Below are 72,089 nucleotides of genomic sequence, written 5' to 3'. Positions count from 1 at the left end.
GTGGCCTTTCCAGTAGGCAGGTGAAAAGTGTGCGTCTCCGGTCGCCACCGCTCTATCAACGTTGTGATGAGAGGCCAGTCGATCTGCATCCGCCCAATCTCAAAAATCCTAAGGAAGTCCGTAGCACGCAGGCAATGGACTACGCGGGCATGGAAATCTCTTTCCCTCAAAAAGTCCCACAAGTCGTCCGGTATCCTGACGCGGAGAGTCTGATCCAATAGATGTCCCACCTATACATAGGCAGACCTATGGTCACCCTGTAACACTAATATCTGATCCGCGGTTGGTCCAGGATGCACATGCGGGAAGTCCATGTCGTCTACTGTAATTTAAATAATATTAATTGTGTGTTTGTGTTATAATAAATTAAATAATTAATTATTAATTGGACTGAGTAATTATCTATGTGTTCTAGGCTCGATATTTGAGGTCCAGTAGCACCAAGCTATTCTTAATTATTATGTGTGTCAATTTCAATAAGTTTAAAATTTTGTTAGTTTAATAAATTAAATAATTAATTTTATAATTGGACAAAGTAATTATCTATGGGTTCCAGGCTCGATATTTGAGGCCCAGTAGCACCAAGCTATCCTTAATTATTATGTGTGTCAATTTCAATAAGTTTAAAATTTTGTTAGTTTAATAAATTAAATAATTAATTATTTAATTGGACAGAGTAATTATCTATGGGTTCCAGGTTCGATATTTGAGGCCCAGTAGCACCAAACTATATTTAATTATTATGTGTGTCAATTTAAATATTTTTAAAATTTTGTTAGTTTAATAAATTAAATAATTATTTTTTTAATTGGACAGAGTAATTATCTATGAGTTCCAGACTCGATATTTGAGGTCTAGTAGCACGAAGCTATCCTTAATTATTATGTTTGTCAATTTCAATATTTTTAAAATTTTGTTAGTTTAATAAATTAAATAATTAATTATTTAATTGAATAGAGTAATTATTTATGGGTTCTAGGCTCTATATTCGAGGCCCAGTAGCACCAAGCTATCCTTTATTTTTGTGTGTGTCAATTTCAATATTTTTAGAATTTTGTTAGTTTTAAAAATTAAATAATTAATTTTTAATTGGACAAGGTATACAACTATGAGTTCCACGCTCGATACTTAATTTGACAACATATATTAATTTGTTAGTTTTGTAAGTTTATTTTATAAATTAAATAATTAATTTTGTAAAGTGTAATTGGATAGAGTATGTAGTTAGTACATACTTAAACTACAGAGACTCTACGCTAAACGGCTCTATCTTTTACTACGCTAAAAGGCTCTATATTTTACTACGCTATAAGGCTCTATATTTTATTACGCTAAAAGGCTCTATATTTTACTACGCTATAAGGAACTATATTTTACTACACTAAAAAACTCTATATTTTACTACGCTAAAATGCCACTATTCTTTAAGCAAATAAATAATCTAAACTAAATAAAAACAACAAATATATGAACACAACATTCACGAAATTACATATAAAACAGTAAAAGATATTTGTGAACAATTTCATTAACAATAAAAATAATTTCTCAAGTTTTAACTATTTTCTTAAAACACTAACTAATAATTTAATCTGGGTAAAAATAACACACAAATTTAATCGCAAACATAAGACAAATCAACGTGGAAACATATTCAAGAAAACAAATATGCATATGTTCTACGAGTTTCGACATAAACTAAATCGGAATACCTCGATTTATGTTTTTTGAAATATCGAAAATTTGAAATTTTGACCCCGAAAGAAGGAATCCAAGGCTTGGGTTGTATGCAGGACCTACGCTCTTCATTTTTTGTGTGACGGGTGGGACCCAACATTTTTTTTAAAAATCGATGGGAGGACCAACAGAAATGGTGGGTTTTTTTTTTTTGAAAGTTGTTGACTGGTTCTGTCGTGGGGAAAAAGGAGGGTTATATTTTTTTTATAGGAAAACGCAGTATAATACTACATTTTCCTTAAACGTAGTACTATACTGCGTTTTCCTATAAAAAAATAATTTTTTAGTAAAACGTAATATGATACTGAATTTTACTTTAACGGCTAACTTTCTGTTAAAGTAAAACACAGTTTTATGTAGAAATATAACTTTTTTTAATTATATAAACATATTTTTTATCCAAAAAGTCCATCATTTTAGTTTCAGACTCTTACTTTAAGAAGTACTCTATCATTATTGTTAATGTAACCATGACATTTTTCATCTGAAGGGTAACCTTCTGCAAACTCCTCAGATACTGGAATCCTGTAACAGGAATGATGCGTCAAAGTTAGTAAAATTACTCCTTAAGCAAATTTTCTGTCAGAAATCTTCATTATTTTTAAGAAAAAATGTATCTCTTTCCATTTAATTACCAGACCACCTGGCCAAGTGCATTACAACAAATTATGCAAGAAAACTTGCAATACCAAAATTTGGATAAGTGATAAAGCCAGATATAACCAACTGAATGTTGCAATACTATTGGTACATAGAGAAAGGTAACTAATAAGTCTACAACACAGCAGAATAATCAAATTTAAATGGGATACTCCTCTACGCCAATTACTCCTAAAAATAGACAAAAAATAATTTTAATGGATTTTAAAAGTTTTTCTTTATTTAATTGCATTTTATGTATTTTTAAATCTTAAAATCATAGAAAAATCATAAAAATTGTCACATTTTAATTTCATGTCATCTTAGATTTAATTTGCACTTTAGGAATTAATTACTCTTTAATTGTTAGAATTAATACATAAAAATCAAATAAAATATTTTTTAAATTTTACATGCATTTTTTAATATATAAATAGATTTATTTTTTCTAATTAGATTTAAGTTAGGTTTTAATTTGTTAGAATTTAAAATCAAAAGAAAAAAAAACAAAGAAGTAGATTTGGTCTTCTAATTTTGTTTGGGCCAGCTTAATTTGAAGCCTAAAATGTAATTTGCCTTAAACATCCGCCCCAACCCAATACCATGCCCGACCCGCCGGCACAGTACTCCCCGCCTCTCATTAAAACGCAGCTCCACCTTCGTTCACTGCCTAGTTGAGTTCAGTCCGTCAAGGTGTTTCCAAAATCGATTGAACCCTACCCCCCCAAAATTTCGATCGCTATTCTCTTCGAATTTGGGGATAATTGTTCAGGATTGGAGTTGAAGTTTCATAGACTTAGAAAGGGATCTGATTCTGTGAATACAACTCTGACCTTCTGCGGAGTTATTTTTCTAGTTGATTTCTGGGATCCAAGGCAGTTTAGAACTCGAAACTGAAGCTGCTCTGTTTAATTTCTGCTGTTGAAACTGGTGTTTATCTAGTTGAACCTCATCTCATAGCTTCTTCAGACCTTTGTAGTTGTTTTTCCTGTTAACAGGTACTAGTATTAATACTCGCGCGATGCGCGGATAATTAAAAAGAACGATGTACACCGTAAAATTTAACATGTTAGTGTTAATACCATCTTTTACAACCATACATTAAAAATATTTTAGGACTTCCGTAAAACTTTCATTCCATCTCCTAATAAATGTTCAATAAAAAATAATGACACTATACAATTTGCTTGATATGAAGGTTCCATGAAAAATAATTATGCTATACAATTACTTGATATGAAGCATGTGCCTAAGGGAACATTATTGTAGCAAATGCTCATGGACATATTGCAGTGCATTTTTCAGAAGTTGTCCTCTGTATTGATGTTTATCACTACAAAAAGGCATGGGTAAAAATTCAAGAATTTCTTGTCCTTGGACGACAATTTTTGACGGAAATGAGAGACAACATATATTGTATTACTGATGAGATAATGAAGAAGACATGCTAGAATGATCCTTTAGAAGGAAACTTAGTTGACATCTAAAATTGTTGTACACTTTCAGATTTTGAATAAGTGTAGAATAAAATATATTCAAATACATCAATAGCTTGGATTCTAGGAAGCCGATAGATCTCATCACACCAACATCAGAATCTAGATGAGCTTCATATGCATGCACTTGGACTACAGATAACATAGTCATAGGTCACTGTTCTATGTCAGTACAGGTGACATCCTTTTAGACTTTCTCAATGCATCTAGCTTATATTATGCTCTCTGCAATAAGTTATCCAACTTTGCATTAAAGTAAAAAGTTGCATACTACCTCAATATAGAATTCTCCAGTTTCTGGTTCTTTGGCCACTGTTACTGTCCACCCAGCAGCAGATGAGGATTGCTAGTATAATCCATTAGTATTCTCCATTTCTCACTAATCTGCAAGCTCTAACACGATACGACAATAAAATACACAAATGCAGTAACCAATAATGATAGAGAGTAAATCATATATATAAAAAAAGAGAAATACTTAATTGACTTCAAGATTCTAGGAGTGAGGTGCTGGAAAAAAGCTAAAATGTCACCTCTGACGAACTGCCACATAACATAGTTATACCAAATTAAAAATATTAATTAAAGAAAATGATACATAAGACCAAAGGATCATAAGACAATAACAATACTCAATAATTAAATGATAAATCATTTAATAACAGCTCTTCCAATAGTTGCATGAATTCGATCTCCCCAAAACAAAAAATTTGAAAAGAAAGTTAAGTTAGTAAGGCGCATAACTTGAATAAAATACATCACAACTCGAAAAAATAACAACAGCTAAAAAAGTATGCACCTTTCATCTTGAATAATTAATTCAATTTAATTAGGATTTTCTGGTTTCTCGCGGTCTGGAACGTGCCATAATCTAACAACACGAACCTTCAAATTCCAACTCATTTTGGGCATTGATATTTCGCTGATATAGTTATAGTTTGGAGCCATACTTTGCAGTAGTTTGTGCGCGTAAGCTAAACCCTAAGCAATGTAGAGAAGCCTAACCTAAATAAAAGTTGCTTAAATAAAGATTTTTAAGGAAAGACTATCGTAGTAAATCAATTTTAAGGCATCTGAAATCTTAATTTTTAAAAAAGGTATGTGTAAATCAATGTGTAAGAGTGAGTGCGCTCAAGAAATGATACAGATCTTTATTTTTTTAGCTTTAGGCTTTTTGAATTTTTAGCCTTCGTTTATTTTTTTGTTAACCACGAAGCTTTAATTTTTCTTGTCTTTTTCCTTTGCCCTCTTGTTAATAATATTACTTCCTTTAATATAATATAGATGTAAGGTACAAAATATTTATTTAATTAATTCTTTCTTAAAAAAGAATACCTACCATAATTGAATTATACACAAAATTTAATTAAAGATATCTATAATAATGTATATTGTTCACAAATAAGGTCAAATACAAAGCTTGTACTAAATAAAAATTATTATTTCAACTTAAAATTAATGTGTAAGATACAAAACGAAATTAAGAAAATTTAATTAATTCTTTCTTAAAAAAGAATACCTACCATAACTGAATTATACACAAAATTTAATTAAAGATACCTATAGTAATGTATATTGTTCACAAATAAGGTCAGATACAAAGCTTGTACTAAATAAAAATTATTATTTTAACTTAAAATTAATGTGTAAGATACAAAACAAAATTAACTAAATTTAATTAATTCTTTCTTAAAAAAGGATACCTACCATAACTGAATTATATACAAAATTTAATTAAAGATAATTGGCTTTGATTAATTAAAGAATGAAATTCAACTTACAAAAAATCTTGGACTACTATTTCCATTAAATATGTTTCCATTTATAATTCAAATTGTTAATGTTGTCTTAAAATTGCCAAATGACTTCATTTTAGCTTGCCACTTGGCTTAACCACATGCTTCACTACTCTCCTTTTAATATAATATAGATATAGATGTTCCACATGACTGTAGTCCGCATTTAAGTTTATGAGTAAAGTTTGAGTCGCTCAAGTGCTTGTTCCTGATTAATTTCATAGAAACATCAATGATTTTTCTTAAAGCTCTCTATATGTTAGTTTTTTTGTGGTGATTGTTTGCTTAGAACTGCATGTTTTGCACTAAATTCTTTTCTCTGATTTGGTTTAACGATTGTTCAATGCTAAATATGTAGTTTAAATAGAAATCAGTCCTCTAAATTTCACACTCGGTGGTGTTTTCAACTGGAAGTGACTCCCTACTGTAATATATGTCAAAGTTGCTTAAATGTGTGTCATCTTTTGTTGTTATACTAAATGCTTGACCAAATAGGTATTAATCTGAGATTGTTAGCGGGAGTGAGCAGTTGTAAGTGAATACAATGGCTGAGATTACAAAGGTGATATACATTGCGTGAAGAAAAGAATGTGATGGTTTATTAGTATGAAGGAAGAAAATAAGCAATACTCCCTCCGTTCCAATTTATGTCAACTTGTTTGACTGAGCACAGAGTTTAAGAAAAAAATGAAGACTTTTAGAATTTGCGGTCCTAAACAAGTTAAAAAGGGGCCCAGAGTATTTGTGTGGTTATAAAAACTTCTATTTGTGTGGTTATAAAAGCTTCTCATTGAGGGTAGAATTGTAAGTTTAAGCTAAATTGTTTCCAAATTTAGAAAGGGGTCATTCTTTTTGGAACGGATCAAAAAGGAAATAGGTTCACATAAACTGAAACGGAGGGAGTATAAGATAGGATGAACCAGAAAGAGGCGTAAAAATCTTTTGGTTGAATCTAACCGGTTATGGGTTGTATACTCAATAATTGAGCGAAGTGAGAGTAGGGGATAGGGGGTGGGATGACTAAAGAAGAAGATGGCATAGGGAATATTGATGGACAAGAATTTCTTTTTTATATATATTTTTACGTGAAACCTGACTTGGACCGCATGTACTATACCCCTCAATTTATGATATGGTTTTGAGTGTGACAATGAGGCAATAGTTTCATTATGAACAAGAATAGGGTGGTTATAGGACGCATGCAATGCTGAAGTGTGCAACTGATTTTTTGAGAGACATTACAAATTTACTGATCCATAAAAGCTCCCCAAACAAGAAAACATATTAAAAGGAAACGTTTACTTTGACAAACTTTAGGGGGTGACATACCATTTCTCCTAAACTTGTGGGCATCCAAGTGATAAATAGAAGTACCACTCTCTCGAGTAGGGGTATAAAAATCCGAAAAATCGAACCAAACCGAAAACCGAACCAAACCGATAAAAAACCGATACTTTTTAGGTTTGGTTTTGATTTTGAATTTTAAAACCCGATCAAATTTGGTTTGGTTGTGGTTTTAATAAAAAAATAACCGAAAAAATCAAACCAAACCGACTATAAAAGTAGCTATTTAAATTTATTATGACACCTGTATATATGTATATTTTTATATAAAATTTCTAAAATTTTATGGTACATATTAGTCGTTTGTATTTTTAGTATAGTTTTTTGCTATTATAATAATCTAATTATTTGCATTTACATTCTAGTTTGATTGGTAGTTTTCTTTTGCTAAATACAAGAATTTATTTCATATTAAAAATAATCAATTTTTAATTGAGTACTTAAATTATTCATCACTATTTGATTCAATTATCATTAATATATTTTGGTAAATGATAGATTTCTCAAAGAGCAATTGGTTTGATAGTGTTACGTTGAAAATGTAACCGTCGTAATATGCGTTTGGTAGAGTATGTCTCATATTTAAGAAAAAACCGATAAACAACCGAAAAATCGAAAATCGAATCGATAAAAAACTGACTTAATTGGATTGTTTTGGTTTCAATTTTTGAAAAACCGACTTACTTGGTTTGGTTTTTATTTTAGAAAAAAACCGACCCTAGACCGAACCGAACACACCTTAATAAATAGTCTCGACTTGTTTCAGTTCAGTGAGGCGGGAAGCGCTAATTTAGCAGAATTTTCACAGGACCGAGAGAGAGAGAAAATCAAATGCAATCGAAAATTAGCAGCTTCTTCAAGCCCTCTTCTTCTACTGCAGACCCATCCCAATGTTGCAGTGATATGTTTGATTATGGGAGGTTACAGCCAGAAATTGTTGTTACTTACCAGCGCAGACCTCAAAATTCATTTGGGTACATTCTCTATTACTTCTTTTATCTTTACTTAATTCCTTTTTCTCTACTATTGAATCTTGAAATTTCTGTCCTCAAGATCTTTGATTGGAACTTTTCTTAATCCAATTTTTTATTTCCTTCTATATTTTATAGTTTTGCTTTTTGGACATTTTTTACATACATATTACCCAATTCTTTTCTGCTGTAGTTTTCCCCCCTTTCATATTTACCTAATTACTAGCTGTATAACCTAGCTTTGTTTTCTGCCTCTATGAGAGGTTGATTGGATATTACCTCAGTCGAATTACCAGTAAAACTAGAATCTTTGACTCTCAACATATGAAACTGATGTATTATATGGCTTTCGTTCAGCTTTTCGAGTTGGATTCTTAGCAGCCTACACTTCAGCACCCTGTTTATTTTTCTTATTTGAGGTAGTAATCAATTTTTGTGCTAAAAGGAAAAATAAAAGAATGAAAGCAAATTGTAGTAAAGGAAAGAAATTTTGAAAAAGTCAAACAGGAAAGGGAAGTCTATGTTAATGAGCAAGCACACTAAATCAAAATGTCGTGGTTGGATTTTATCCAAAATGGAAGGAACTAAAGAGAGGTAAAAGGAAAATGGAGATGATCAATTGCTAAGTAAGTGAGAAAACGCATATATTTGTTCATCATCTCTGTCGTCTACTTACAATTACCTTGTTTGTTGATTGAAACTAGCCTTCTCTCTCTTCTATAAGACGCAGATAAGGAGAACCAATTTAAGGACAGTTTCTTATCATCACACCATTAAACTATTCATTATGATTTTAAGTACAAAAGTATGATCATTACAATCTTTCCTAAAACATTTTCTTAATTTTTTTAAACAAGTAGGTTTTCTGCCAAAATTATGTGTTTGGAAAAAAATTACATCTCCGTGTTGTTACTACCATTGATGATCATTTTTATTTCCCCTTCAAGTTCTTTGCTAATGCTAAGCTGATTTTGCAGTGAAATCGATGGTGCATCAACTGATGAAGCATCCAAGGAAATAGACTTGGAGAAATTTGTGCCAGACCTGGGGGTGGCAAAGTCTGGGAAAGTTTTGAATAAGAAGAGAAAGTACGCCCAATTTTATTTGGAACTGGGCCAGTCTGATTTTTTATTGCATACTTGTACCGTCTGTGGCTTCAAGTATGCCAGAGGAGATGAAGGGGATGAAAAGTTTCATAAGACATTTCACAAGAATTATACGCATGGTATTCCATTTAAGGTAATTCAGCAACAGGGTATGTTATTTCAAATTTGCATAAAATTATTAAAAGATTAAGTTCTATCCTGCTGGGATTTGATAAAATGTCCAGGGTTGGCGGAATGAAAGAGTTCTTCAAATTCCTCCACTTGAAATTGGCCGAATTATTTTGGTGCTGGACGATGACCCTCCTCTTCAGAGAAACAAGGTTTTCAGATACTATTTGGTTATACATGAAACACTGTATTTTGACGTTCACGATTGATATTCTCTAGTTAATCATGTTAAACATAGTGTTCATAGACTTAAAGAGAGTGTGTTGTTGGCAGGTACAGGAAGTTGTGAAGATGATGGAGATGGAACTTGGAGATGGGTGGATATATCATCAGCTATGCAAGGTTCCGTTCTCTTGCAATTATAAGAAACTTACTGTCATAGAAAGTAAACTTCATTGTTCAAAGCTATTCACTAATCAATATCAAATTTCAACTGTCCAGCTTTCTACTTATATTTTTTATAATTTGAGTTGTAAGTTACTTGAGCTCAATGAAGCTTCTTAATCGTGCTATGACGTTGAATGGTTGTCCTCATTTTGCTGACTAATTTTTATGAAGAATTCTCCCTTCATGTGGCGGTTATGTGAGAGGCTGAGTTTGTCTAGCTATGTGGATGAAACTCTGAAACATTTCTCCTGCTAACAGGTTTATCTGTTTATATCTTCTCAAAGAATATCTGGATGTCTGGTAACAGAGCCCATAAAGAAGGCGTATAAGATTCTCTCAAAATCAGAAAGCAGCAGGTGTAAGGTTTCACCTGAGAAGGAAGTAAGACGGACTTCAACCACACTCCAATTTGGGGGAGTGAGTTTCCAAAGGGAAATTGTAAGAATAAATCAATCAACCAAAAGCCATGAAGAGTCTGATAGTGGAGTAATCTTGTGTGAGAAGGAAGCTGTATCTGCTTTATGTGGCATTAGAGCCATTTGGGTCAGTCCCTCCAACAGAAGAAAACATATTGCCAGCTATTTGCTGGATGCTGCTAGGTAATGCGATTCACTTTCTCAGAGTTGTTATGGTTCCTTGAAGTTTTTTTATTGTAAATATATTGCATGCTTAATGAACTGACAAAAGTTAAATATACGGGGTTCAAACTAGTAATTGCTCCTTTTGAATTGGAAACAAAAGAATTCATGTCTGAGAAACGAGACCACTGGAAAAAGGAAGAAAGGCGACAGTGACTGATAGAACAAAACTAAATTCCATAAGTGAGGGTCTGATGCTCTCACTTGACAAGTGTCTTTGTAAACTTGAAGCTGAGTTTTTCTTCGCTTGCACTTGATAATTTATGAAAGGGGTCCTGGTATGCAAGTATTCACAGAATCAGAGTGGTGTACGCCATCAATGTAGTATGAGAAGATCCTACCACAGTGTACTCTATCTATATTGCAGAAACAGAATGGTGTAGTACTTTCTTCTGCTCAAGTACATGATCGAGTCGCTTGATTGGTGCTTCTCAAGATGAAGAGCTGTCCTCCAGCTTCGTAAAGTTTACCAGAGACTTCTACTCTCCCGGTACAATTGCAGTTTCAGACATAATGCCTCTAGTTTTTCCATGCAATAATTATCTTGATAAGGAAATTGTTCTGAGGAATATAGCTGAGTGCTATCAAGGAGGTTTAGAGATGATTAAGAAGGTTTTGCCCACTGCTTCCTTTATTCAACGTGCAACATTTTCAAATTCATGCTATTACAAAGGTGTTCATGGTGATCAAGTGGCTGTTACGGGCAAGGATTATGCTTTACTCAAGCCTACTGAAGAACAGTGGATACAAATGCAAACGTCCTTAGATATCAGTTTCAAAGGAGTTCTGGGATTCTTGGTGCGGTATTTACTTGCATAACGCGAATTGGTTCTTGAATTCAATTGCCAAATGATAATGTCTTTAATATCTACAGTCATACGGAAGAAACTGAAAACTTTGTTGTTGAGCATCACTGGTCTCTACTCTCATTGTCTTTTAAGAGTTTGGCTAAGGTGCATTCCACAGGTGATAGGAAAATGAATGTGATAAGACAACAAATTATTCGAACTCCATGGCCTGGTCTGGTCAGTACCCAGCTGGGCCTCTTTTGTTCCATTAAATTTAGGATACGACACTATGTAAAATACTACTCTCAATATTGCCCCTCAGGATTTTGGTCTAGGGGTAAGAGTGTAGCATGTGATTTGAGGATTAGGCGCATGTCACGGGTTTGAACCCTGCCGCACTCAAGAGCCTGGTTTTTGAGTAGAGAAGAGTTAATGGCGGTCCCATTATTCACAGAGTTTCGGACCGTGCACTATTGCCCCTCTGAGATTTCTCCGTCATAAAAAAAAAAAAAAAATAGAAACATATTACCCTTATATTAGACTGCCCCTGAGATTTGATAAAAGAAAGGTGCATTAGCAGTTAATACATTGTAATTGGATAAGTTATAATGAATATGTCAAAACGAAATGACCAAGGAAAGAAAGAAAAGCACACCAAAATGAAAGATTGGATGTTGCTTCGTAGATGCTCACACGCAGAGTTCGTCGTTGAAGCATTGGATGTGCTTCTATTTCGCAAATAGAGTTTGTCTGACCGTGCTCTCTGCAAAATAACTGTTGCATTATAAATTTGGTCAAATAAGTTACTTGAAGTTGGTAAAATGGGTAATAACTATTTTCTTTAAATTAAACTCATTGTTTGCCATTTGCCGTCTGGAATGCCAAAGTTCCGCATAGATTTGGATTGCTTATGATTTACATTTAGTCTGAACTTGCTTCTCATTCTTCAATGCAGGGGAACCTTTTGCAAGAATTTAGTTCTTAAACGCTCAGAGTTGGCCTATTCTCAGCCAACCTCAGTTGGAAGGGCCTTCATATCCAGTTATACAAGCAGTGACTCTTTCTTTGTTTATACAACTTCTGATCTGTAGTAAGGGTTTAAGAAAATAGCATGTTGATTTTTTTATGCCAAGTATATTTCAGTTAGCCTAGTAATTTACTGGATAATCCATCTATGTTCATGTGTGGAAACTTATTGATATTTCTTTGTTTTGACTGGAGCAGACAAAGCTATTCTTTCCCAATATATTACATGGTTAAGGTAAGAGTCTGGCCAAGCTCTGTTACAGGTGTAGACTGAGTCTAGTCTGTAATAATTTTCTTGCTCTCAGCAGGTGGTTATATATCTTTAACTGGAGGTCAATTATTTGGCTCCACGCGAGAATAAGTTTTCTCTACGTTAAATGCTTCTTTGAATTTCACTGGTTCATTCATTTCTCTATTCAGTTTACTTTCAACTGTGTTGCACGTCAAATGACTCATCTAGTCTAATGCATTAATGTAAAAGAGGGGTTGAACTAATATAGATGACCATTGCAAGCTAAACTGGGAGAGCATAGTGGACTTTGACAGTCAATGTTTGTGGTTTGATGTGCCATCTGTAGTATGCCTCTGATTTTGAAGAGATACGGGGAATGAATCTCTGAGGAGATGATTGCGACATTGATAACGGGAGGACAACGAAAAAACACACTGCTGTAGCCCATAAGACATCTGCTTGGGGAAGCCAAGTCTCTAAGCACAAAACAAATGCCTTGAGTGAATGGAGAAACCAATTTCTGGTCCTTCTTCCTTTCATTTCCTTCTCATTTCCTGTTTTCTTTTCCATCTATTTCCCTTCTTTTTGACCTTTCATTTTCTTTTGTTGTTCTTTTTCTATTTCCTTCCTCTTTGTGATCCCCTTGTAGTCCATCCACTACAACTCAGTCATTACCTGTGTTTGCTCCTCTATGGACATTGGACACCTACAGAAGCCAACACAAACCTCTTTGAATGATCTTTCTATTTGAAGAAGGATTTACTAGGAATGATTCAGAATACTCAACTCTATCTCTCTAGGTAGGGGTAAGGTCTGCGTACACATTGTTACGCAACGCCTTCCTGATGTTCCTTGGAAGGGCAACGTAAGGCTAAGCAACCGATGTCAATGCGGTTGTTGTCCACCAATGAGGTCCCCTCCGCACGCTAGACTAGATTGTCAGTGTCGTGCGGGAAAACCAATGTCACGAGCAATTTCGGAAGCTGAGAGTGAATTGAGTTTTGAATGATGATGATGATTTTATTGATGAATGAAAGCTGATTACAAAAGATGCGGTGTCGAGGGGGAGAGACACCAGTACAGAAAATTGATTGCTTGAAAATGTTTGATTGCTTGATCCCCCTAATAATGCTTAAAAAAAAAAACCAAAGTTACATGACTTGTCCTAATAAAGCTATAGAAGCACACTGAATGAAAATGATGTAAACTAGCCTATAATTACAATGAAAAGGACTTAGTTTATTACAATGTAGAAACAAGTCTGATGGCAGCAACTTTGTCTTAGGGGTCAGGGTCTGCGCGCGCTGGGCTGTTGGCGCGCGCGACACTTGTTGTGTTTGCCTGAGGCTGGGCGCTGGTGCTTGGCATCAGGGTCTGTGCGCGAGGCGCTGCTGGAATGGGCCTGCAGCTTGGCGCTGGCGAGGCATCAGGATCTGCGCGCACGACATTGTCAGTGCGCGCGACGCTGTTGCCATTGGCCAGCCGCTGGGCGCTGGCGAGATGCATCGGTGGGGCGACAGAGGCGCATGCGCGCTTGTCACTTGGCGCAGCCAAGACCATGGGGCCGACCATGGCGCTAGGCATTGTGAGGCTTGCTAGGCCGCCATGGGGCGCGACCAAGGGGTCATGGGGCGCGACCATGCTAGAACCACGGAACTCGGAAATGTCTAACACCTTCTCCCGGGTTAACAGAATTCCTTACCCGGATTTCTGTATTCGCGAACTGAATAACAGAGTCAATCTTTTCCTCGACTCGGGATTTGAACCGGTGACTTGGGACACCATAAATTATCCCAAGTGGCGACTCTGAATTTCAAATAAATAATCTTGTTTCGATTGTCACTTAAATTGGAAAAACTCCCTTATACACCCCTCTTCCAAGGGTGTAGTGAAAAAAGAGGTGTAACAACTACTGAGTTTTGTTGTTGTTGTATAATTCTTATAATGAGATCAATATTACTACGTACTATATTTTAGTTGTCCTTCCAAGGGTTAGGGTAAGACTGCGTACATCTTACCCTCCCCAGATCTCACACTACTGAGTTTTGTTGTTGTTGTGCTATATTTTAGCTCCCTAAACAAGCATTAATATTTTATCGGAGGACAACAGTACACGCGGAAATGTGTTAGGCTTTACAGTATTGTTGAGCTGATTAATTATTTATTTGACCATTATTAGGCAAGAAAATATGTCCAAGGTAGTTAGTTGAACAAAATTGAAAGGTTCAATTATCAATTAACTGTCCTATAGGAGAAACTAATTAGGTATGCCCGTGCTAAAGTACGGGCCCAATAACAACTTTGGTTTTTGAATTACATTAGAATGACCAATACTTTCTGCTTCTGTGCTATTGGAAACTTCATTTCTACTGCGTTAGGTAAAGATTAGAACAAAAACAAAAAAAATACTATGATTAATTATTAATAATATACAAACATAACAAAACTGAATACTATAGATTAATATTAATAACATAAAAAGTTCACAAAACATTTAATTCAAGAGTAGGGTTGAGCAGTTCTTGCTAAAAATATTTCTCTTCATATGCAATTTCTCCCATCCATTATCTGCAAGTAATTATATAGTTGAGGATTCATTTTGTATTTCCTTTTCAGGTATTGTTGTCACTTGCTTCAGCTATTTACACCACTGCAACCAAGAGGAAAAAGCAAAGAAATATATCATATTTTTTTGCTTTTGTTCCTAATATAACACTTATTGATTACTGAAGGGTACCCAAGGTTGGTTCAATATGAAAGTTGAAACAGTAAAAACTAAAAGGAGGGAAGAATCCCAATTTTATACAGAATCTTACAGAACATTGTTCATTTAACTTCAAGTAAAAAAAATTAGATGACTGTTGTCTTTAGAGTTTCTGGCAGAGGCGGATTTACAGTATAAAATATGGTTCACGTGAACCCGTGGTCATCGGGTTAAAGTATTGATATGATATACATAATTTGGCAAAAATAAGTATATATATTTGATGGAACTCATGGTCAAAAGAAATGAAGTGGTTCATTGGTTTTGATTTCTTATTTCCTATAGCCTTAAGGGTCAGGGATCAAATCCCCAACCAACTTTTTTGTTTAATTTGTTTTAGGTTTCTGGAGCAAAGGTAACATATGTAACATAAGGTGTAATCTCTTCTTCGCAGGTTCACATGTACCAAACAACCATTGTGCAATGCTCAAAGCTAATGACTTTGGGTGGAGCATTTTCTACTATTCCAACTTATAGATAATTCAGAGTTTAAGAAACAGAAAGTTTATATCATTTTATTACATAAGATAGGTCTTCAACTTCTACTGCAAAATAGATTAGTTGAATTTCCTAGACACTGAAATATCAATAGCATTATGTGTGGCTGCTTCATCAAAATTAAAATTTCTCTAGCTCCTCTGAGCTCATCCAAATTAATGACATGAAGCCCAAACAACCAGCATAAACAGAAAATCGAGATAATTTTGTATGACTAATCAAAGAGTGACACTTGGAATAATTTGTCAAGCAAAGCAGTCTGAAAATGTCAAATGGGTGAAGTTAATTTTTCAAAAAACATTAATACATTATTTCAAAGCGCTAAATCTAAGCAATCTAAGAGCTAGTTTTACCGTATGACACATCATATAACAAGACAAAAAAGATAAGTTCCCAGTCTAGTACCGTCTTGTATAGCTACTTAACTCCCTTCCCTCAATAATCTAGAGTGCAGATATATATATATATATATATATATATATATATATATATATATATATATATCTAACCCAATGAAGTTCAACTTATTATACTTTCAAAAAGAAATCAAGAAGCAAAAAGATTAAAAATACTAAAATATTACTCACATTGACCATAGGCATGCAGAGGGCTGTAATTCTTGCACCGGCCAAGTAATTTGAGCAAATATTCGCCGTCGGTATCAAACAACTGGTCGTCGCCTTGCTGGAGAATAATCCAATCCAATTTTTTATTCAGAAATTTCACTCCAGTTCTTCAAATCCCTTTGAATCATTAAATTTACCTGACGCCATCGAAGATCAGTACTCGCACCTTCTTTTCTCGCAGTTCTTTCCACATCTGAATTGCATTTGGTCGAAAAATAAAGAACCCTCCGTCGGATTATTACGTGAAATAATTGGGACTCTGTTTTGTGTTACCCTTCTTGCCGAGAAAAGGGTTTGGTTGCGCATTCAGCGGATTTGGAAGCGCGTCCGGACATCTGATCCAGGTTCCATCTTTCTTGTGTTGTATTTGCGCACATCTCTGTTGCTTTGCCGGAAATTTTAATTGGATTGATTGCTTTTTTTATCTTTTCTACTAGTGTTTCAAGCTTAAGATTTTATCTATCCATTTTAATTCTGTGTTTGCATAGGGGTAGTTTCTTAGACGTGGTAGATTCATTGTTCTAGTGCCTGCTTGTGTTGTTGTTCTCCTAGTAGCTCCTTTGAGTTGTTTTTAGCTCTCGGGTTCGTAGCTTGTAGTCCTTCATTCTCGTTACTTGCTCTTGGTGATAGTGTTTACCTGATACCTTTTGCTTATAGTGGTGATAGTGAACGATGTGAGAGTAAGGTCATGTTCTCGGGTGGGGTCTAGGGGTGGGAAGGGGGTAAGAAAGCATAGAGTTGGGTCTTGGAACATTGGGACATTGACGGGGAAGTCTATAGAGTTATGTATCATTGAGACATTCAAGAATATTGTCAAACAACCTCAGTGCATCATTATTCAAATTGATACCCCATAAAATTTCATTATTAATAATTTGGTGAACCTAAAAAGGGAAAAATAGGGGGGAAAACTTAGCAGAACTGAAAAAATTAGAGTACGCATAGTATTTTTCGAGAATGACAGCCAATGGAAGCCCTGAAAAGCTTCGAAGAAATGTCTAATTTCAGTACCTTTTGGGGAAATTTACTATCCCTCACACAACGCAAAATCAATAGTAGCTTTACTTTCCAGTTAAAGGAGATAGTAAATAGAGAAATTCATCTGAATCACCAAATTAAGTGTACAATCTATTGCGATCTTCACTAAGGGAAGAAGAATTAATTTTGATTATCCAAAAAATTGAATCGTGCACCTATTTTCAAACCAAACCAATGTACAAATTGATACTATCATCACTATGCATGTAGAGATCCAACAGAAAAGCATTCAAAGGAGCACAAAAATTTACAAATTTCAATTAAAGTGCCATCATTAATAGCCGAGTGCGTTAAACAAAGAAAAAAATGCAGAAAACTCACTAATTGGAAGATAAAGAAATTACAACTAACTTGAAATCAACCGGAGAAATCTGAAAGAAAACGAATTAAATGTCTCTAGAGGAGCAATAGAAAGGAGGATCATAATTAGTTCTAACAGTAGGAGTTTCTAGATTACGTGTTAAAAAGGAAGAGATGAAGGAATAACCATGTATTCATTTAATGATATGGGCCCAACTTACGGTACACTTCACATTGAATTTAGTACAACTCCTCAAAGCTGTGTTCGTATCACCCCACTCCCATTTCTATATAATAGACTAGTTACGATTAGCCCGGGTAGTGCCCGGGCCCACCAACCATAATCAAGTGTAAAATTTTCTTTTTTCCCTCTATGTATATATGATTTATACATATTATATATTTATTCACTAAATATATAATTGGGTGGGTGGTTATATAATTAATTCTTTTTAATGGCTTAAATGTCCGTTACGTTCAAGCAAAATTTAAAAAAATTTGGTTCTTTCTTTTTTTAGACAAAAGCTAAACTTACTTAAAATTTAAATTGACTCAAACTTCAAATAATAATTATTCGTATCTCAAATATTCCCTATATGAAATTCTCATTAATTGATCATTCTCTGTACACAACTTTAGAATGAAAGCTCGCAATAATACAATCAAACATTATCATAAACTCATAAGTGTTGCTAATATTTAGTTTTCTTTTTTTCTTTTCTTATTCAAATACTTTTGTCTTGCTATTTTACTTAAATATAGATTATAGAGTAAAATAATTTTGGCATAATATATACTTTGCCCCTTCAAATTGTATGCAAATTCCTTTGAGACATCGCAGTTTTACATGCAATATTCTCACCAAACGCTTTTGAGTATGTTTGTTCCTTCAATTTATCGTGGCTATTGGCTTTAATAGCTTCTACCAACATTTTGACTTTGGAAGCAACGACTGTTGCAATTTTGTTAGTATTAGTTATTATTTTTTCACTTGATTTTTTATTTATTATTATCCATGAATAACAAATTCACGAGATCCCATTTATATATTCGTCAATAACAAATTCAAGAGACCACAATAATCCGACTATATTAAAACACAATAGCATTGTCTTCTTCTAAACAATTCTCATCTAATACATGAACTGAAATTGGCTTCGTATTTAGCCAACTTAAAACAAAAGGTGTACTCCTTTCATTCCAATTTATGTGAACCTATTTCCTTTTTGGTTTGCTTCAAAAGGATAACTCCTTTCTAACTTTTAAAAACAATTTAGCTTAAACTTACAATTCTACCATTAATGAGAAGCTTTTATAACCACACAAATACTCTGGACCCCTTTTTGACTTGTTTAGGACCACAAATTTCAAAAGTCTTCATTTTTTCTTAAACGATCTTAGTTACAATTGTGAAAGATAAGTTGCTTTAATTGTATTTCGAAGCTTTTAAAAGTTTATAAAACAAAAACTACTCTTTTTTGAATTGCAGTGAAACTACCTCGCCAATTAAATTAATTTGAATTTGAAAAATGACTTTGAGCTAATAAATTTTAAGCATATCACTTAAGATTGAATAATGATTTTTTTATGAAACATTGTATAGCTTATATAGAGATAGCTTATATAAGCCATAAAAAAAAAAAAAAACTTTGAGGGTCTAATTTGTGCAGATATTGGCAGAGAATTTTTGTAGGAATATGCTTCAGTTAATTCCTACATGCCTTAAATGATTTTAAAAAAAACATAATATAGAATCTAACAACTATTAAATCTTAAGTTGATCTTCAAGAAAGTCAAGCTCTACGATTAAATTATAAAATTTCATGTATCAACTCTTTGAGTTAATCAAATGTAACTCTTTTGTCGAGTAAGCTTTCAACTTTTTATCCTTGTGTTTGTTCCCGTTTGACTGTAGATTTTGACTTTATTTTTTCAAAATAAAATTGAAAATATTGTTTGTTTATGAAAAATGATCATGTTATGGGAAAAAAAATTCAAAAAATTTCAAGTTCCCAAAAACTGATTTAGAGTAGTTTTGGATGAAATTTTTTTTCCACTAACAAAACTTCAATTTTTCTTAAAATAAAATGCATGTCCAAACACAACTTCAACTTTCAAAATTATTTTTCAACAAACTTCAAAAAAAAAAAATCGAATTTCAATCAAATCTATGCGTGAATGCTAGCTTTATCCCATCAGATATCCTTACACTGCCTTTTGGTAAATATAGCCAAGGTTGAGGGCTTGTAGATACCCGAAAAACGTGATGATGTCATGTATTACACAGAGCCCACATCACCACAAATTAAACTCTTTTTGAGAAATTATTATTCTTTACAGGACTACGTATTAATTGAACAAGTGGACGCTAAGGGACCCACCATAATTGCAATTTAGCAGGAACATGCAGCGATCTTTGCAGCTATTGATAATGTCCATGTAATAAAGTACCATGTACATCACGCCCAACTATGCCGTATAAAAAGGATAATGCGGACGTTGCAAATATAACCTGAGTATTCTGCCCAGAGTCGAATTCACAGATAATTAACCTATCAATCACTATCTTTAGACCTACTAAACTCTTGAGAACCAATTTCCCCAAACGTTTGAATCACAGTTAATGGTGTCTTCAATGACTAAAATTGCAAGTAAATAAACAGTTGTAAACTAAGGATGCTAAGGTTGTAAACAATAATGAGAAAACGTTAAGGTAATGACTTCCCCTATTGATGGAATCCCTTCTGTTTATGCTTCATACAAATTGACCAACACTTCTCTATCAACCATGAACGCTCATCTTACCGTAAATCTCTCCCGAGTAATCACAGTAATATACTCAATGCACTCTCCCGAGGTACACTAGCTAGCTCTAATTAACACGGTTCACTTTAGATTGCACTCAAGGCTTCGTTATCCCTAATCCCGCCTTTAAACCCGCAGTTATAGATCCCTCTTATACTTTGGGAGTGGTGTTGTTCAACAATAACCTAAATATGCACTCTCTCCCGAGTTATGCACACTAAATAGGCACAGCTAATTGAGGATCCTGTCAATTAACTACAACATACACAAAGTTGAACAAATAAAGATTGAGACTAGCAATTTGTATTCACATAAACAAGAAAGTCATCCCCCAATAGGTTCCATCAAAACCTTAGACAAAGGATTTAGCTACTCATAACTATGTGTAAACAAACTAAAACAATATTCATCATAAAACTTGCAAGAAAAATAAAGAAAAGAAGAAAGATGTTTTGGGTGATCTCTCACAATTGTTCTTCTTGCCAAAATACTCTCTAAAACAATACATGCCTCTCTTGGGCGGAGTCTAGTGTTTAAAATAGGGTTTTGGACCAAAAATCCCGTGTTTTGCACTTTAGTCCCTGAAGTTCTCCGCCTCCGCCGCGGTTCTGCCGCGGTCGCGGCCAAGCTTGCTCTCTGATTCTCACTTTGTCTGCATCCCTCTCTACCGCGGTTCTGCCGCAGTTGCGGTGGAACTGCGGCAGTACTCTTTCAGTTCTGACTGAGCTGTTTCGCGTGGTTTACTTGACGGAATTTTACGATCGGCCTCTTTTTCTCCATATTTGATCCCAAAAGTACTCCATAGCCTTCTCTGGTCGTATATAACCTGCAAAGCATGAAAAACACTAATAAGAGCATTTTGTTATCACTTTTATCATCCAAACTATACAATAAGGTGGTTATTTAGGGCCGGATTATAGTTAAATTCACCTATTATCAACACCCCACACTTAAACCTTTGCTCGTCCTCGAGCAAGTTACACAACACTTCTAGGCCTAATCGTTCGATGCATTACCCAATTTTTATGCCACACCCTCCATTATGAAGGAACAACCTAAGCAGTGCAACAGTCACGCCTCAGATGAAGACTCTAACACCATGACACACTCATGCTCACTCTAGTTACTCTAATAGAGGTGAAAACTCACTTTTTCTTCCTGAGTCACATGCCCTCACATCATAATTCTGAGAGAAGTTCCACACACATAAAATTCAAGCAACAAGGAACCAAAGATAGGAAGAATTCACTCATTCTCAGCAAAGAGCATTCACATGCCACACAGAGACACCATAAGCTTGCCCCTAGTGTAGTACTCTACTAATCGAGCTATTCAGTCAAAGATCAAGAGGTCTTTATTTGGTTGTAATGTAGGCTAAGGGATGGGTAGGATATATTTGAATATAATGACTAACCTCCCTAAGTACTTTTACTACACACTTCCTTTTATTTCAATTTCCATGATCAACCCACTCGTTCTTCCACATTTTAGTTCATAGGGGCCCCCACTTTTCTTTAGGTGCAACTGTTTTTTTTTTAAAAAAAATCCATTGCACCATTCAAGTATTTCTTTCCTGATTCCCCTTTTTTCCTACTTCCTTACCACCCCAGACTTTGACTTTTGTATGTTCTTTAGTAATTCAAGTGCTTCTAGGAGGTACAGGGTCAAACAGTCAAACTATTCAAACACAGGGATATAGGTCATTATAGATTTATCAAAGAACAGACTTCAGGCTCAAAGGGGTTAACTATGACAATATATACAGGTGGATTCACAAATATACAGGCTACACAAAAAAATGCCTTAATCATCTCTAAAACCAAACAACTTCTATTTCGCTTTGCAAACACACAAGGTAAGTTCTAGGTATCATATGCAAGCATAGAATACAAGTAATAGCTCACACACACTTGGCATGTAACTTATTCCGAATCAGTTTATCAACACACTCATACGAGCGTTCAAGCAAGACAGGATGAGCAAAATTAAGGGATAGATTTAAGAGTCTACAAACGAGCCTAGACGTCGCACCCTCATGTTCGTTTTTGTTATTCTCAGGTGTGTACATCAAGGGTCGCATTCTATCCTTCACCCATTTTGGTCCTAAAACTACAAACGAAAAAATTTACCTAACCCGGTTCAAGAAAAGCCCTTGGAAAAGAACCGTGGTCAAAAGAAAAACCAAGGAAAAATTACTACACTACCTAAAAAAGAAAAAAGAAAAGAAAATAAAGAAACTATATGGACTACTTCCCTCAAGAGTACTGTCCAAGTGGTCCGTCCTCAGGAAGAGTCCTCTACATTTTTTTTAATTCTTTTTTTTGTTTTTTTTTGTTTTTTTGAACATCCGACTTTGACCCTCAAAAGACCTGTCGACAAGTTTCCATCGTTGGGCCAAGTCAGTTACTTCTAATTTGAGTACAGTCCATTATACACAACAACACCATGTCATATTTAAAATAATGAGCAGAATGTTAAGAAGACTTCCCTGAGCCTCCATCAGAGTCGGAGACGGTGCTGGGGTCCACATGGCAAGCTCTCCCCAAAGCACGGAACCAGGACATAAACCGGCTCTCAGACCTGGCCTGCCGCTGAGACATGGCATCCATAAGCGTGTGTAGGCCCTCCACTGAGGTGCGAAGATCCGCGACCTCTTCCTCCATAGTACGCAACATAGGCTGGGTGGACTGTGATCTGGATAAGCCTACCCCAGCATGGGGGCGCCGAGAGGGTCCGGCACTGTCATAGGATCTCCTGGATGGTGCCATGGGAACCGGGTCATCATCCTCATCATCGATCTGAATGGTGGTACGTGCACTCCTTCCCACTCTGATGCCCGAAGCTCTGAAATCTGCTTTAGGGGGCAACTCTCCATCAGTAGGATGGGTGGGGACATTCTTCAGCAGGCACAATGTAGTCACCAGGTAGGGGAAATAGAATCCTTTTGACCTCAGCGGGGACCGTATGATCATTTCATCACCAATAAGTCTTGCCGCATCAAAATCTTTCTTTGTGACGAAGCACCACGTCAAGAGGGCTCTTTGGAAGTTCACGTCAGTCGTGTTGCCTGAGGGCAAGAACTGGCTGCAAATGACAGTGAGCCAACACTTAGCCAAATAGGTGAATGAATTGGAGTTCAGGGTGATATGGTCACGAATCCAGATTGGTTGCCCCCCTGTGCAGAGTGCATCAGTCATAATATCCCAAGTGACTCCTGGTGCGTCCTGGTAATAGTCGACGTCACCAGTAAACCGGGGCAGCCGCAACACCTATTGAATAGTATCAACTGAGGCATCTACCTATATGCCCCGCACAGTCACCTCCCACAACGTATGTGATGGGCAGTTCGTGTAGAACTCTCTGACAAGCATCCTGTTCACCGTTACAGGTTCATCAAATAAGAACTCCATTTTCCTCAGAGGTACATCTCCTCCTTTTCTGCACGGAGGGCCGCCCTGTCAATCGGAATCTCAGGGATGAAGCTCTTTGAGGCCTTGGCATGAAAGTCGTCCTCTGCCAATTCTGATTCGAACCTTGAGGCATCATATGTAGGTTGTTGGGACGTGCCTGCCAATCTGTTTTGCTTCTTACGAGCCATATGACCTGCAAAGAATACAAAAGAACCATCAAAGATATCCTACATGGGTCAGCCGGATTGTTACTCAGACTTCACCACCCGATGGCATCAAATAATAACCCACATTTACTCCATTCATACACTATGCCAAACCCCCAACTAATGAGGTGTTCCAGGTTACCACCTCCATAATGGCCCCACAACTTTCTTACAAATCCTGGCATACAATACCCCACACTTACTCCCTCAAGTAATTCACGTTAAATATAACACCACCATTCACCAAATACAATACCACCACAACCTAGGATAGGCACAAAATGCCTCAAAATAGCACCACAAGCCCCAAATTTTCGGCCAAAAAGGGCCCTCCACCAAACTACACTGCAAAAATTATTTCTAGGCCTCCAAATCATCCAAGCAACCCCCACAATCGAAGTATAAGAAAAACCCAACCATTTTAGCACCAAACAAATTCACAAGAAGCAAATACAACAATAAAAACAGAGAAGAAGCAAAAATTGAAAGAAAATCTACACTAGTCCTACCTAGGGTTTAACTAAACTAGTTTAGACTATATTACACTAATTAGAAGAGGAAATATAATAAAAAAGAAGAGAACACTTACTTGATGAAGGTTGGAAGGGGTGGGTGGTGGTGTGGAAAAGATAACAATGGCTGTTTTTGGGGGTGAGGGAGGGGTTTGAGAGAGAAAGAGAAGAGAGGATTTGGGTTTTATTTTTTGGGGGGGGGGTCATTTTTTTCTGAATAGGGAGGGGGAATAATTGTTTTGGGGTGGGTGAAGGATTAGGTGAATTAGAAAAAGGGGGGGGATTAAAAAAAAAATTTGCATACCTGGGCCCGACGGGGTCTGCCGCGGTCGCGGTTGAACCGTGGTAGACGAAGTTCAGAGAGGGGTTCCCACCGCGGTTTGACCGCGGTCGCGGTGAACGAAGGTCAGAGGGGGTCTCTGACCGCGGTCGCGGTGGAACCGCGGTCTGGGCAGTTGTCTAATTTTATTTTATTTTATTTTTTTATTATTTCTTTATTTATATAATGTGTTACACTTACAACAATTTCGTGGGTTGCCTCCCACGCAGCGCCTGATTTAACGTCATGTCACGATGCAGGATGAGCGCATTTAAGGCTCGCTCGACCTCTGTGGGTCAGTCAGGTGCATCTCAGACACTTCCTTTTTCTCGCTCATGCCCACATATTGCTTCAATCTCTGACCATTGACTCTGAATGTACGAGAGTCATTCTCTGTGGCAATCTCAACAGCTCCTGAAGGGAAAACTTCAACTACTCGAAATGGTCCAGACCATTGTGACTTAAGTTTACCTGGGAACAGACGTAGTCTTGAGTTGTATAGCAGTACCATGTCCCCGGGTTTGAAATTTCTCTCAACAATGTTCTGGTCATGCAGCCTCTTCATTCTCTCCTTGTACAATTTTGTGCTCTCAAAAGCAAGATATCTGAACTCCTCAAGCTCATGCAATTCAGTGACTCTTGACGTGCCCGCAGCTTCCATGTCTAAGTTCAGTTGTTTCAATGCCCACCACGCTTTATGTTCAAGTTCCACTGGCAGGTGGCAGGACTTCCCAAACACCAACTTGTATGGTGACATACCAATTGGATTTTTGAAGGCAGTTCTGTAAGCCCAGAGTGCATCATCTAGCTTCCTCGCCCAATCAGTTCTTGTGGCGTTTATAGTTTTGGTTAACACACTCTTGATTTCTCTGTTGGACACTTCAACTTGTCCACTAGTCTGTGGGTGGTAAGGAGTAGCTACCTTGTGGCACACATCGTACTTAGCAAGCAACTTGACAAAGGCCCTGTTGCAGAAATGAGTGCCTCCATCACTGATAATTGCTCGTGGTATCCCAAAACGGGTGAATATGTTCTTCTTTAGAAATCCCACCACCACTTTTGCATCATTGGTGGGTAACGCCGCAGCTTCCACCCATTTGGACACATAGTCTACAGCAACAATAATGTACTTATTGCCATAGGAGCTGACGAAGGGACCCATGAAGTTAATCCCCCAAACGTCAAACACTTCCACCTCTTGAATTGGGTTCATGGGCATCTCGTGGCGTCGAGAGATGTTCTCGGTCCGCTGACATTCATTGTAGCCCTTCACCCATAGGTGAGCATCTTTAAACACTGTCGGCCAGAAGAATCCAAACTCTAGCACCTTTGCTGTTGTCCTAACCCCTCCAAAGTGTCCACCATACGCCGATGCATGACAAGCCTGCAAAACAGAAAATTGCTCTATCTCAGGGACGCATCTCCGAATCATATTATCAAGGCATATTCTAAACAGATAAGGTTCATCCCAGTAATACTGGCGGCTTTCACGAAAAAATCTTTTCCTTTGGACCGATGAAAGGTCGCGAGGAACTATACCACTGGCCAGGTAATTAGCAAAGTCTGCATACCATGGCGCTTCCTGATGAGTGGTGGCGAGCAGCTGCTCGTCTGGAAAAGTTTCCAGTATTTCCTCAACCTCAACTACATTTTTAGCTCCCTCAAGTCGTGATAGATGATCAGCGACTTGATTCTCAGTGCCCTTACGGTCACGAATCTCAAGATCGAACTCTTGCAATAGCAACACCCAACGAATCAGGCGTGGCATAGATTATTTATTTTCTATTAAGTACCTGAGAGCTGCATGGTCAGTATATACAATTACCTTGGACCCTATCAGGTAGGATCGGAACTTGTCAAACGCGAACACTACAGCCAACATCTCCTTTTCAGTCATAGTGTAGTTCAACTGGGCTCCACTCAGCGTTCTACTAGCATAGTAGATTGGGTGCATCAGTTTGTCTTTCTGCTGGCCCAACACTGCTCCCACTGCATAGTCACTGGCATTACACATTAGTTCGAATGGTTGCTCCCAGTTGGGGGCAACAATGATGGGTGTTGTGACCAGTCTCTTTTTCAACTCCTCAAATGCTACCCTGCAATCATCAGAAAACAAAAACGGGTGATCTTTTTCTAACAACTTACAGAGGGGGTTGGCGATTTTGGAGAGGTCTTTTATGAACCTCCGGTAAAAACCGGCATGTCCAAGGAAGCTTCTGATGGTTTTGACTGAAGTTGGTGGAGGCAGCTTTGCTATTACATCAACTTTCGCGCGATCCACCTCTATTCCCTTGTTTGACACCCGGTGCCCCAAGACTATGTCTTCTTGTACCATGAAATGGCACTTCTCCCAGTTCAGAACCAAGTTAGTCTTGATGCACCGTTTCAGCACACGCGTCAGATTTATCAGGCACTCATCAAATGAATTCCCCACCACTGAGAAGTCATCCATGAACACCTCCATTATGTCCTTAACCATGTCAGTGAATATGACCATCATGCACCATTGGAATGTGGCAGGTGTGTTGCATAGGCCAAAGGGCATCCGTCTAAAGGCATAAATGCCATACGGGCATGTGAAAGAGGTCTTCTCTCTTTCCTCCGGTGCAATGGAGATCTGATTGTACCCTGAGTACCCATCCAGAAAACAGAAGTGTGACCTCCCTGCCAATCTGTCCAACATCTGATCAATGAAGGGAAGTGGGAAGTGGTCTTTTCGGGTGGCTAGATTCAACTTTTGATAGTCCATACAAATTCTCCAACCTGTGACGGTTCTTGTTGAGATCAATTCATTGTTTTCATTTGTCACAACTGCCATGCCACCCTTTTTAGGAACACATTGCACTGGGCTCACCCAGCTGCTGTCAGAGATTGGGAAAATAATTCCCGCATCCAACCACTTTATCACCTCCTTCTTCACCATTTCCTTCATGTTGGGGTTCAGCCTCCTCTGATGTTCCCTAGAAGGTTTGTGCCCCTCTTCCAGCAGAATCTTGTGCATGCAGTAGGCAGGACTGATCCCCCTGATGTCTGCCATGGTCCACCCTATGGCAGTTTTGCACTCCTTTAGTACCTATAAAAGTTTTTGAACCTGCACATCTAACAAACTAGATGAGATAATAACAAGTAATGTGGAGTCAGGTCCCAGAAATTCATACCTGAGGTGGGCTGGCAATGGCTTTAACTCCAGCTTTGGAGGTTCTTCAATGGATGGCTTATCTGGAGGAGATTCTCTCTTTTCTAAGTGCAAGGGCTCAAACTCTAGATTTCTCTCCCAGAACCCTCTACCTTCCAATGCCAACACCCATTCCGCCAAATCCTCACCATTCACTTCATCCAAGTTCATCAAACATGCAGCAAGGGGGTCCTAAACTGTCAACACCTCATCATCAGACTCTACAATTACATCCACGGCATCAATAAGAGAGCAATTGGCGAACTCGTTTGGTCGCCTCATAGACTTCTGCACATTGAACGTTATTTCCTCATCATTGAGTCTCATTTTGAGCTCCCCAGTCTCACATTCAATCAGAGCTCTCCCCGTGGCCAAGAATGGTCTTCCTAAGATTATAGGAATCTCTTCATCCACTTTGCAATCCAAGATCACAAAATTTGTAAGGAACACAAATTTCCCCACCTGAATAAGCACATCATCAAGGATACCGAATGGACGCTTCACAGTCCTGTCGGCCAGCTGCAGCAACATGGAGGTGGGTCTAGCTCTCCCAATGCCCAACCTCTTATAGATAGCCAGGGGCATAAGATTAATGTTGGCCCCTAAATCACACAGCGCCTTAGCAAAGGCGAAATTCCTAATAGTGCATGGAATTGTAAAGCTACCTGGATCAAACAGCTTTTCAGCAATAGGTCTTGTCACCACTGCACTACAGGTCTGAGTAAGTGTAACCGTAGCCAAGTCTTGAAAATTAAATTTTCGGGACATCAAGTCCTTCATCATTTTTGTGTACCCAGGCATCTCCTTTAAAGCTTCAATCAGTGGAATATTTACCTGGATTTGTTCGAGCATTTCAAAGAACTTTTTATATTGCTCCTCCTTTTGATGCTTGGCCAGCCTCTGTGGAAAGGGTGCAGGAGGTCTCTTCTTCCCAATCACTTGGGACTTCTCTTTATCAGATTCTATTTCAACTACTGGCTCTTCAACTGGCTCAGCTACTTTCCCGGTCTCCTGCTGAATGTTCTTTTCTTCCTGAGCAGGCTGGACTGTCACTTCTGTCAGTATCGTAGACTCATCCAGCTCAATGGGCACTGGAATTAATGTTTCAACCTGTATAGTTTCTCGACCTCTCTCTTGTTCTACATCTAGATCCTCGCTATTACGGAGATTCACCGCCATCATCTGCTTTGGGCCCTGATCTTTTGGATTAATCTGGGTGTCTGCAGGTAATGTCCCCTAAGGACGATTGTTCAGAGACATTGAAATTTGGCCCAATTGCGCTTCAATATTTTTGATTGCTGCGTCATGTGCATCTACTCTTTCATTTATTTTTGCATTGGACCCAATAACCTGCTGCATCATTGCTTCAAGTCTCGGGAACCCATCTTCTTGCCTTCCACCATGTTGTTGCTGAGGTGGGGGATACCCTTGCTGCTGATTGTTGTACCCCTGTGGCCTTGATAAGGTGCCATATTGTTGGGAGGTCTCATACCTCCCATGTTTCCAGCGTTGTACTGTGGCTGAGGTGGTCTGTATGGCTGCTGAGTTTGCTAACCCTAGTTCTGATTGCCCTGTCTCTGGCCTCCAAAGTTTGACACATAGTTCATGTCCTCAGAGTGCTGATGATGATGATCATGTTCTGCATTCCAAGGATTACCAATTGGCTGACTAATGCAAGATGTACACAAGCCCCTATTGGTAGTATCTACAATGTGCACTTGCTGTTTCTGCCCTGATTCCTCCACCTTTTTGGTGAGTATGCTCATCTGTGTCAAAAGGGTCGCCACATTTTCAGCCATGGAATTTGATGGGTCAAAAGGCACTAAGTGTACCACTAGAGTGATAGGTGCATTCCTCGTCGTCCACCCCGAATTCTAAGCCATTTTGTCAAGCAAACTCTGACCTTCTCTCCAAGTTTTGCTCAAAAATGCCCCACTAGCTGAGGCATCTACAATGTTCTTCATGCTATCTGACAGTCCTATGTAAAACCGTTGTCCCAACATCTGATCTGGAATACCATGGTGTGGACATATAACCAACATTCCTTTAAACCGGCTCCGTGTCTCATGCAGTGTCTCCATTGGTTTCTGTTTAAAGCTCACGATCTCATCAATTTGTTGAGCTGTTTTGTTGGGCGGGTGGAACTTGATGTGAAATTGCTTGACTAACTCATCCCAAGTTTCTATAGAGTTTATGGGGAGTGAGTTTAGCCAAACCTGAGCAGCTTCTGTCACCGAGAATGGAAATAATAACAGTCTGATTGCTTCCGGAGTTACGTTGGGTTGCCTTTGAGTTTTGCAAATCGACAGGAAGTTCTTCAAGTGCTGCTGAGGATCTTCGGTTGGTGTTCCAGAAAATAGTCCCTTATTTTGCAGCAAGTGCAGTATGTTGTTCGTGATCTGGAAAGATTCAGCTTGTATCGCGGGCACAATAATGGCAGTGGCCAGATTGTCAGCTGTGGGTTGTGCCCAGTCATATAGTGCAGCCTCAGGCACAGGAGGTGCCATATCTCTGACGTTTCCGTTGACGTTGTCTACGTCACCCATGTCAATTTCGAGTTTGTGTGTTTGATGAGGTTGTTGAAGTCTTTTGTTGGCACGGGTCATTATCCGGAATGTTTTCTCGGAGTCTGGGAGTCCTTCAAGTAATTCTCCAGTCCTCGTAGAGTTTCTAGGCACACACATGTGCAACCACGTCAACAACCGTCAAAATTTTCAATCAAAACTTGGTGTAGAGAAACCTGACTACACTAAGAATGTTTGTATTTCTATCAATGGTAATTGATAATTCCGTTAACTCTACAGCAACGACGCCAAAGTTTGATCACGCCCAACTATGCCGTATAAAAAAGACAATGCAGACGTTGCAAATATAACCTGAGTATTCTGCCCAGAGTCGAATCCACAGAGAATTAACCTATCAATCACTATCTTTAGACCTACTAAACTCTTGAGAACTAATTTCCCCAAACGTTTGAATCACAGTTAATGGTGTCTTCAATGACTAAAATTGCAAGTAAATAAACAGCTGTAAACTAAGGATGCTAAGGTTGTAAACAATAATGAGAAAACGCTAAGGTAATGACTTCCCCTATTGATGGAATCCCTTCTGTTTATGCTTCATACAAATTGACCAACACTTCTCTATCAACCATGAACGCTCATCTTACCGTAAATCTCTCCCGAGTAATCACAGTAATATACTCAATGCACTCTCCCGAGGTACACTAGCTAGCTCTAATTAACACGGTTCACTTTAGATTGCACTCAAGGCTTCGTTATCCCTAATTCCGCCTTTAAACCCGCAGTTATAGATCCCTCTTATACTTTGGGAGTGGTGTTGTTCAACAATAACCTAAATATGCACTCTCTCCCGAGTTATGCACACTAAATAGGCACAGCTAATTGAGGATCCTGTCAATTAACTACAACATACACAAAGTTGAACAAATAAAGATTGAGACTAGCAATTTGTATTCACATAAACAAGAAAGTCATCCCCCAATAGGTTCCATCAAAACCTTAGACAAAGGATTTAGCTACTCATAACTATGTGTAAACAAACTAAAACAATATTCATCATAAAACTTGCAAGAAAAATAAAGAAAAGAAGAAAGATGTTTTGGGTGATCTCTCACAATTGTTCTTCTTGCCAAAATACTCTCTAAAACAATACATGTCTCTCTTGGGCAGAGTCTAGTGTTTAAAATAGGGTTTTGGGCTAAAAATCCCGTATTTTACACTTTAGTACCAGATGTTCTCCGCCTCCGCCGCGGTTCTGCCGCAGTCGCGGTCAAATCGCGGCCATACTTGCTCTCTGATTCTCACTTTGTCTGCAGCCCTCTTCTACCGCGGTTCTGCCGCGGTTGCGGTGGAACCGCGACAGTACTCTTTCAGTTCTGACTTGAGCTGTTTCGCGTGGTTTACTTGACGGAATTTTACGATCGGCCTCTTTTTCTTCATATTTGATCCCAAAAGTACTCCATAGCCTTCTTTGGTCGTATATAACCTGCAAAGCATGAAAAACACTAATAAGAGCATTTTGTTATCACATTTATCATCGAAACTATACAAGAAAGTGGTTATTTAGGGCCTGATTATAGTTAAATTCACCTATTATCAATCACTCTCAAGCAGCCTAACATAAAAAATGCACTCAAATTAAGCAGGCATGTCGATGACAGAGGCAGGTCACTGTGGCTTCTTATATAAGAGAAAATAGAAAAGAAACTATAGGAAAAGGAGAAAAAATAAACCAGTTAATTAGCATTTCATTCTGCTGTCTTTTTCTTTTCCTTTTAATTATTTTCGTGGTTTTGTTAGTCACGCTACTCAAGAGGAAAAAAAATATGAATTCCTTAATATGTTCTGTGTATGAACGTAGTTGCAAGATTACCATTCTATTAATCGTGCCAACCAATAGAGAATAAAAGGGCAGCCCCGTGCACTAAGCTTCTGCTATGCACGGGGTTCGGGAAAGGGTCAGATCATAAGGGTCTATTGTACGCAATATTACTTGCATTTCTACAAGAAGTTATTTTCACAGCTCAAACCCGCGACCTCCTAGTCACACGACATCAACTTTACCGATGCACTAAGATCCCAGTACGCGCGGGGTCCGGGGAAAGGCCGGATCACCAGGTCTATTTGGGAGAAATTCAAAAATAGCCAGATTTACAAGTGGTCATTCAAAAATAGTCACAGTTTCAAAAGTAATTGAAATTTAGTCATTTTTTATGTAAAGATAAATCTGAACGAAAACACTGTTCAAAATCCGGAAAAATAATCCAGTATAATATACTAGAGTTCTAGTATACTTATGTTGGAGCTTCGGTATAGTATACTAGACCTCCAGTATTATATACTGATCCAGCATAATATACTGGAGTTTGGAGCACCGGTGCTCCACTCTCCGGTATATTATACTCGAACTTTCTGCGTGTTGGAGTTCCAGCATAATATGCTGGAAGTTCATACACATGTGCACCGATCCCCAATATATTATGCTGAAACTTTCCGTGTTGCAGCAAAATAGTGGCTATTTTTTAATGACTTTACAAACGTTGGCTATTTTTGAATGACCAGTCCGAAAACTGGCTAGCCCCTACTATTTTTACGCTCTATTTTATGCAGTCTTACCCTACATTTCTACAAGAGTTTTTTTCCACGGCTCGAACCCGCGTTACAAGGGTCACCTTCCCAACCAATAGAGAATATAAATTAAAAACTATAAAAAAGATTTTACCAACTAGTGTTGTATCAAATGTCCACCAAATATCGTTGATCTAAATTTCATCTACGCATAACTACTTTCAGAAAACTTCTTGACTTAAAAGTAGTACAACATCTCACCAAATCGTCTTAGTACTAATGATCAAACTCAAATCAACTCAAAACACAACTTAACCTCCTTGGAAAAGAAAGCATCAATCTTGAGCAAAATAAACAATGGCTGCTTCCAGTTGCAACTGCTCAATCCTTTTCTTGATCATAGCATTATTGTCCTTATCAAGCATCACTACAACACATGCTGCTCGCGGCCTACTTCAACTTCCGAACTTGCCTACAATCCCATCATTGCCTCAGCCAACAATGCCACAATTGCCTACAATCCCAAATTTGCCACCATTGCCAACTCTTCCAACGGCTATGCCATTACCATCTTTGCCTACGTTACCCACTGTTCCAAAGATGATACTGCCACCAATGCCTGCCAATGTTCCTCTTCCCAACATGCCCTTACTTCCTACCATTCCTACATTTTCACCCCCTCCATCCAACTAATTTTGCAGCTCCACTACATATTAGTTGTTTTTATTACCCTTATTGGTCTATTGTTTTTTTTCTTAATTTCCAATGTCATTCAAGCTGATAGTGAGTCTTGTCTGAGTGTTATGTTTATTGGGAATAAACCCCGTAAAAATAGTATTTACGGTATTAATGATAAACGCAGAATACTAGGTTATGGTTAATTCAGCAAGAGTAAAAATGCAGCAATAATGACACCAAGATTTTACGTGAAAATCCTTTTGAATAAGGGGAAAAAACCACGGCCAAGAAGAGCAACTGATATCACTATAGCGAGGAATTTTACATTGTGTAGTAACGAGTAAAAATACTCCTAAGACCACTACACCCTCAAAAGAAATAAACACTCTTTTGCTTTTTTCACCTTACTATAATATCTTTCACGCTCTATTTTTCTTCACAAACTATTTTCTTATAGTTTATGAAATAACTTGATCTCTTTCTTTTCTCTCTTTGTTGGTGTGTGGAAATGAGAGTTAAAGATCTCCTTTTATAGCCAAAACCTCACTCTCTAAAGCCTACAATATTTGACAATTTGCACACCCTTTTCACAATTTCAACAAGGTTGGCTACCAAACCAAACCAAGTCAATAAAATTGGCTACCAAATTATACTAATTCAACAAGGTTGACTACCAAACCAAACCAAAGCAAGTTAACAAAATTGGCTACCAAATCATTTGAATGAGATGGACACCATGTCAATCTCCCTCTCCAGTCTCATTCATATAGAGGAGGTAACACTGTCTTCTAGTCTGAGTGCATGCCGACAAGTTCTTTGCATAGCTCGAACTTGTCTCTTGGTACTACCTTGGTCAACATATCATCCACATATAGCAAGAGGATGATAAAATCATCATCAGAAAATCTTTGTACAAACACACAGTGATCTGAAGAAGTCTTCTTGTAGCCTTACTCCCCCATAACAGACTCAAACTTCTTGTGCCACTGTCTGGGAGTTTACTTCAATCCATATAGACTCTTCTTAAGTTTGCATACAAGATTTTCCTTACCCTTTGCCTTGAATCCCTCAGTTTGTTCCATATAAATCTCCTCTTCTAAGTCACTGTAAAGAAAAACAGTCTTCACATCCATCTGCTCAATCTCCAAATCAAGAGTAGTATCAAACCAAGGACTGTCCGAATGGAGGACATTTTCATGACAGGAGAAAATATTTCGTCAAAGTCAATACCTTTACTTGACCAAATCCCTTGACAACCAATTTAGCTTTGTATCTGGGCTTCAAACTATGTTCTTCAGCTTTAAGTTTGAACACCCACTTGTTCTTCAAAGCTCCCATGCCCTTAGGCAATTTCACCAACTCATAAGTATGGTTCTCATGGAGAGATTTCATCTCATCTTGCATGGCTTTAATCCATTGATCCTTGTGCTCATCTTTTATGGCCTCCGCATAACATTCAGGTTCTCCCCCATTAGTGAGTAATACATACTCATTGGGTGAATAATGGGAGGAAGGAGTACGAGGTCTAGAGGACCTCCTGAGTGGAATATCTAGCTCGCCCACAGCTGCGTGAGTAGGAATATTTACCTCATTAACATTAGCATTGTTATCACCATCACCATCAATATGTTGATTTGGATTATGGTTCTAGGCATCACCATCATCATTGAGCCTACCAACGGCATCCGCATTTGTATGAGGAACTTGATCAAGATTGACTAAACCTTCAGAACTTGGAGATTTTAGCTTATCCGCTTTGTTAATCTCTTCAATGGTTTGATCCTCCACGAAGATAACATCACGGATTCTCACGACTTTCTTCTCAATTGGATCATATAGCCTGTAACCAAACTCATCAAGGCCATAACCAATGAAGATGCACTGCCTTGTCTTGGCAGTTAAATTTTGACCTCTCATCTTTAGGCACATGTACAAAAGCTTTGCAACCAAACACTTTCAAGTGGTCATAGGAAACATCTTTGCCATACCAAACTCTGTTTGGAACATCACTTTGCAAAGCAACTGCAGGGGATAGATTAATAACATGTGCGGTGGTAAACAAAGCCTCACCCCAAAAGGAATTCAGCAACTTTGCTTCAGAAAGCAAACATCTGACTCTTTCCATTAAGGTCCTATTTATCCTTTCTACTAAACCATGAAGCTGAGGAGTCTTAGGATGAGTCTTCTGGTGTCTTGTACCCTGTTGCTTGCAGTATTTGTCAAACGGTCCACAATATTCACCATTGTTATCAGTACGAATACACTTCAACTTCTTTCTAGTTTCTCTTTCAACTGAAGCCTTAAACTGCTTAAAGACACTCAACACTTAGTCTTTAGTCTTCAAGATGTAGACCCAAAGTTTTCTTGAACAATCATCAATAAAGGTAGCAAAATAAAGTGCACCACCCAAAGTCCTTGTCTTTATTGGACCACATAAATTTGAATGCACCAACTCAAGCAACTCTGTCTTTCTTGAAGGAGGATGAGATTGGAAAGTAACTCTTTTTTGTTTTCCAGCCAAGCAGTGCTCACATTTTTCTAATTTTGCACTTTCAAAATTTGACAACAATTTCTTCTTGGCCAGAACATTTAGTCCTTTCTTGCTAATGTGGCTAAGCCTCTTATGCTATAACGTTGAAGATCTATTGCTCTCAATGGCATTCACCATATCAACACAGGTAGAGGCCGTAGTCCAGTATAGACCACGACGCTTTTTCCCACGAGCCACAATCATGGAACCCTTAGTGAGCTTCCACTTTCCAGCACCATTGGTACTGACATATCCCTCATCATCCAAAATACCAACAGAGATCAAATGCAAACGAACATCAGGTGCATGCTTTACATTGTTTAAAACTAGTTTAGTTCCAATACTAGTTTCCAAACAAATCGTTCCAACACCAGCCACCCTAGATATAGTCTCATTACCCATACTCAAAGTTCCATAGTCACCCTGAGTATAGGATGAGAAAAATTCCTTCTTTGATGTCACATGAGATGCGACACCACTGTCCACAACCCAGCTTGACTCATCACAAACAATATTTAGCAGATCCGCATCAAGGACAGTAACAAGATCTTCTGTAGTGACGGTAGCTACACGATTGTCATCTTCTTTTTGTTCTTCCTTGTCTCTATTCTCCTTTTTCAAAATCTGGCAGAATTTCTTTGTGTGCCCTTTCTTCCCGCAATGATAGCACTCAATATCTTTAAGTCTGTTTCTGGATTTGCTTCTATTATGTTCTCTATTTTGAGAACTCCAATTCTTCCTTCTCTCCCTAAAGTCAGTCACCAAGAAATCTGATGAGGAGGAACCTTGAGATTTTCTTCTCATCTCTTCATTTAAAAGGCTGCTCTTGGCAAGATCTATAGAGATCACATCATCTGAAGCAGAATTTGATAATGAAGTTCTAAGAATTTCCCAAGAATCTGGTAGGGAACCAAGTAGAAACAGACCTTGAATTTCTTCATCAAATTTAATGCTCATAGCAGATAACTGGTTCGTGATCCCCTGAAAATTATTCAGATGATCTGTCATCGCGGAACCATCATGGTATTTTAAACCCAACATCTACTTTATTAGAAACATCTTGTTATATCCAGTTTTTCGAGCATACAAAATTTTAAGGTGCTCTCATAGGGTCCGAGCATGTGTCTCCCCAGAAATATGGTTCAAAACATTATCGTCAACCCACTGTCTAATAAAGCCACAAACCTCCCTGTGTAATATATTCCATTCTTCATTTGATTTATTATCAGTCTTTATAGTGGCGAAGACAGGTTGATGAAAAATCTTGACATAGAGTAAATCTTCCATTTTGCCCTTCCAAATGGCATAGTTTGTGTCATTCAAAGTAACCATTCTACTAGTGTTGGCTTTCATTGTTTATCACAAATACAAATATTATTTATTATGAGACCAAAGTAATTCTTTTCTGATGTGGAAGTTCAGACTGTGCTGCAACCACAGAGCATACTCAGACAGAACCTTGGCTCTAATACCACTTGTTGGGAATAAACCCCGTAAAAATAGTATTCACGGTATTAGTGATAAACGCAGAACACTAAGTTATGGTTAAATCAGCAAGAGTAAAAATACAGTAATAATGATACCAAGATTTTACGTGAAAATCCTTCTGAATAAGGGAGAAAAAAACCACGGCCAAGAAGAGCAACTGATATCACTATAGCGAAGAATTTACACTGTGTAGTAACGAGTAAAAATATTCCTAAGACCACTGCACCCTCAAAAGAAATAAATACTCTTTTGCTTTTTCCACCTTACTACAATATCTCTCACACTCTATTTTTCTTCACAAACTATTTTCTTATAGTTTATGGAATAACTTGCTCTCTCTCTCTTTTCTCTCTTTGTTGGTGTGTGGAAATGAGAGATAAAGCTCTCCTTTTATAGCCAAAACCTCACTCTCTAAAGCCTACAATATTTGACAATTTGCACACCCTTTTCACAATTTCAACAAGGTTGGCTACCAAATCAAGCCAAACCAAGTCAATAAAATTGGTTACCAAATTATACTAATTCAACAAGGTTGGCTACCAAACCAAACCAAGTTAACAAAATTGGCTACCAAATCATTTGAATGAGATGGACATCATATCAATGTTTTGCTTGTGAAACATCATTTGATGTAATTTACTGTTACTATTAATTTTTTCCGTCTATTTCGTTATACTATTCTAGAGCAAAGTTTATTTCTTTATTTTTCCGAAAAATGATGTCAATCTGAAGCCAGGACTATCAATCTTTATACGAAAAGTGGCCAAATATATCCCTCTACTTTCAAATATTGTTTACATGTACCCTTCGTTATACTATTGGGTTATCCATACCCCTACCGCCATACTTTGGAACAAAAATACCCCTATTTTGGATGGAGTGTCACGTGGCAGCACCAGATTAAATGATCCATTTCTTTTTTTTTACCCAACCCGTTTTACAAAAAAACCCACAACCCGAACCATATTTTTATTTTTTAGTTTTTTAAAGAATTTTCTTTTTGTAAAACTTAAAAAAAATTGCAAAAATCGTTTTTTTAACAAAATATTTTTTTTTGGTAAAAACATGAAAAAAATATTTTCAGTTTTTAACAAAATATTTTCGCTTTTGAAAAATGTTTTTTTCTTCATTTTTTCAGTTTTTTTAAAGATTTTCTTTTTGAAAAACTAGAACGCAAACTTGTAAAAACTGATTTTTTTTTTTGTAAAAATAGAAAAAAAATTCATTTTTTAACAAAATATTTTCGTTTTTTAAAAACTGAAAAAATTATTTTCAACAAAATATTTTTGTTTTTGAAAAATATTTTTTTCGTTTTTTCAGTTTTTTAAAAGAATTTTGTTTTGTAAAAACTGGAAAAACAAATTTTTAAAAACAGAATAAATAATTTTTTGTTTTTTAACAAAATATTTTCGTTTTTAAAAAACCGAAATTTAAAAAAAAAAACTAGAAAAAATGAAAATAGGGGTCGGGTTGTGGGTTTTTTAAAACGGGTCGTTTTAATCTAGTGTTGCCATGTGGCACTCCATCCAAAAATAGGGGTATTTTTGTTTCAAAGTATGACAATAGGGGTATAGATAACCCAATAGTATAATGGTAGGGGTATGGATAACCCAATAATATAACGAAAGGTACATGTAAACAATATTTGAAAGTAGATGAATATATTTAGATCTTTATAACCTACACGGCATAAAACCTAGTCAAATAGATAGCTTTACCCATTTCTTTAAGTAAAAGCGGTGGAGGTAACGGAGCTTAAATTATAGAGAAACTGTACCGGCGCAAATTAACAAGAGACAGAAATTAAAAAAAAAAATTAAAAAGTGAACTATATATGTACTGTGTACAAGCCTTTTAACTTTAGAAAATTTATTTGGACTTTAAATGGAGTAAAAGATACCTATTACTAGGGGAGTCAATGGATATTTAAAAACGATTAAACCGATCGAACTATACCGAACTGAACCGATTTTTAGGTTTCTTTTAATAAAATCGTAGGTTTTTATATAAATCTTTAATCGTACCGATAATTAGGGTAAATTTTTTGTTTTGTGAAAATAAACTGAAAAAATACCGAACCGTACCGAATAAATTTACATGGGAAAAATGTATTAATATTAAAAATAATAAAGCATTAAATTTTTCCTTTGGCCTTAAAATTATAAAACCGGTTACAAGCCAACAATTAATTAAACCAAAAATCGTAATTCTCAAACCTATTATACTACTCCTATTGAAATTAAATTATTTTTAGCATATTCACTAGGCAAGACATAGGGTAATCTAGCGATTATGAGTATCAAACTACAATGTATAAATTTTATGATTTAAATTTATATTTTTAAATATTTAATCTTTGGAGACTTTATTCTTGAGTCTAAGCTTGCTTAATATCTTTCCACCCATGTGAATTATATTTTTTTTGGTCTTTGCTTAGTTTCTTTTACGTTGCTATAAAATAGTTGATGGATCTATACTCTCGCCATCTTTCATATTTTCTTATTTCATCACCTTTTAAATAGTAAAATTGTCTAAAGAGTTTTAATAGTCCTATAAAAGTAGGTATGTCATTGCATTATGCTTCTACTAGTGACTTTTAAATGACATTTAAAAATATACCGAAAATTAACTGCATCGTACCGACACCGAAGAGAAACCGACATAATTGGTACGGTTTTTAAAAGTCTAATTTTGATTATACATCATAGAATAACTGAAAATTTGGTGTGGTACAAATTTTATAAAATAACCAACTGAACTGAACCATTGACACCCCTACCTATTACTAATAGTATGTTTTAGTCATGTTAATGCGCACTTCTATTTTATGTTGTATGCTTTTTCTAGAAAGTGTTTAGCTTTTCGGGGATTTAATTATCACTAGAACTTCTAGTACTTTTATTTTTAATAGTTTAAATGGAGTAACATGGTCAGTAAGGATTTATATAGCCGGCTTCAATTTATTTGGAACTAAGGAATAGTTCTTGTTGTCCGGATTAGTGGAAAGAATTAGGGGTAACAAACGGGTGTGTCAGGTCGGATATGGGTCGGGCGACAGACGGGTAATAAAAACGGATTAGTTATTCACCCATATTAATACGGATAAAAAATGAGTTAACCGGTGTGGATATGCATATTATCCATTAATTATTGAATATGATCACTTTTCGGAGAATTTCTAGTTTCCCAAACTTGAGGAACCCCCAATTTGAAGCTTTACAAATGTGAAAGTTAAACTCATTAGTTATCCATTTTCTAAATGGATATATTATTCTTATCCATATTTGACATGTTTTACAAAGTTCATTATCGAACCCATTTTTTAGTGGATAATATAGGTGAATAACTAATTTCTTTTAACTATTTTGCCACCACTATAAAGAATAAGATAAAATAATTGTCAGCTTCACAGCAAGCATCAACAAGTCGCTTTGGCCGAGTGGTTAAGGCGTGTGCCTGCTAAGTACATGGGGTTTCCCCGCGAGAGTTCGAATCTCTCAGGCGACGACTTTCTTTTCTCATTCATTTCTACTTTTAAGCTCCAAAAGGGCATGAAATCAGCCATTAATCTTCTGCCACGTACCACGGCATAAAGTAGCCAGGTGTGCAGGTGTTAATTCCATTCACTTGTCTCTGAATTTAAAAGGTCTAAATATATTTTTTTCTGTCCGAATCCACACGAAATTTAAAAGCCAAATGTATCCAAAATAGGAAAATCAATCTAACATCATGTCCGGACAAACTTGCGGTATTTGGACAGTTTTGCCCGAGCAACAAGCAGCTAAGCATGATCAAATATGAATCTCCAGTTTTAAAGCTGATTCCTTTTGTCGATTCCTATGTATATAAGGACAGAATATGCTACAGAATATTTTGTTAATTATGAGAAATTTTATTTTACTAGGTCTTTGACATCCTTTGGCAATTTAACAGTAACTTTTTCCTTATGGAAAATTTATTCAACGAAAGCAACGACTCCATTAGTCATTGTCAGTTAACAAATACAGGTATTTGCTGACTTACAGATGAATGAATCCAAGTCCAACTGAATAACAATAACTTATGGTAGACCTTAATAGGTCCAGGAGTAAGTTCAAATGTAGTACATAAGGGCTAGGTTGAGATTGAATTTCTTTAACCATGAGAGAAGCTTTACAGAACGTGAAGAACAAGTGAAAATGCTACTCCTGATATCTGACAAAGCTTCTTTTATCAATATGCCCTTCTGAACTGGCATCAAATTATATGCCTAGCAAAAAATGGGGGAATCCTATTTTCTGTGTTATTCTCTTAAATAAATGGAACCGGCAAAGCCATAGAGCTTCTCAATTTGGCTCCCTGCTTCTCTATTTTATACTGCGATAGATATCTGGAGTATAAATTGTCTCTTGATTAAAGAAAATCTGGCTGGCCTGTGGATGTCAAGCAACGATGCCACATGCGGCTGTTAGGATCCACAACCCTGGGTTTAGAGATAACTTCTGGAATTGGAAAGTAGACATAATGAGTATTGCATATACCCACTGTGATACCACTATATCCAGCAAATGCACCGTGAACCTATCAAAACAAAGAGTGCATGTTGAATTAGAAAATGGTTGAATAATGTCTCGATCACAAAATATATAAGTCGGGAAGGACAAGTCGAATTAATCGATAAGTAAGCATGAGAGACTTACAGCATTTTGTCCAAGTACCGTGCACAGAATTCCATCTGAAGCATTTGCACGGCATGCACGGATCATGTAAGTAGGATCAATGTATTTCACATCAGATGTCTCTCCCATCTCCTTGAAGTACTTTTTAATCTGTCAGAGAGCAGGCAGATTATCATGAATTTCTCATAATTTGATAAAGAAGGATAACCGAGCGAGCCATGAGCCTTAATGTGCATGGAAATTTCTACTGCCAGGTACGGTGGTTTAAGAATCAAAAAGATGAAGTGATTGATCAATCAATCAACTACCTCACAAATTAGTTTGAGGATCGGTTAGATGGATGCTCTGTATTTATTAGCTTATTTTTTTTGAGAAGGAACTATGTATTTATTAGCTTATTCCAGATAGAATTCAGTGGATTTATAATGATATTACTTTTTCCACACTGGCGGTCAACCTATCACCAACCACAACATTCTCCTGTATGCTCGGGACCAGTTATGCATTGTGAAGCTCATGTAGGCAGACTTAAATAAGTGATGATGACCACAAATTAGATAGCAGTTAAAAAGTGATTGAAGATTACCTCATTTCAAGGGAAAGAAGCAAGGACGCCAGTCATAGCAGTTTAATACACAATTACAGGTCAATCTAAGATAAAGTGATATTCAGGTAAGAATTTTCCTTTGAGAAATTCCAGAACAAAAGTTTCAAGATTTTTATGTGCAATACATGAGACCACCCAAGAAATTGTAACACTAGGAGTTACATCCAGCAAAAACGCTCTTTAAGAACTCCACTAAATTTGATCCAACTGAAAGACGGTCTTGAGAACAGATGCATGAAAAAGAATTTTGGAAGATTACCAATGCTATGTTAAGTAGAGCACCACATGCCTTGTGCTCATACTGTACATAGATGCCAAGTAGAACTTACAAGTGATTTGGTCAAGTAACTTGAACTTCTTTAATGAAGAAGATCAATAAAGAATAAAATCCTCAGAATGACAAGGGATGTACAGACTAACATTCATGTGAATAGCTAAGAGGTATCTAGCAAAAATCCCGCAAAGGTAAAGCTGGCCAGCCACTAACCTCTTGTTGCAAATAAACTCCAATATCTCCAAGTACAGCATTTCCAGATGCATCTTTTGCATTGGTTTTCTCGAGGAAATCCTGCAATGAAAGTTGGGCCAGATGCAGTTAAGTGTTGTAGAGAATCAGAAACTGATCTATCTGTTTTCATTACTCATAGTTTGCAAACAATAAATTATGATAAAGTAACCAACACTTGTAAACATCTAAATAACCTTTGAGCCGTGTAGTATAGTGATAACATTGAACTGAAAGAAAGGTTCAAAAAGAAAACTATGTAACATAAATAAAAGCAAAGGGGATAAGTTATGAGGATATTAAACACTACCTAATATTGAGTTCTTAACTAGAATAGTCCTGTAAGTAGGTCAATTTTTGTCCCTATTTTGTTACCTTGAACACAAAAGATCCTCTAAATTTGCTAAACCTGAGCACTTTTCATCTAAGTGAAGAAAATGCAAATGGATTCCTACAAAACAAACGAATGACTGAGGTCTTTTTCCAGAATTCCTGTTCATATAAAACTCTCGAGCCCTTAACTATAACACACAGATTATGGAGACGGTCAAGATGGTAAGCAGATGTTAAGGAAGAAAAGGAAGAACTGATTTAAGTAACTACTATTGTCACATGCTTTGACTATAGTAATGATGCTTTGCAAGTGCAAGTTTCGTTAATTTTATAGAGATTGCTTTCAGTTTCTGTTAGTTGGGACCTTCTCAATAAAAAAACTCATTTAATGTTACATCCCTATGCAGCACAAACATGATTATGATGGAACTAACCTGTCCAGCTCCCTCTGCTGCACAGACCACAGCTGATCCCTTTGTCTCGAGCAGATATTTTAGATGCCTCAATACACCATGTGGACCATGCAGATTAAAAGGCACCTGAGATCAGAAATAAGATATGATCTAATGAGAAACTCATCAGAAAAAGAATTGCATAACATCCGATATATATCAGGCAAACCTCTGGAATCAAGCATATGTCTATTTGTCCACTAGCTAGGGATGCTTGCATAGCTATGAACCCACTACTACGGCCCATCAACTTCACAATTCCAATACCGTGGTATGCACTGTGCGCCTGCAAAAGAGAGAAAAAGAAACTTCATCTAAAGCAGATTGCACGGAAGAAATATGATGCATAACAACTGTAATTGAGGACTCGTTGCATCTTCTTGATGCCAGCAAATAACATCTTACTTCGTCAAAAAACAACTGTAATTGAGGAAAAAGCAAATGAGCACTTTTCTTCTGGAAATCAATCCTTAACATGAGATAATTTTTTACGATGTAATTTTAGAGGCAAATTTTTAAAAACTTGAGAAAACAACTCGAAGTCCAACAAATCAGGGAAAAAATAGACACTGATCACTAGGGATATTCCAAAAAAGAAAAAGTTAGGCAATGCTGTCAAACAAGGTAGTTCTTGCAAGATTTGGCAACACGTGATCAATATGTCTTGAACTTGTAGTAGAAGATCAAGAAAATATAACTGCACTGAGAGTAATTCATAGAATCGAAGTTGATGAGATTGTCAATGGAATTCCTTCTCAAAAGAGATTGTCAACTGAATTAGGTCAGAGGAGGTCCAGCAAATTGAAGGGAGCAAAACATATGAAAAGAAGATAGAAGGTTCTTCCTATCATGGAATAGACCATAGAAGAAAGCGATGCATGACATTATTGTTGATCATGATGTAGTACCTCTATATAAGCAGAATTAATGGCTCTCTGTGCTTCTTCAACAGCAGTATCAAAACCAAATGTCTTATCCATAAGCATAATATCGTTGTCTATAGTTTTTGGCACACCAACTACAGCCACCTTCATACGTCTTTTACGGCACTGTACATCCAGTAGACAAAAACAAAATTAGAGTTTCTAACAATAGCAGAAGGACTTAATGTTATTAACCATTCAATAAGCAGGGACATAGGGAGAAACTACTAGACTATTACATATCCTTGCTCATCTGATACATTAGCTTTCTTCAATTTCAGGGGACAAAACTCTAAATTCAACGCATAATTTTCTATTTAAGAGGGACTTCCAAAAAAAAAGTTTCAGTGGAAGAGGGACCATTCACTCTACTTTTCTAAAAGAGCCACTAGAGAGAATCACTTATTCTCGAAATATTCATTTCTCTATACAGTCTCCAACTACACACCATACTAACCAAACTTCAACTAATCAGAGAACATTAATTGACATGCATATTGATCTAGAAGAGCACCCTATATGACTATAGAGGCCAGGCATAGATACCTCATCATGAATTGCATTTGCACCAGCATGTGTACCATTTCCACCCAGCACAAAGAGCATGTTGATTCCTCTTTCCTGACAATAGCAAAAGAAGCGAATCTTAGATAAACCCTAGCAAATTCATCTCTAATGCAACAATCCAAACGAGCTATATGTTTGTTGTATACGATAAAGTCAGTTAAGCACCTGGATGCTATCCACAATGTCACTAACTTTAGGTCCTCCACGTGATACCCCCAGCAAGCTTCCCCCAGAAAGATGAATATTTTGCACCACTTTCCTGGATAACTAAGAACAAAGCAGCCGGAAAAGAATCACTAAAACACATGACCTCATTAAAGAGAAATCTATCGATTGTAGAATAACATCTCATCAGTAACGACGGTTTGGAGATTAAAGTTAGGCTTTTGCACTTAATTCCGAATAACATAACTTGAAAATTTAAGGAGCATTTGGGCAGTGAAGAAGAGTTAATGTAACTTACTGGCATTTCGGCTAAATCTTTTTCTGAAAACCCACGATATCCAAAAGGAATTCCCACAATTTTCTTCACTCCATATATCTCAAGGGTGATAACTATCTGCGTCCAATGAAAACAAAGAGAGGATGACGAACAACAAAGTGCAGCAGCAATCAACTACATCCTGAGAAATCAAAGAACCAAAACCAAACAATAATGAAATGCTATTACATGTCGAATAACATCGTTAAGCCCAGGGCAAAGTCCACCACAAGTTACAATTGCTGCTTTCACCTCTTCTGGCTTGAAATATATCTTCTCTCTGGGACCAGCACGGTGAACCCTAAAAAAATTGGTGCCAAAAGGTATATGTTAAAGTCTTACCAGTTTTCAAACAAGAATGATACTTGGCACAAAACTGTTGGATCTAAATGCAACAGCCCAAGCCCGTGGCACGTATTATCCGCTTTGGCCCAATAAACCTCACGGATTTGTGCCTTGGCATGCAACATTGTATATATCTAGTAATATTTAGTTATTAGAGGTTGAATATAAATTTAAAGAACCCTCTTTTTCTATTAATTCATTGAATAACTTCTTTTACATCTCAAGTCTCAACTATCTAGTTTTATTTCTGTAAGCTATGAGAAAGGAAATTTCAAATTTAGAAGATGGCAAGGAAATGGATAGTGCCAATTCGGGTGTTGAACTGTTTGCATAGTGGAAAAGTCAACATTGATAGAGGACTTCGATTTGTGACAACTGGGAGCAGGAGCTTGTAGATGGAGAAAGAAAATTTAGTAATCTAGAATCATTTTGTCAATCTATAGACATGGCAACTATGGAAGACTTATGCCTGAATAAAAGGGGGTGAGACTGTGAGAGTGGTTAAACTGATATCAATAAGCAGTTAAGTTTGTAACATTTCCTCACAGGTATATAACTGTATCATGTAACTCTTTAATGTAGAAAATTCTAAAGAAGTTTACCATTGCTCTACCCATGAACAATTGGGATCAATGCACTCAGCACCAGCAGATGTTGGGGAGGAATAATTAATTACCTGAAATGTAAATTGTTAACTTAGAGTCAAAGACTTAAATAATATGAGTGCACTTGGAGGAAATAGAACAAAAAAAAAACATTTACTTTTTCATCAGCAGACAACAAAAACAAATAGCTTACTTTGTCAACTACTTTGTCCATTCCAAAGATAGTCCTATTACACTTCTTGGGAGTCAAACCAACTTTTGACTAAGATGTTCAAATAAATATTTTTATGGCCATTTTGAAATGGGAGGTTCAAGTTTAGTTTTTTATCAACTAATACCTAAATGATCAAAATGGACGAATTAATCTAAATTGATCCTCAATATGTGGAACGTGTGTATATATATATATATTGGAACAGTGAGATAGTACCATCTTCAGCAAGGAATAATACTTCGAGCTCTTAATTAACGGAAGAAAAAATAATACTTGTGACATAAAAACTGGATTTTTTAGCTTTTTGAACTGCCTACCTACTTTCCATCAAAATGATCCACATTAGACATGTAGGTGTATTTTGCACAGTCAAATAGAAAATCGGTATAGAAGACTTGATAGAGAAGAGGATCAAAAATAAGTAAACACAGCCACCCTCAACTGTAGGAAGAGGTAAATAGCAGCTAAAAAGGATAGATATTAGCTATGTTGCTCGGACTCTCAGAAGATGCCGTCGGGTGCGCGTCGGATCCTCCAAAAGTAGTATATTTTTGGAGGATCCGACACGGGTGCAACAACATTTTTGGAGAGTCTGAGCAACTTAGGATGTTAGTGCGTGACTTATTTAATCTATCCATCTATGTCAAAGGAGAACAAGGAATCATAGTACCAGAGGAAAATTACTAGAAAGTAATATCTGTTCTCTGTACCAAGTCGAAAACTACATCAATACGAGCCAGAGCTTCTACATTTGAATTAAAGACAATAACCAAGTAGCTGGAGATCAGTGCTGACTGCTGAGAAGTAGATATACCACACAATAATCAACTTTAAATTGATATCACATGGTTTTTGACCTGAAGTCCATTACCGCTGGAAAACATGAGGGAGTGATAACCAATGTTACAGGCACTAATATAAGGGTAGGTACCCCACACCCATAAGTGCATGGTATGGGTTAGTGTATTTTGAAGAATCCCCACAAGAAGAATCTCATTAACTTCCCACATGATTTTTGAAAGGTATATTTCCCCATTTTCGCATGCAGTGGTAGATAAATATGACATGATTACTGGAAAAAAGATATATGTCACTTTTACTACCATAATCAACAGGAAACTGAATTTGATCGGTGAAAAGCTATGCAAAATTAGTAGGGACTTACTTTAAGAAGTACTCTATCATTATTGTTAATGTAACCATGCCATTTTTCATCTGAAGGGTAACCTTCTGCAAACTCCTCAGATACTGGAGTCCTGTAACAGGAATGATGCGTCAAAGTTAGTAAAATTACTCCTTAAGCAAATTTTCTGTCAGAAATCTTCATTATTTTTAAGAAAAAATATATCTCTTTCCATTTAATTACCAGACCACCTGGCCAAGTGCATTACAACAAATTATGCAAGAGAACTTGCAATACCAAAATTTGGATAAGTGATAAAGCCAAATATAACCAACTGAATATTGCAATACTAGTGGTACATAGAGAAAGGTAACTAATACTACAAGTGTACAACGCAGCAGAATAATCAAATTTGAATGGAATACTCCTCTATTCCAATTCATGTGATACTCGTTTCATACTAGGAGGTTGCAAAGAGTTATACTCCATATAACTTTCATAACTTTCAAGCATCCAAAATGATTAACTTACTTAAAAGTTTAAACTTTGATATGATATTTTATCTATCAAATTAAAATTTCAAAAGTTATTTTAATATTTACTATTTTCTTTCCCTATTGAATAACCGCACCTCTTTCTTTCTTTCCAAAAATAGATGCTTCTTGCTGCAGCTGGTCAAATTAAAATATTAAACTTCATGTCCAGTCAAATATCCAAAGAAAAGTAGTACCCACTCTGTCCCAATTCATATGGTGGTGTTTGACCAAACACGGAGTTTAAGGGAAAGAAAATACTTTTTGAACTTGCGGTCTAAAATACATGTATTGTGTGACTATAAATGATTCATAAAAATGTAAAATTAAGGTTTAATTTTTTTTCTACATATAAGAAATTGTCATTCTTTTTGCAATAGACTACTACAAAAGAAAGAATGTCACATTATAATTTAAGTTCCTAGTAGTACCTATAACTTTTCAATAATAAATCTAAAATTTAATCGCTATTTCCAATTCAACCAGCATTTTTAAACATAAATCGAGAAAAGTACCATAATTTTTTTTTCAAAAAACAGTTCTTTACAAAACCATACCTCATTTTAAGACAAAAAGTGGAAGGATACTCAACGGCGTCGGGAAATACATCGGTAATGTGAGGAATATTAAAACGAGCCTCAAATTCTCTCTGATACTTTAACTTCCAATTAGGATCACTGAAATCGATGCAGCCGCCGCCGGCGGCAGAATTTTCGAAGGCTCCGCTTTTAGCTTGCACTCGAATTCTCAATCTCCGGCTAACTCTGTTCGGATTCCGTACAGTTCTTAACCTAACGGAACTTAAAAAGAGATCGTGATAGCTGTAAGTAGTCGTATACCGTAGAATCGCTTTCTGTCCGATCGCCGGCGAAAGCGACTCCATGTGAAACTCTGTTTGCGTGTACCTCTGTGTGTGTGACTACTGTGTGTTCTGTGTGTGGGAATATATATATGTATATTATATATAGGTGGAAGATACAGAGATCGGAGAGTGACGGAGAAAGAGAGAAGAGAAAAACAAAAACAGTAGAGAATTATTTAGCAGCCAGCTTGCGAATAAGAGCAAAGCAATGATCAATTTTTTTTAATTTTGTTTGGGTTTTGACCTTTTTATTGTTTGCTTTATGGGTTTTAGTTTTTTTCAAGAGTCTTAAAAAAGTAGACTTATAAAAGGTTAATAGTGGTACTTTACTACTCTAATTTTCAGTTGATGACGAAAGATTCCTGCAATTTCAAATATTGCTCATTGAACCTCTAAAACTTTACATTAAGGACAAAAGAGTCCGTTATTTTCATGGACTAGTTAGGTAAAGATTATGCTTTGGGTATTGTCTTTTTTTTTTGGTTTCCCACCCGGTGTCCGGTACCTATATTGAGACCAGACTAAATTCAGATTCGCGCCGGAAAGTCTCACATTGGGAGGTAAAAGCGCTCCCTAACAAAGACGACTCCATACCCAGGGACTAGAACCTGAGGGTTAAGGATGAAGAAGTACTTACCACTTCACCACAACCCTTGTTGGTGCTTTTGGTATTGTCTACTACTACAATTTTGGTCCATAGGTATTGTTATGCAGTAGTATTATTGTAAGAATTGCTAATTTGTTATACACTAAAAAACATCATGTGGAATGTTATAAGGTTAATAATAAAACAAAAATTATATGCACTGATATTGTTAATATGTACATTATTAATACTCTTTACATTTTATATAAAATAATAATGAACCCTCATATAAGTGTTATATATATATTAGTCGAGAGTATAACACCACTATCAATATGTGGCTTGTTTGAAATCAATTTTTTTTAGCATATTCGAAATATTAATATTATTACTCAGCATACCAGCATTAACTTTTCATTAGTATAATAGGATAAAATTTCATTTCTATATCTTTAACTAGGTTTATCATTAAACAAAACGTCTTCACATTGTAAATCTAAACTTTTATTATTAAAAGTTTTTCTAGTACAACATAAAAGAACATATCGGCAATTACTATATTTTCTTTTCTAATTTTTGCATTCGTCAACTTAATTTTATTTTGATAAGAAACATGAGAGGACAATATATACTGCAAATTCCGCAATCTAGAAAAGGTAGGCAAATTGTAATAGAGGGAAAGAATAGGGTAAGTCCATGTATTTTTCATAGCTTGAGTCCTCGTTAACTTATTCTCTCTTTCTAATAGTCTTGGCCAAAGTTTTTTTCTTTTTTTTTCTCCTAAAGCACTTTTTTTTTCCTAACTTGAGGTGTTTGGCCAAGCTTATTTGGGGAAAAAAGTGCTTTTGAGAAGAAGCAGAAAAAAGTAGTTTCTCTCCAAAAACAAAAGCAGTTTTGGCTTTTCTTCTTACCTAAAATACCCTTAACAAAATATAGTATATACCAAAACAACCCTTAAATCTAATACTTAGAATATTAATTTATAAATATTTCTTCTTATTTTTAGGAAAACTTTCTAATATATAGTGACGTTAGGGGTGAATTCTTTTATATTTGTTGAAGGAATTTTAATATATTAACTTATATTAAATGAATTAAGTACTTTTTAATTTTATTTTCATATTTTACTTAAATAAAATGATTTTTTTTTAATTATTGCATGTAATAACAAAATTTTGAGATTATTTATTTACTTATAATATTAATTATTAAGTAAATCTATTCATGTCCTTATTCGTAATTTGACACTTAAAATCACTTTCTAAAAAGCTTGGTCAAACACAAATTATTTTTCACAAGTGCTTTTCAGACTGATTAGCCAAACACAAACTACTTCTCTCCAAAAGTACTTTTTTCAAAAGCACTTTTAAAAAAAGCACTTCTCAAAATAGGCGATTTTTCCGGCTTAAACGAAAAAGGAAATAATGTTTGACATTTCAAGTCAATGGAGATTGCATTATTTTCACTGTGTGATTTTGAACAATGGAATCACAAACCTGAGATTCGAATCTCCTCTTTTGTTAGGTTCGTCCTTTATTCCAAAGCCCTCATTTTCCTACTTATAATGAGTACTATTATACATTAAGGGTGTGTTTGGTAAGAAGGAAAATGTTTTTTATGGAAAATAAATGGTTTTCTTTGTTTGGCTGGTGAATAGCGGAAAATATTTTCTAGTGTTTGGTTGGAGAGTAGAAAATAACTTTTTAGAAATATATTTTGTTATGCTACTCTCCTCATCCCCCAAATCTCTAAAAATTCACGCAAACTCAAAGGAACTAATGTGCTGCTTTACTTTTTTACGCAAAAATAAAGTTGAAATTTATGTTCCATAACTAAAAAGAAAATACTCTTTTTTTTTTGTTGAAAAAGAAAGTACTCTTTCTACAACATAAAAATAAAGTACTCATTTTATTGAAATAAAAGAAAATATTTTTTCTACATCATGAAAAAAATGCTCATTTGTTGAAATGAAAAAAAAAACTTTTTTTATATCATGAAAAGAAAATACTTGTTTTGTTGAAATGAAAAAAAAATTGTTAAAATGAAAAAAATATTTTTTTATATAATGAAAAAAAAATACTCATTTGTTGAAATGAAAAGAAAATCTATGTATAACATGAAAATAAAGTACTATTAATAATATTTTTATTTAGGGTGGGGGTGGGATGGAGGTGGAGTGTGGGGTTGGTTGGTGGGGATGAGGAATAGGATAAGGAAGGTTGAATAAGAGTTTTGGAAAATGTTTTCCCTTCTCTTGATAGGGAATTGGAGGAAAATGTTTTCCTTCTCTTAAGGCTAACCAAACATGAGAAAATTGAAAAATCATACCAAACACACCTAAATAGTGCATATTTGTATTTTTTTAGGCTATAGCGCGCGAACACTCATCATTTTTCTTTTTGGTAATTAAAGGAGGACACTCATCATTTATAATATTGATGTTCGGTTATAATTTCATATTTTAGTTCATTATTTACCTTACATTTCGGGGTTTTAATGCTAAATTATATTATATTTGTGTTTAATTGAATTATTTTGTGTAGGTACGTTGAAGACGAAATTGGGAGCAAAGTAAAAATTTTATATGTATTTTATACACTATAAAAATAAAATTATAATTATTTAATTAGGGGACAAAAGAAATCAAAAGAAAACAAAAAGAAACAATGCAAATGAATTGAAAAAGAAGAGAAAAGAAATGGCAAAGTTTGGCAGCTAAGAAAAGAAGGAACGAATTGAAAAAAGAAGCAGCAGGCGAGCAAGCAAACTTACTCGCGTTAGAGCTCGCGCCGCCAGGGTAACGCGAGGCGTTGCGTGTTTCGGGTTTTAAGGCCTATTTTATTTCCTATTTAATTTTGAACTTGGTTATTTTTGTCTAGGTTTGTTTCTATACATATAAATAGTTATTAAACATCAATTTTGAGAGAGAACCGTTTTTACAGTAGATTCGACCAGAGAGACCAGATATTCGACCTAAGAAGATAAGAACACTCTAGGAGTAAGGCGGGAAATTCTTCTACAAGTTTTTCACTTCCTTCTTCCTATTTTCATTATTGGTTATGAATTTTAGTATTGTAATTATTGCATACTATTATGAATAACTAATTTGTTATCTAGGGTTTTGATAGAACCTATTGGAGGATGATTTTCTTGTTATGTTAATATAGATTTGCCGTAGTATATTCTATTTGTTTAACTACGTTATTATTGTAGTTGGTTGAAGAGCTCTCAACCGACTATGCCTATTTAGTGTGTATTACTCGGGAGAGAGTGCATATTTAGGTAGTTGTTAAACAACATCACTCCTAACGTATATGAGGGATCAATACGGAGGGTTTAAAGGTGAGATTAGGGATAACGAAACCTTGGTGTGATCCGAGTGAACCGTACTTAATGCCAGCTAGCATAATTCGAGAGAATATGTCGAGTAAATTGTGGTAATTACTCGGGAGAGAATTACGACTCTCAGAGAGCTCATGATCGGTAGAGAAAACTTAGCCAAATTTATAGAAAACGTAGCGGAAAGGATTCCGACAATTGGAGAAATCATAACTCTAGACCTCCTTAATTTTGTCTCCAACCCTTAATATCTTTAGTTGTTAATTTTCTATTTTAATTTGTTAGTTAATTAGTTATACATAAGAATCTTAATATTTATAATTACGAATTGTTCAAGCTTGTGTTTTTTAGCGATATTGAGCGACTGTAGCTAAGCCGTAGTTCTCTGTGAGATTCGACTCCGGACTTATAAACTGGATTATATTTGCAACAACCGCTTAGTCTTTTTTATAAGGCATAGTTGGACGTGATGAATAATATTATTTAGTCTTGTTCACTCCCTTTGCTTTAGATGTAGAAGCATTTAAATCGAAGAATTGGTGCTCAATTGAATTGATGTGATCCATTTATGAACTTATAAAACTTGAACGATTAAAGCAGAAAGTTGACCATGGAATAAAGGCACTTTGTCATTTTATCTCGTGTCATGGGTACTAACCCTAGCATCTTTTTTATATATTCGGTAGAATAATTTCTTAGATATAGTATTATATTTCCAAAGGTTGGGTCAATAGATTGGCATTATTTTAAGGTAAAAGATATACAACTTTTTGTGGATGAGCAATTTCTTTCTAGAAAAAATAAAGCAAAAGCTAAATTTTTTTTGTATTTATTTAAAAAAGAGTTTAGCATATTTCTTTCATTAAAAGGCACTTTGTCACAAACTTTCAAGATAGTTTTTTTCCCATATGCAATTATGAACTTTCTTCCTATTTCATATGGGAAACTTTTCACTTTCACATTTTGCCCGTGGAACTTTCCTTTATTGCCCCCAGTTTCAAGTTGAGCAGGATTTTCCTGTCCCTTATCAAAGAGGTAAGTTGTTTTTTAAAACTTGAAGAGCTTTTCTAAAATTACTTTTTAAGTTAAGAAATTATCAAAGCACCCCTTATATACTCAAGCAGAAAATCGAGTAATGCGACATTAAGAGATCTTTCTCAATAAGGAGATTAATAATAAGTAACACCATAAAATAAACAAATATATAGTTTTTTTTAATGTTATTCATTAATATTGTCAGATAAAATCTTCTTCACGCGATACATCAAGTTAAAGATAAATTGAAAGTTTCTCTTGCATGAATATATATATATATACCGTATTCGTATATATAACATGGTATAATTAAGGATTCAATTGAACCCCTTTTGTCAATATATGCCATCACTATGACCAGTAACTAACCAGAGGAGGCTGTTTCTAATGCACGTTACCCACAGATATATATTAGCATATGTAGATGTACTCATTAAGTAAGCCACGTAGAAAGTATAGCTATAATTTTCTAACAAATATCTGTTTAATTACCAGAACTAAAGAGAATAACATGTGAAACTATTTCAACACCAAAACTTTGCACCCAACAATGACAAATTATAGGTGCAGGGAAAGATGACATATATATTCCACGAAGTCATTATCCACACGCTTAGTTTTTCACATTTTATATATCCCTCACCCGAACCCCGCGCATAGTGGGAGCTTAGTGCACCGGGCTTCCTTTTAAGTATTCTTTGTAATATTCTCTATATTAATAAGAGACAGTTTGAGTAGCTTCCGGTTAGCTGCTTGCACGCACAAGGGTATTTTCGGGATTTTGTAACCAGGGTATTCCGGTTCCTCTGTGTGAAAATTCCCCAAATTCCTCCTGCTTTCTGTAAGATAGTTTGTTATTGGCAAGTTGGAAGTGGGATTCTTCCCACATCGGAAGAAAGAAGTTATGTGCCTGTCATGTGAAACAACCCCGGGACCGACCTTACTCGTACCGTGCCTATTAGCCTCGGAACTGATCATTATGAAATAGCACATAACATGCACGAGATTGACTCAACAGACACGAGACTGACTCAACAGGCACGAGATTGACTCAACAGGCACGAGATCCTAGAGTTAATTATTTTTAACAGAAAAATCAAATTTATTTGAATTTTAAATTCAAAATTCGAATAAATAGTCGTGTCTGTTTGTGAAACAAGACATCTTTTCTGAAAGGGTCTGTTGGTTGCCTATAAATACACAAGAATTCCAACGAAGTGGATATAGAAAATCACAAGTGTTATTGTAGCTTTGTTGTATCGTGAAGAGAATCGTTTTGTATTTTCCCTAAATTAGTATACAGGCGATAACTCTTTAAGGACAATCGATTTTCACGCCTCAAAGCCAATTTTGATTATTATTTTCTAACAATCTTAAAGAGTTATTCTGCTATGGAGAAATTGATGTCTGTTGTTGAGAATCCGAAGGAGTTCATCAAACTTGATCGCTTTGATGGAACGAACTTTACCCGTTGGAGAGACAAGATGATATTCTTGTTGTCCGCTCTCAATATCTACTATGTTCTTGATTCTGCCTTGCCTACGATGCCTGAGCCCACAGCAGAAGATTCTGACGTAGTCAAGGAAGAAAGGAAGAAACGAGAACATGATGAACTGTTGCGTCGCGGCCATATTCTGAATACTTTGACAGATCGACTCTATGATCTTTACTGCAATCTGAAGTCGCCAAGAGAGATTTGGATTGCTCTACAAACTGCATACCAGAATGAAAAATGAGGTATTGACAAATTCCTGGCTCTGCAGTACTTTGAATTTAAAATATTTGATACTAGGCCTATAATGGATCAGATTCATGAACTGCAAATCTTAGTATCAAAACTAAGTGATCTTGAAGTTAAAATTCCTGATGCACTTCAAATAGGTGTTATTCTTTCGAAATTGCCTTCCTCTTGGAATGACTATAGAAAGAAAATCCTACATTCTATGGATAAAATGACTGTGGAACAATTTCGTACTCACATTCAAATTGAAAGTGAGACTCGTGCTCGTGATGCTATTAGTCAGCCTTCGAGTTCCGCAGTCAATTTTGTCAGTCAGAATGATTCAGGAAGTGGGAACAAACATCTGAAAGTTTCCAAAAAGTCTTCTTTTAAAAAGAGAAAGAACTTTAGTTGTCATCATTGTGGAAAGAAAGGCCATATGATTCGGGATTGCAGATATAGAAAGGCAGGAATAAATTTCAATGCAGGCAATACCGAAAAGTCTGGAAAGATTAAAAAATCTGGAAATTCTGAAAAGGCAAACGTAGTGGAAAATTCTGCCCAAGGACTGGTTGCCATGGTTTCCGCAATGCAAATTGGTATGGTCACAGAGTTGAATGTGGCTACCGCTGCTACAAATACTCAAGACTGGTGGCTAGATTCGGGTGCTACTATTCATGTCTGTTATGACAAGAAGATGTTCAAGACATATGCAGAAGTGCAGGATTCTGAACAAGTCTTGATGGGAAACCATGTTGCGGCAGATGTTGCTGGAAAAGGAAGTATTGAGATTAACTTCACATCTGGCCAGAAGTTGACGTTACTGAATGTGTATCATGTTCCTGATATGAAGAAAAACTTAATGTCCGCTGCTTTGCTATCAAAGAAAGGCTTCAAGATAGTTATTGAGTCTGATCATGTAATAGTGTCTAAGAATGGAGTTTTTGTTGGAAAAAGGCTATAACTGTAACGGCATGTTCAAAATTGAGTATTAGTGAAATAAATTATGTTTCTGCTTACATCGTTGAGTCTGATTCTTATTTATGGCATGCTAGACTAGGACATTTAAATTTTGGCTCCTTGAATTATATGTCCAAAAATGGTTATATCTCATGTAAAACTCAACATATAAAATGTGAAATTTGCATACAAGCAAAGATGACTAAGAAACCATTTCGTAAAGTTGAAAGATCCACAGAACTATTAGATTTAATACATTCAGACTTGTGTGAATTAAATGGAGAATTAACTAGAGGAGGCAAAAGATATTTTATTACTTTTATAGACGACTTCTCTAAATTTACATATGTTTACCTACTTAGAACTAAGGACGAAGCTTTTCAAAAGTTTAAAGAATACAAGTCTGTTGTGGAAAATCAAAGGAGTAGGAAAATTAAAATTATTCGAAGTGATAGAGGCGGAGAACATTTTCCTAACGAATTTAATAAGTTTTGTGAAGAGCATGACCTAATACATCAAATGAGTGCCCCTTATACTCCTCAACAAAATGGGTTAGCGGAAAGAAAAAATAGAACTTTGGTGGATATGGTTAATGCTATGTTACTTAATGCACATCTACCACATAATTTATGGGGTGAAGCACTACTAACTGCATGTTATATTTTAAATAGAGTACCTTCAAAAAGTATGCATTTTTCGCCTTATGAGCTTTGGAATGGTAGAAAACCAAATTTAAATTATTTTAAAGTGTGGGGGTGTATATCCTATTATAGAGTACCTGACCATCAAAGAACAAAATTGGGTCCTAGAGGAATTAAAAGTGTTTTTGTAGGATATGCACAATACTCCAAAGCTTATAGACTGCTAGATCTAGAATCTAATGTCAATAGAATCTATACATGTTGAATTTATTGAAAATAGATTTATAAATGACAATGTTGATGAAATGACTGAAATAAATGGAAAACGTATTGATGCTAATAAATTGTTGCTTTTTGAAATTATTAAAACTAAGGAAAGAAGTGATGATATGCAGATAGAACCAAGGAAAAACCAAAGAATAAGAAAAGAAAAACATCTTGGTTCTGATTTTATTTCTTCACAATCTATAGTATTTCTTGTTGAAGGAGATAGGACAAACGTTTGTAATCAAATTCCAATTGTATTAAATGTTGAAGAAGATCCAAAGACGTTTCAAGAAGCAATGTCTTCTAGAGACGCTGCTTTTTGGAAAGATGTCATTAATGATGAAATGGACTCAATTATATCCAACAACACTTGGGTTTTGGTTGATCTTCCTCTTGGATCAAAACCTATAGGTTGTAAGTGGGTCTTTAGGAGAAAGTACAATACAGATGGTTCTGTCCAAACCTTCAAAGCAAGATTAGTTGCAAAAGGTTTCACTCAAAAGGAAGGCATAGACTATTTTGATACATATGCTCCTGTTGCAAGAATAACATCCATTAGAGTCCTTTTATCCTTGGCCTCTATCTATGATCTTTACGTACATCAAATGGATGTTAAAACAGCCTTTTTAAATGGGAACATTAGTGAAGAAATATATATGCAACAACCTGAAGGTTTTGTTCTTCCGGGAAACGAGAAGAAAGTTTGTAAATTGATAAAGTCTCTTTATGGTCTTAAACAAGCGCCTAAACAGTGGCATGAAAGATTTGATAGTGTAATACTATTAGCCGGATTCGTACATAATAATGCAGACAAGTGCATTTACTCTAAATTTACAAAAGAATATGGAGTAATAATTTGTTTATATGTCGATGACATGCTGATTTTTGGTACGAATCTACATGGAATTACCGAGACCAAGAAGTATCTAACCTCAGTTTTTAAAATGAAGGATTTAAATGAAGTTGATACTATTTTGGGAATCAAGGTCAAAAGAGATAACAAGCAAGTGACTTTGTCACAAGCACATTATATAGATAAAATCCTTACTAAATTCAGTCATTTAGGAATAAAGGGGTATAATACTCCTTATGATTCTAGTGTTAAGCTAACTGCAAATACTGGAAGAGCAGTAGCACAGTTGGAGTATGCAAGTGCGATAGGTAGTATGATGTATGCAATGCATTGCACTAGACCCGACATTGCATTTGCTGTTTGTAAACTTTCAAGGTTTACCAGTAATCCAGGTAATGATCATTGGAAAGCAATAAGTAGAGTACTTGGATATTTAAAATATACAAAGCACTTAGGCATTTGCTATAATGGTTTTCCTAATGTATTAGAGGGATATTCTGATGCAAGTTGGATTACAAGTGTTAATGATAATAAATCCACATCAGGATGGATATTTACTCTAGGCGGTGGAGCCATTAGTTGGGCATCCAAGAAACAAACATGTATTTCCCATTCTACTATGGAATCTGAATTTATTGCATTAGCAGCTGCTGGAAAAGAAGCAGAATGGCTGAGGAGTATGTTACTTGATATAAAGTTGTGGCCACAACCTATGCCAGCCATTTCCATATTCTGTGATAGTGAGACTACAATGTGTGTTGCTCACAATAAAATATACAATGGGAAATCGAGACATATAAGCTTGAGACATGCTTATATAAGAGAATTAATTACAAATGGAGCTATAGCTATAATATATGTGAGATCAAATAAGAATTTGGCTGATCCACTTACGAAGCCATTAGGTAGAAATGTAGTACAACAAACTTGTGGAGGAATGGGGCTGAGACCCTTAAATTAAATACAGGGAATAGGAACCCCACTTTGAGTTAGTATACACTCTAACAATATAAGTTCAATGGGTAATAACAAGTTACTTGTATTGTTTAAGCACTGATCTCCTCTTTAGGAGCCCTAATTCTATTGTACTACTTACTGTTGTGTGAGGAGTTAAGGAGTTGTTAAATGCTTGTTATAACAGGGGCATAAAGACAAATTCCAAAGTGCATACTGTTACATGAAAAGGTTGATTAATCTTAATGGAATTATTAATGTCTGGAGTAACAGGGACATAGTAACTAATTCCACCTATATGAATATTGAAGTGGTGCCGCTTCTAGCAAGATTTAAAGGGTTGATCTTGTAAATATTCATGAATTCAGGATGAACACATGGTCCTAAACGTGCTAAAACGAATACTGGATTTTTTAAGCTACTAGATAACGCTGTGTGTGTGGTACTTTCGGTTTTGGAACAAGGATTTGTGGTTCAAATCTTAAGATACCATTAACTTCATCAAAACTTTAATATACTTACACTAAAGAAAAGTTCAAATCTGTAAAAGATACTTTCAATTATTCACAAGTGTTATGAAGTGAAATAACAAACTAGGGGGGAATTGTAAGATAGTTTGTTATTGACATGTTGGAAGTGGGATTCTTCCCACATCGGAAGAAAGAAGTTCCGTGCCTGTCATGTGAAACAACCCCGGGACCGACCTTACTCGTACCGTGCCTGTTAGCCTCGGAACTGATCATTATGAAATAGCACAGAACAGGCACGAGACTGACTCAACAGGCACGAGACTGACTCAACAGGCACGAGATTGACTCAACAGGCACGAGATCCTAGAGTTAATTATTTTTAACAGAAAAATCAAATTTATTTGAATTTTAAATTCAAAATTCGAATAAATAGTCGTATCTGTTTGTGAAACAAGACATCTTTTCTGAAAGGGTCTGTTGGTTGCCTATAAATACACAAGAATTCCAAGGAAGTGGATATAGAAAATCACAAGTGTTATTGCAGGTTTTGTTGTATCCTGAAGAGAATCGTTTTGTATTTTCCCTAAATTAGTATACAAGCGATAACTCTTTAAGGACAATCGATTTTCACGCCTCAAAGCCAATTTTGATTATTATTTTCTAACACTTTCGTTCATCTCCATTCCTCTCCTCTGGCACTGTTAGATTTCGTTGCATAGTCTGTGGAACTATCCGGTGAGTTTACATTTGCGCTCTTCTCTCTTCTTTGATTTTCTCACCTTCTGTTATTTTTAGATTATAATCTCATCACAGGTCCTATTCGATTAAACTGTATAATTGGGGTAAAATAGTTGGTCGATCGTTTCTCTCTTTTGTATATACTTCACAATCGCTAGAATTAAATTTTCTGAGATGACTTTACCTGCGATTTCAGAGCTGTTTGCATAGTTTCGCCTGGTTTACGTCTGAATTTATCTAACTTTTCCTTTTTTCCTATTGTGGTTGTGAAAACGAAATTGAATTTATTATTTGCACATACCTAGATTTTCTGTTTTAAAGTTCCTTTTCCCGTGGCCAGTTCTACTGGATTAATATTATTTCAGCTAGGTAAAGAAGTTGGTCTACTATTTTTTCCTTTCGGGTACGGCATGGAATTGACCTTGTCGAACAGAAAATTCGAAGGAGCCCAACACTAAAGGGACGAGAAATTTTACAACGTGTGAGACATGCCACATCATACTTGAGTGAGGCTATTTATGGTTTGACACGTGGAGCCGTGGACCCCAGCCTTCATCATCATTCTCTCCCTCATTCTGGACGTACTCCCACTTTCCAATTCATCTCCTTATTTTCTTTATTGTTCTCCACTTCACCCCAGTACAAATTGTTTACCACTATACCAAGATTGTGAGGTAAATTGAATTAATCGATAAAAATTAAATTAACACTTTTTCCTTATTTCATTACCACACTTGGAGCAAGTGCAAATCTCAAGCAATTTTTTAAACTCATTTTTGACATGTGTACATCTATTTTTTTTTGGTAAAAAGAAAGAACATGTATTATAGATAAAAGTACTAATACATTAAAAGTAATGCAACCTAGGCATCATAGTTGCCAGAGGAAAATGCATAAGAGGAACTGTAGGTGTCCCCGCATGGGGAACACTACTAGGTACTAAGTCATAAGTAGATATTACATTAGTATTACAAATACTAGTACCAATTGTAGTAGGGAGCGATTGTGTTGAAGCATGTACAAGTCTCCTTTGTTGGGCGCCCTCTTGATCTTGCTGGAGATAAGGTGTAACAAAAGGTGGTGGTTGTGCAAAAAGTGTGCAGGTAGACCCGGCACTCCTGGATCCATATTTAGCTAAACTGTCAGCAACACAATTCTGCTCTCGATATATATGCTGGATGGGTGGGCTACCCAGCTGTAGAAGTAACAACCTGCAATCATTGATAATGTTAGTATAATGCATAGATGTATTTGAAACATACCTATGGGTTGTTGGTCATCTGTTTCGATCACAAATGGTGTCAAATGCTTTTGCAACGCTATTTTTAATCCATGAGGAGTGCAAATAGCTCTGATTGTATGCTGGTACCTTGTTTAGATTTTCCTGCAAAGCCCATAACCCAACTACCTTGGTGACAACGAAATACTCCACCAATGCCATATTGTTTATGGGAAAATGAACTAGGGCCATCTATATTTAGTTTATAGTAGTTTTCAGCTGGCAGATGCCATCTGATATATAAAGGTATGGATTGACAATTCTTTTTTCTCTGTTTATGACTCGTTGAGTAATAATATTCCGCTGTAGTATTAAAAAGTAATTAAATTTTTAACGGAAGTCTTTTATTTTTCAACCTGTGTTTGTTCCGTAGAAGCCAAATATGCCATAAGGCAAACAGTATGAATGTAGTAGATGTGATGTGATAGGGGTTGGATGATTGATGTGTGTGAATAATGTCATACAACCAAGTGGTAGGATCTGTTGGAGGTGTGTTAGTGCACGAGAGTGGGAGTGACATGTTAAGATATTTCCATAACTGGATTGTGTTAGGGCAACAGAAAAAGATATGTTGCATTGTTTCATGTGCCAAATGGCACTGTGTACATATAGATGATGCTAAAATACCTAAATGGGAAAGGTATGCAGCAAGTTTATTATGGGAAATTAACCAAAGAAAGAAATACATTTTTGGTGAAATGTTTAACTTCCAAATCCAATTGTAAGAAGAAAGTTGACTGATATTAGGGTTAAGAGATGCGTAACAAAATTTGACAGGGAAAATACCATCGGAGGTAAGAGACCAAAAAATTTGATCATAGTTTATTGTTGATAGAGGCATATATATGTCCTTGATGCTTTGCTCAAGTTGGTGTGGTAATATAAAAGACAATTTTTCCAAATGCCAAGCCTGGTTATAGTAGTAATGTGAAACTAGTTTTGCCGCCTCATATCTAGGGAATGGTCCAGTGATACAATTACGGAGTGTGAAATTTGGCTTAATCCAAGGATCAGACCAAAAATGCACATAGTTGCCATTGGTAAGGTTCCATTGATGCCCGAAGTGATAACACAACCAACCCCGCATTATGTTTCTCCAGGTGGAAGAGATAGTTGTTTTTATAAGATTTCTTGGACGTAAATATATATTCAACAGTAAGTATTTTGGCCGCTCATCCTCTTTTTCCTATAGATACATTTTTGAACTACTATTATTATTAATATATGTGTTAAGGTACTACGTATTTGATACCTTTTATATTTTTATTGTTAAAGCTCTACGACGAAGAGATCATTTAATTTTATATTGAAGTTTGAAAGATAATGCAACAAGAAGTATTTTCCTTTTTCAAAGTTAATGGAATAAAGGATGGCGAAAATTTAGAAAATATGATAAAGGAAGAATCAATAAGTATACCCAAAAACTAATTATTTAATGCGAAATATCATATTAGTTATAACATTATTTACTAAAACAAAAGAGTAAGTCAATTATTTCTTTCTAAAATATTAAGATTTTTCATTAAAAAAAGTACAGTAGGAAAATTTGAATCTCAACATGCTTTACATTTATAACCAAACATAATAAGGCCATTTACACTTTCTTCAGAAAGTAGAATTACAGCCATTTGTCCGTTGTAAATTCCTCTATCCCCTTTAAATGCAAGGGTTGAGACTAAAAATACGGGTCAAAGCAAATTTCAATTTCACTGTTCAAATATCTTTCTTCATCTGCATGTTCTTCGAATTGAGATTTTTTGGAATTTGCTCATTGATTAAGGCTTCATTAAATTTAATTTTGTGAGAGCTTTTTACTTCAAAATTCATCTTTTCTTTGTTATCCTGGGTCTTGTGTTTCTGACACATGATTGAAATATTTTATAAAGGCATAATAGCCTCATAAATACTTATACTTGTTCGCGTTTGACATCCCGATCCATCCAGCCACCTCTACTCATTCAAAACAACTCTTTTAAACCCTTCCGACCTCGCGTGCTCTTCAACGATTCAATGAGGATGACACATCCATGTCCACCTCAGATTTTTTATGCCACATCATTATTTTCACTTCATTTCAATATTTTCTACTATATTTTTTATTTTCTTTTCGCTTCACTACACCCCTCCCCTCTACTCTTTATCTCCTATTATTCCCACCTCTATGCCGCCACCTTCATCACCCCAAACAGTCCCCTCCCCTCCTCCCATTAGTTCACCTTCACAACCCCAAAAATTCTCTAGCTCTATTACCCCAAATACACACAGTAATCATTCTTCAAAATGCTCATTAACAAATGAAAACAGAAACAAAGAAAGAAAAAGAAGAAAATAAAATAGTTAATAGAATTAACACTTCCTAAATCCTTACAAATCACAGCCACCCCATCCAAAATAAAACACTGGAATAATGCAATTCCCACTATTCTTTGGAGATCTCAATACTACTTAAGATGATTTTAAGATATTGTTTCAACAAGAAGAGTAGAAGACCCATATGATCTTAATCATTTTTATGAACAAAAATTGTTTAAAAAAAGAAAAAAGAAAACCCATGTTCATTTGGGCCTCCAGCTTCTATTCTCTCAATGAAATCTCACCTGATGGCCTATATTGTTAGCAAATTAACTGTAGTTTATTGACTTATCTTTAGATTTGATTTTCTTCTTTTACAAACAAAATGGAATCAAAAATCGAAGGTGAAAGACACTTTTTTTGCGATATTGAAAAGGTAAATCTTGGGACTGAACAGTATATGAAAGCAAGTATGAAGGGGGAAGAAGAAGAGTATATGGGGGGGGGGGGGGGGTTGGACGGGTTAGCGAAGAAGGGTTGCTGGATTGGGGAAAGCAGAAACATGAAGGGGAGGGGAACTCTTTAATAATAAAGTAACAATTTCTTAACTTTTTTTTCTTTTTATTTTCATTTTCTTTTATTTAATCTTTTTTTAAATCAAATGTGTTGTTTACACTCGTTTTATACGCGTGCATTTCACACATTTCATCCAACTCAGCAGATTCAATACCACATAAACTTGGTCAATGGTCAGAAGCGTTTAAAATACTAGTTTTGATCGGGTAGAGGTATCTAGATGAAATGCTGTAGAGTTCAAGGACCGGGATGTCAAACCGGAACAAGTTCAAGTGTCTCCTAGGCTATTCTACCTTTTATAAATTCAAACTTTTTCTCTTTTGGTACAAAGATCAGGAAAGAAGAGCTAACCGAATGGATTTGTAAAAGAAAAATAGGACTTATAACAAGAGAAGAGGATGGTGAGGTCGGTACGGAGGAGAATGAACTGGGAAAAAAAAATGAGGAATGACCGGAGAGTGAGATTAGGTGAAATGTGACAGAAAAGTGATGGTGAAGGGTGGGGTCCACAGCTCCACGTGTCACACGCTAAATAGCCTCATTCAAGTATGACGTGACATGTCTCACACATTGTAAAATTTCTCCTAAAGGGACATATAGAACTCTTAAAAGAGTGTACGGAGATGAACACTTGAATATTTATTTAGCTGTGCAAAATTAAAGGGACATATAGAACTCTTAAAAGAGTGTGCGGAGATGAACACTTGAATATTTATTTAGCTGTGCAAAATTAAAGGAACAATTAGTAATTAATTTTTAATTTTACTCGGTCTCCTCTAAGTTGCAAAGCTAGCAACGACTAATCTATTTTGATTTGTGGTGCTTTGATCATTTGAGTTTTATACATTGTTTTCTGTTGATTAGAGTTGCTGATTAGATGACCATCTTTCTGAATTTGGTGGCTTTTTATATGTTGATGTCTCAGTTTACGCTCTTTCTTTCTCCGTATTGTGATATTTTATTATGGGTGTCTAACGGGCCGGGTCAGCCCGTTTTCGGACCGGCCCAAATCGGTTAAAATCGGAACCGGCCCGGACCGGTACAAGGGGACCGGGTGGGGCTGGTTTAAAAAGGTAGGGGGTTTGGTCCGTTCACGTTTTGTCAACCGGTTAACCGGACCGATCAAACCCGGTCAATGCAAATTACTGTTCAACCGGTTAACAGGCCCGGCCTGGTTTAAAAGCTATATTTCATTTTTATTTTATTTATTTTTTAAGGTTTTAGAGTCTAAGGCAATGCAAAACCTTTGAATTTACTCTTTTTCCCTTAATTTACTTGTTAAATGTAAACCTTTCAATTTGTAAGTTTGAATTTTGAAATAAATGTAGAACTTGCAATTTATAAGTGCAATTTTTTTTTCATTTCATTGTATTTTTTATATTTTTACTTTATATTAATATAAATTACAATAGTTATACAAAATACAAAAAAATAAAAAAATAAAAAAATAAAAAATAAAAAAAAACACTATCCCGGCCCGGCCCGGCCCCTTGTATCCGTAACCCTTACTATTCATTTTTTACCCGGATGAACCCGAACCCGTTAAACCCGATAAGCCCCAACCCGTAACCGTCCCGGACCACAACCCGTACGGTTACTAATTTTCAGGGCATTTGCATCTATACCCGCTTTTTGTGTCACGTTTTAACTTGTGCCCGCTTTGCAAAAACAATTGCGAGCGTACCCGTTTTTTCGCATAACTTCAGCATACGGGGCTGAAGTAGCAAAGACAATCACACAAAACTTCAACATTCTAGTAGCAGGGCCTGAAGTTCAGCTCTGAAGCTGAAGTTTTTGTGTTGTAACTGGGAAACTTCAGCTCTAGAGCTGAAGTCTAAGGTAATCACTACCGTTTTTAGTGTTTCGCGGTTGATCAACTAGAAAGAAAAGATAACTAAATAACTTCAGCTCTAGAGCTGAAGTTTTTGTTTTGTAACTGTCGAATTATTTAGTTCTTTTTTCTTTCAAGTGCTTGTGTGTTCCAGTTCTTTTCTTTCTTCTTCAGCTTCTGCTTTTTTGTCTTTCGTTTTGTAATTTTAAACTCCAGTTATTTCTTGCTTACTGAATTATTAATAGTCTTGAATTCAAATTTTATTTTAAACAAGTTCCCTTTTAAACCTACCTGATAAAGATAAAGAACTATCAATATACAAGCGTATTCAGCATAAATTCTTATTATGAGTAGAACAACAACTTCAAAGGTATTATATTACAGAATACAGATGTACATTAAAGCAAACATAAAATGTTTCAATGTGTGCTGAGCACCAAAAATAAATACGTACTACATAAAAGGTAAAAGTTAGGAGGATGAGAAAGGGGAAGGAGGAGGAGAAAGGGGGTTGAAGTTATTTAAAAAGTGGGTATAAGTTAAAAGTTTTAAAAAAATAGGTATAGGTTAAATGAGGGCGATCAAATAGGACTTCCCGTACAATTTTTACCTAATTTTCCCTATCCAGCCCAGCCCACCCGTTAGACACCCATATATCTTATTCTATTTTTGTGCGGCATGAGTTACTGCAGAGATATTCATTGGATTGTTCCTTTCTCTTGTTATTTGATGAAACAATATATTTACAAGGTCTCACATTGACATGCAGGACGTCTGGAGTACCGACGCTTGCGAAAAAGCACATTAATTGATCATCGACAGTCAAAAAAGAATTCTCGCTCAGTAAACAAAGCTCATGATAAAAATAACAAACACCGTAAAATAGATAACTCTTTAGCAATGACTCAGAAAGAAGAAAAGTTGTTGCAACGCCGCCTCAAATATCGACAGGCAACAACCAATCGCCTTCTCGCAAATGCAAATCATGTGAATCTTGATGGAACGATATATCTCACATACATCATGATCTTAATATTGGAGCAGCATGAGTTGCCTGCTTATAATAGACTATTACTTTTTCAATAGGCCTGTAAATTTCAGTTCATGGCAATTATGAAAAAAAATGGTAGCTCCAATAAATCATTTCACGTGTAATAAATGGAGTCCGGAATCTAAAAATAAAATGTATTCACAAATATACCAAATGAATCGTTAAAACCTCCAAAATGTAGTTTATAACCAACATGATAAACAACAAACAAGTACAATGACCTGACCATGCCAGTACCATCAAAATTAAAATAGCTAGCAGGAAGCATTTTGTCCATCCTGTTATTTTGAACTCAAGTTTAAATTTTATATTAATTATTGGTACTGGGTATTCAAATACAATACGAGGCATTTAATTTTTCCAACCCAAATGAGCTTTTGATTTTTGTTTCAATGCTATAATATTGATAGCTAATTATGGTCCCTTTGCTCTTTACATCTCAACAACTTGCCCTAGTTTAGTACTCCAGTGACATCTTTTTCACCTTATCAAGTCTGAGGTATCAAAATAGCTTGGATTGTGATTGTAATCTACTAGAAACTGCATTACTGAGAGGAATTTCAGATCGAGCAATAACTGGCATATCAGTTGCAGCAGTTCTTGTAGTAGCCCTTTTAGCGGCTTGCATGTATCTTATATGTTATAGATGCAGGAAAAGGGAGAAAGAATCGTTTGTTCACCTAACACCTTACAAACATAGTCATAATGAGCATGTTCATGGTAATCTTTATGGTTTTGAATCTCTTGATGTATACTTTAGTTACCCATACTATGAGAGTTTCCACTGTATCTAATTTCTCATTTCTCTTGCTTTAGGCATAAGGAATCACTATCTTCATGATGACTATTTGTTAAAGATATTACTCCATTTGGACATAAGAATGGTAAGTTCATATACACTGCAGCATAATGGCTTAAAAAGAATATCAATAGTACTACATAGGAAGAATTGTATTTTATTTCCAAAATACTTATAATGTTGTTTTGAATCATATCCAAACCGACCAACAAGGAAAAAATGTAAACCGACCAAAGTCGGTCGGTATTTTAATTATGTAATTAAAAAATAAATCATCTAGGAATCGAACCGGGGTATACTGTAGCAAGATACTATTCTACCACTAGATCAATTGTGTATTTTATTTTAAGACCGTCTTTCATTTCATTTATATTATTTAATTATATTTTCGTACGAAAATAACCGACCAATGTCGGTTGATTTTATTAAAATTAAAATTACGGACCGAATTCGGTCTGTTTTTTAAAATTGTCACACCTCCTTTTTACCTACACCCCGAGAGAATGTATATAAGGGAGTTTTTTCCAACTTAAAGTGACAATCGAAACGGGATTATTTTATTAAAAATTCAGAGTCGTCACTTGGGATAATTTATGGTATCCAAGTCACCGGTTCAAATCCCGAATCGAGAAAGAGATTGGCTCTGTGAGCGCGGGCTTACTTCCGCTAGTAAGTGACATAAACCGAGGCTCAGATTGAGCCTAGACTAAAAAAGGGAGATCAGAACGGCTGAAATAGGACACTTAACTATTAATTTTTTAAGCTTGGTAAGAATGCCTTGGGAAATTACCTTAACCAAAATTTTGGAAAACCCTCCTAGCAATTGTCAGAATTTTTGATATGGTGATTATCAGAATTTGCCACAAAAACATGACAATCGCCATAAATTTTTTCATGTGGTAATTACAAGGCTTTACCATAAAACATGGCAATCACCATAAATTTTCACATGATGATCACTAAGATTCGCAAAATCATGGCAATCATCCAAAAAATTTCATATGGTGATCACTATGATATACAAAAATATTGCAATCGCCAAACATTTTTATATGGTGATCATCAGTATTTACCATAAACATGGCAATCGTTAGAAAAAAATTCTGGCAACGACTTTAAAATTCTGACACGAGCTATTTTACCAAAAATTTCTTACCGGAATCAAAATATAAATGGTAATTCTAAAAAGTTTCATCCAATACAATTTTGGCTTGGAAAGATACAAGCATATTGACGGCAAGCCCACATTTAACTCAGACCTCTTCGAGCAATACAAGCATGAAACATGATAGCCCAAATTCGAATATACTTAATTACTACTTAATAGTAGTAGTAGTAGTAATAATAATAATTATCCAGCTTGTGAGCGTGAGCTCGAGGATGGTATAACAACCAGTGTATTTAACTAGCTAGGAATCTAAAACCAATGGGTTTCTAACTAGACATAGTTTGATGTTGAATCTTTTTTAAAAAGGGACAAAATTTGGTTCATGTCTGTACTGAAAATTAACTAAAGCGAAACTGAACAATTCCAACGTAGAATTTAGACACATTTAAACTGAACCTCAAAAATTGCTACTCGCCAAATTATGTTGGAAATCACTCGATCTCCCCATTTACAGAAGAAGAAAGAGGTATAAAGGTTGAACAAGAAAAGCAGATAGGTTCAGTCAATAAAAGAAAATGTTTGGATATAACAAAATCTCCTCATTTTGGTCTCAGGTGTGAGAGGACATGTATTATCATTCCAGCAACCAAAGGTAACTTTAAGTGATTAAATCTAGACCGTCTATAGTGGAGCTCAACTCTAGAACTTTCTCACATGTGTAGAAGAGCTCACACGTACTAGAGATTGTAGGGAATATTAGTTGGTTAGTTAGTTAATTTTAGTCTAATGTAAAGCTGACAAGTGTACAGAATTTATAGGATTTTTCTATTTTCTATTTTCTCTGCTAGTTTTCTTTTACTAGGTATATACTTGTATAAAGCTAGGCATTCTTATAACAATGAATGCATCAATCAAAATACAGAAATTTTTTACATCTTCCTTTCATTATTCTATCAATTTATTCTTGTATATATGTGTTATTGGAACGAGTCGAGAAATAATGATATTTTTAGAAAGGGATACACCACCAATAGGGCACTAAGCTTAAGATACAAAATACACAAATCAGTGATTTCCAAAAGCTTTCCTTCCATAGGGAATTCTCCAATATTTACATACACATCATCATGTGAAAAAAGGTTACTACAAAAAGAAACATGATTCTACTTTAAGGAGACACCAAAACACTTTTCTTTTAAGCCAAGCACAGTGAGAAAAACAAATGTTACACAAACTCTCTAATCAAATTCACATAGCAAAACTTTCTTCTAATATTTTCATTATATCATGAGATATTTGAAGCCTAAATTTGAATAATACAACTGAAATAACCAACTTTAACGGTCATTTCATGTTTAAACATTCCCTTTCATGTCTTCTTCAGTCCAACTTAGACAACTGGTGGCCAATCAAAACATTAAAAGTCTACATCGATCCTAAGTTATATAAAACTGTCCTAGAAATCCAACAAACCACATCAAAAGATTCAGCTTGGACCATTAGTTTGTACACTCCCAAAAATATAACTTCTTCCTCCTCTCAAGTGCTTATTCGTGGGGGGCTTACACGCGATTATAGGGAGCAATATCGCGCTATTGTTACAATTTGTCAGGTA

General features: G+C 35.8%; 3 protein-coding genes and 1 non-coding gene across 6 annotated transcripts in view; 3 read left to right on the top strand and 1 right to left on the bottom strand.

Annotated features, from left to right (window-relative positions):
- Positions 1-7,777: 7,777 nt before the first annotated feature.
- LOC107798196 (protein CHROMOSOME TRANSMISSION FIDELITY 7) lies at positions 7,778-12,271 on the top strand. Of its 2 annotated transcripts, none has more exons than XM_016621163.2 (6): positions 7,778-7,986; positions 8,961-9,222; positions 9,314-9,409; positions 9,531-9,599; positions 9,903-10,243; positions 12,026-12,271. In XM_016621163.2, the coding sequence occupies exons 1-6, from the start codon at positions 7,844-7,846 to the stop codon at positions 12,159-12,161; spliced, it is 1,047 nt and encodes a 348-aa protein (XP_016476649.2). In that variant the 5' UTR covers positions 7,778-7,843; the 3' UTR covers positions 12,162-12,271. The 2 variants fall into 2 exon arrangements, with proteins under 2 accessions (XP_016476649.2, XP_075089656.1); XM_075233555.1 differs by lacking the exon at positions 12,026-12,271 and adding an exon at positions 10,650-10,789.
- Positions 12,272-41,192: 28,921 nt separating this feature from the next.
- Positions 41,193-41,274, top strand: TRNAS-GCU (transfer RNA serine (anticodon GCU)). The gene has a single exon. It is a non-coding gene; the product is annotated as a tRNA-Ser (tRNA).
- A 418-nt stretch (positions 41,275-41,692) lies between these two features.
- On the bottom strand, positions 41,693-50,265 carry LOC107776410 (ATP-dependent 6-phosphofructokinase 5, chloroplastic-like). Of its 2 annotated transcripts, NM_001325213.1 has the most exon segments (18): positions 42,160-42,327; positions 42,447-42,575; positions 43,520-43,600; positions 44,305-44,349; positions 44,492-44,608; positions 45,231-45,371; positions 45,792-45,866; positions 45,978-46,024; positions 46,026-46,038; positions 46,040-46,056; positions 46,058-46,063; positions 46,065-46,079; positions 46,276-46,297; positions 46,333-46,371; positions 46,483-46,594; positions 47,241-47,314; positions 48,623-48,713; positions 49,671-49,996. In NM_001325213.1, coding segments are annotated over 18 exon segments (1,518 nt in total).
- A 21,704-nt stretch (positions 50,266-71,969) lies between these two features.
- Positions 71,970-72,089, top strand: part of LOC107765440 (uncharacterized) — a 2,213-nt gene continuing 2,093 nt past the window's right edge. The window contains exon 1 of the mRNA XM_016584087.2: positions 71,970-72,086. The gene's annotated coding sequence lies outside the window, so the exon portion shown is untranslated. The remainder of the gene's footprint in view (positions 72,087-72,089) is intronic.

Source organism: Nicotiana tabacum, chromosome 16 (assembly GCF_000715075.1).
Source record: "Nicotiana tabacum cultivar K326 chromosome 16, ASM71507v2, whole genome shotgun sequence".
NCBI classification, from domain to species: Eukaryota; Viridiplantae; Streptophyta; class Magnoliopsida; order Solanales; family Solanaceae; genus Nicotiana; species Nicotiana tabacum.
The sequence above is the reverse complement of the archived record's forward strand: the minus strand, read 5'-3'. Positions and strand labels throughout refer to the sequence as shown.

Coding starts and splice junctions, on each gene's coding strand:
- LOC107798196 (XM_016621163.2), top strand. CDS start 7,844: ATGCAATCGAAAATTAGCAGCTTCTTCAAGCCCTCTTCTTCTACTGCA. Junction 9,223..9,313: donor CGCATGGTATTCCATTTAAG/GTAATTCAGCAA, acceptor TAAAATGTCCAG/GGTTGGCGGAATGAAAGAGT. Junction 10,244..12,025: donor TATTTGCTGGATGCTGCTAG/GTAATGCGATTC, acceptor TCTTCAATGCAG/GGGAACCTTTTGCAAGAATT.
- LOC107776410 (XM_016596304.2), bottom strand. CDS start 49,996: ATGGAGTCGCTTTCGCCGGCGATCGGACAGAAAGCGATTCTACGGTAT. Junction 46,372..46,482: donor TTAACGATGTTATTCGACAT/GTAATAGCATTT, acceptor CATTGGACGCAG/ATAGTTATCACCCTTGAGAT. Junction 42,328..42,446: donor CGGTACTTGGACAAAATGCT/GTAAGTCTCTCA, acceptor TTGTTTTGATAG/GTTCACGGTGCATTTGCTGG.